This window comes from Nicrophorus vespilloides, unplaced genomic scaffold (assembly GCF_001412225.1).
Source record: "Nicrophorus vespilloides isolate i.1.1-1 unplaced genomic scaffold, Nicve_v1.0, whole genome shotgun sequence".
Classification (NCBI taxonomy): Eukaryota; Metazoa; Arthropoda; class Insecta; order Coleoptera; family Silphidae; genus Nicrophorus; species Nicrophorus vespilloides.
This window is the reverse complement of record NW_017098473.1, coordinates 1-51,547: the sequence shown is the minus strand read 5'-3', so window position 1 is coordinate 51,547 and position 51,547 is coordinate 1. Positions and strand designations below refer to the sequence as shown.

At 30.9% G+C, this 51,547-nt stretch overlaps 5 protein-coding genes across 10 annotated transcripts; 3 read left to right on the top strand and 2 right to left on the bottom strand.

Moving 5' to 3' along the window:
* Positions 1–4,759: 4,759 nt before the first annotated feature.
* LOC108562534 (transcription elongation factor SPT6) lies at positions 4,760–12,149 on the bottom strand. Of its 4 annotated transcripts, none has more exons than XM_017920907.1 (11): positions 11,980–12,149; positions 11,760–11,841; positions 11,521–11,705; positions 11,357–11,464; positions 10,954–10,971; positions 10,721–10,881; positions 9,521–10,663; positions 6,803–9,455; positions 6,349–6,738; positions 5,670–6,099; positions 4,760–5,604 (listed from the first exon to the last, which is right to left on the bottom strand). In XM_017920907.1, exons 1-11 carry the CDS (start codon positions 12,016–12,018, stop codon positions 5,411–5,413), a joined length of 5,403 nt encoding a protein of 1,800 aa, XP_017776396.1. In that variant the 5' UTR covers positions 12,019–12,149; the 3' UTR covers positions 4,760–5,410. The 4 variants fall into 4 exon arrangements, with proteins under 4 accessions (XP_017776396.1, XP_017776397.1, XP_017776399.1 ...); XM_017920908.1 differs by having other exon boundaries at positions 11,521–11,702; XM_017920910.1 differs by lacking the exon at positions 10,954–10,971.
* Positions 12,150–12,340: 191 nt separating this feature from the next.
* Positions 12,341–15,355, bottom strand: LOC108562535 (calpain-7-like). The gene is made up of 7 exons (XM_017920912.1): positions 14,441–15,355; positions 13,986–14,387; positions 13,457–13,929; positions 13,192–13,400; positions 12,926–13,134; positions 12,637–12,869; positions 12,341–12,575 (listed from the first exon to the last, which is right to left on the bottom strand). Exons 1-7 carry the CDS (start codon positions 15,173–15,175, stop codon positions 12,431–12,433), a joined length of 2,406 nt encoding a protein of 801 aa, XP_017776401.1. The 5' UTR covers positions 15,176–15,355; the 3' UTR covers positions 12,341–12,430.
* A 5,989-nt stretch (positions 15,356–21,344) lies between these two features.
* LOC108562531 lies at positions 21,345–45,707 on the top strand. 2 transcript variants are annotated; one of them, XM_017920903.1, is made up of 3 exons: positions 21,345–21,659; positions 31,986–32,108; positions 45,546–45,707. In XM_017920903.1, exons 1-3 carry the CDS (start codon positions 21,498–21,500, stop codon positions 45,639–45,641), a joined length of 381 nt encoding a protein of 126 aa, XP_017776392.1. In that variant the 5' UTR covers positions 21,345–21,497; the 3' UTR covers positions 45,642–45,707. The 2 variants fall into 2 exon arrangements, with proteins under 2 accessions (XP_017776392.1, XP_017776391.1); XM_017920902.1 differs by having other exon boundaries at positions 21,351–21,659; positions 31,986–32,117.
* LOC108562532 lies at positions 44,930–47,803 on the top strand. 2 transcript variants are annotated; one of them, XM_017920904.1, is made up of 2 exons: positions 44,930–45,016; positions 47,342–47,803. In XM_017920904.1, the coding sequence occupies exons 1-2, from the start codon at positions 44,936–44,938 to the stop codon at positions 47,591–47,593; spliced, it is 333 nt and encodes a 110-aa protein (XP_017776393.1). In that variant the 5' UTR covers positions 44,930–44,935; the 3' UTR covers positions 47,594–47,803. The 2 variants fall into 2 exon arrangements, with proteins under 2 accessions (XP_017776393.1, XP_017776394.1); XM_017920905.1 differs by lacking the exon at positions 47,342–47,803 and adding an exon at positions 45,080–45,476.
* Positions 47,804–49,164: 1,361 nt separating this feature from the next.
* LOC108562533 lies at positions 49,165–49,809 on the top strand. Its single transcript, XM_017920906.1, has 2 exons — positions 49,165–49,251; positions 49,313–49,809. The coding sequence occupies exons 1-2, from the start codon at positions 49,171–49,173 to the stop codon at positions 49,562–49,564; spliced, it is 333 nt and encodes a 110-aa protein (XP_017776395.1). The 5' UTR covers positions 49,165–49,170; the 3' UTR covers positions 49,565–49,809.
* The last annotated feature ends 1,738 nt before the right edge of the window (positions 49,810–51,547 follow it).

The window sequence follows — 51,547 nt, the reverse complement described above, 5'->3', positions numbered from 1 at the left end:
GCAAGTATCGATATATTACTGTGCTTTTAGCTGTTTGGCTGTAATTCGTGTTCGAATTTTAAAAAATGCTCGAAAAAGCAGTGTTTTTACATTTCATTGATTTACTCGAAAACTATAATACATAGAATCAATCCATATGATGCATATGGATGCATATGAAAGCTGAATGTTTGGGGAATCCAGCAAGTATATATACATTCCTGTGCTCTTATCCATAATGCTGTAATGCGCGTTCCTTTTATGAAAGGGGAAACCACTGCTGCTGTAACGCATTATTATCTACATTTTACAATACATTTTTAAGTACGCACGTTTTTTTGGAGGAAATCAGAGAATAGAATTGTTTCGAGTTATAAAAATTACAAAATTTTCAATAATTTACCTGAAATACATATGTTATTAAGGAAAGCAAAGATTGAAATAATCTAAGATGTAATAAAACTTGTCTTCTGGATGAAATTATACCAAATTTTTAAACTCATTATTAACTGGCTATTGAGCTGATGCTTACTGCAGAGCATCGTCGAAGATTGAAGAGATTCAAACCACAAGTTTTACCAAACCAATTTTAATTATTGATTATTAATGTGGGGTTGCTGGATCTTCACTTCATTAATTATTATTATAGTGTCCTTTTTTAACTTACTTTACGACATTCATAAGGCTAGATATCAATGTCAGATGATAGATTGCTTTAAAAATAATAAAAATAAAAAAAAATATATTAACTAACGTTATGGTCTTTTGTTCTAGGTTTTTGTATCCAAAAAAAGACCACCAGATCTCCAAGTTATGGATTGAAGAACTTAATAAGATGACGTCTTTTTTGTATTGGAATAGTTGTTAAGTTGATGAAGTATATATTACAATATACTGTCTTGGAGAACAACAGGAATTGGAAAGAAGAAATCCATATCAGTTAAGTATATTTTGCTTGTCTTAAGTTATTGGATAAAGTATGAGTTGATGGGTGTGAATGAATGAAGTTAGTTGAATATTAACGCTCGAAGAAATCAGTTGCGAACGAGGAGGGCAGAGGTTTTCGAAATTAACAAGGCTGCAGCGGAATCGGACAACTTACGCCGCATTGCGTAACAGACTGTGCTGTGCCCCTCCGGGAGATGCTTCCGGAGATAAAAGGAGGCGGCGGCGGCGGCTTCTCTTCTCTTGCTGCGGAGGTGGCGGCATCTCTTGCGGACGTCGATGCGTGAAGATCTCTTGCGTGCAAAGAGGAATGTCCGAAAGCGAGTTTCACCTCTCTTCGCAGCGGACGGACAGCGTGAAATCGCATTGATGAGACCTGTCACCGGTCGTTTTGCCATCGCTCGACAAAAACAAAAACCAAAACCAAAAACAAGCTATTTGCATCGCATTCCGAGATCTTCCCTCGTCCGAAAAAAAAAACAAATTCGAACAATCCGAACAGTTGTTCCGCGAGGTGCCGCACCGGGTCTCGCGCATCACGAAGCGACGTTAAAGTTTTCAGCAGCGATATTTTATTAAGCAGTAAATAAATCTTGAAACTGGATACGGCAATAGCGCAAGCACAAGCAGCAGCAATAACAACAACGAAAAGAAAAAAATATAACTGTAGTACGACCATTCCTTGAGTAATTTATAATGCAGTCTTAATTACATCCAATTAACTCATAAAGTAAGTCGGGCAGGTAATACTATGCCACGGCGAATAATGTACATACTAACGCCGCACTTATTATTATTTGTAGCGGGCCGGTGCTCGTCCGCTCTTTTCTTTTGTTTCTATCTCATGCTTCTTCTTCTTCTTCCTCTTCTTCTTATCCCTCCCCCATTATCAAATCGCCTTATGCAATCTGAACTTTAATATGCAACTCAATTATAATATAAATTATGGCGGCAGGAAGCATAATTCATGCACGTATCGCGTATGCAATTTAAATTAATTTCGAAAAAATTTCATGAGCTTCGCTCAGACCACTCAGGAAAGAGCAGTGGAGAGATCGTTCGGATACTTAGTTTCCTTGTACTTGCAGAATCAAGCCACCAAAGCGCAAACTTTAAATTGCAATTAGATAAATTATGCTTTCATGAAGAAAACGTTAACAATCAATACATCAATTCCCATTCTGTCTGTCATCTACGGATTTACAATTTGGACCACCGATGTCTTCGCCCACGAGGGCTTTCTAAAATCGCATCGTTCGGATTTCATCAGATTGTTATCGTATTATTTATAACGCGCACCGCGAGACAATAAATTACGCTTTATTTCATCTGCGTTCCTATTTTCCGCTCTTCTCGTCTCACTCCTGCACTCCTGGACGTGATTAATTGCGTAAGTAGCTTTTGTCCTTCAGCGTACACGGCTACCAAAGCCGGAGATAGCAGATAACCGCCCGCTGCCCAATTAATCAAACCAACTTAACGGGACGATTTAATTTATCTTGCGCACCTTTTATTTTTTTTACACGTGAATCCTTTCATCCTGCAAGAGGACCAGTTGCGTAACCCTAGTGGCGCCATAAGAAATTCTAAGCTTTTTCAATTAACAATTAGAGAAGACAAATGCGTTTATTATGTGACGTTCGATCGATCGATCAATCAATGCGTCTCTTCCTGTTTGCGGATACATTTGCAGGGTGATCTTTCCGGCGAAGAGATAAAATGAACCGTTTGTGATGGTTCTGGTGAATGAATGAAATCAGCGCGCTGAGACCATTAATTAAGACGGTTTTCCTGAACAGCAGGAGGACTTTAATTGGTCGAAACATTCGTATTCCTGCTAGTGTCACCGTGTCTGCGTACGTACCAAAGACGTGACGCAGATGCCACTAGATTCATGAAAATCTTCATTGCTTCAACATCCTTGAAGACATAAAAATTGAATAAGAGTCACAAAATTTATATAGTTATGATTCGGTTTGATTTATGATACTTGAATATTTTATTGGTGTATTAAATGTTAACACTTTTATAGGATTCGGAGATCATAAAAAAATAAACGAAATCATGATATTAAAGCATATTAACTTGAGATTATTACGCTTATTTATTTTGGTTTCGGTTATTTATGAAGATGTTATTATTTTATGATATTTTTTGATTTACGAATTTGGAACGGAATATTTTTAACTACTTTTACACTCTTAGTATTTTCTGTATTTCGACTATATAATTAGATTAATTAATATATTATTATTTTTTTAAATGTTTAAATTTCAATGAACTCTTTATTTGTGTGAATTTAGAATTAATTGACTATTAATTAAGTAGTGAAGTGTGCAGTATTCCTAATTAATTAAGAGTTGTTGTATTTAGATGTGAATTTGTAGGTGAAGTATTTTCTGTATTTCGACTATATAATTAGATTAATTAATACATTACTATTTTTTTAAATGTTTAAATTTCAATGAACTCTTTATTTGTGTGAATTTAGAATTAATTGACTATTAATTAAGTATTGAAGTGTGCAGTATTCTAATTAATTAAGAGTTGTTGTATTTAGATGTGAATTTGTAGGTGAAGACGTTTCTTCTCTCCGTTCGTTGTAATTTGTTTTGCAAATGTGCTCTAACTAATGAAAATCTGTTTCAGATGTGTGGGCCGTAAAAGAGACACGTACATTTGCGTGTGCAAGGAGGATAATCCAGTTGCGCTTCTCGGAGAGTCTGATGTGATTGGAGAGAAGTGATCTTTCGATTTGCGATAGTTTGGGCCTTATCGGTACAGTGGGTTATGCGAAGGTCTACTGGCCTGTTAAGTCCCAAGTTATTGCAAACGCATAAACAGCCGCCGTCTCTTCCCGATGATCAGGATAATTGCGGCGCCGGACGATTTATGAATATCGGTCCAATAAATTGCTGCGAAGGACTGCTCAGAAGAGGAGGAGGAATGCTAATAATAACAACGAGAGGGAAGACGGCCGCGCTTCGGGAAAGAACTGTGTAATGGATTGACTACCTCTTTGCCGCGCATTAAACAATCGATTTATGGACGCGATTCGTTATTAATAATAATTGTCGCTCTCGGACAATGCCATTATCGAGATCGCAGCAACGAGTACATTGTGGTGTGTTGGTGGGTTCTCCTCTCCTCTAGCATCGAATTAATAAACTGCCTTAGCTCAGGTCTGCGCAAATAGCGGAAAGCGTCGAGTGGAAAAAAGAAGTGGGTGCAGGTGCAGAGATGCGATGTGGAGGGAATCGAACGGAACGGAACGGGGAATCCCTCTCAACGATTTATATCGGATCCGTATTATTGGCCTCGGGTGGAAGGAGTTAGATCCACTTGAATGGATAAAAAACGATTATATTGAGAAATAATGATAGAGCGTTTTGTTCCCGGATTTCTCTGCTGCATTGTGCAAGAGGTGCACTACGGTCTGTTCTCTTTGTGGTGCCACGGCTCTCTGCACAGCTCAGCTCAGCTCTGACCACAAACATATTGTTCCAATTGCCTCCGGCGAAATCTCCGGCTCCGATTAGAAAATCCCTCCGCTCTCAAAACAATAAAATCCAACAGAAAAAACAATGCCCGCGCCGCCACGTTTTATGTTTCACGTCCCAAAGCAATTGTTCTCGACCTTAGTTTTTCCTTAGGAAATCTGGTAGCAATGAGCACCGAATCTTACGCAACTCGATTTATTCAAGATATAGATATGTAAACGGTTTTGAATGCATTTGTATTCAACTAATTCATGCAAACGCATTGCAGAAATAAATAAAGAACGTTTGTATAATAGCGTTTATTCTTTCATAGAAAAACACAAACAATTGTTTCGATCGGTATTAAATTTAACAATTCCATTGTATAATAATAATACGAGTATATTATATATAGCATAGGCATTTATTTGTGAACACGTTGTTGTTGTTATTATTATTAGATCGTTGTATCAGAGAGTGCTTCGGTTTCAGTTAGGTAGGAAAATGGACCAACGCAACAACAAAAGAAGATCAACATCATGAAGAAGAAGTGTTGAGCGCAGTTTTGGGGTTTCTCAGCGGCATTTGCCAGACTGCGAAATGCAATGCCCTTGGAAATCCCAAATATGCCGAAACGTCGTCAACGCAGCAGCTTCGTCCAACGAATGAACGATGATTGTATTTGTAATAAACTACAGCGATTCATAGAAAAATGTACTTGCTTTTTATTGTTCAAAATCAATTTCTCAATATTTTTCCTATCCGCCTCCTCCTCGTCCCATCTGTTTTACAATATAAAATATTTCATATATATTTTCTTTTCATTGCTCCTCCGTCGTCTCTCGTGGAAAGAAATTAAATAAAAGTAAGATAATAATAACTTTGAACAGTCTGTTTTACGGTTGATTTGAGTTTTCGGGAATAAGATAGTTGCAATACTAAATTATACTAAACTATATATATATATGTATATAAAAAAAAGGACAAAAAAAATAAAATAATGATTATTAAATGTTTTCGTCGTAAAGCGGGGTAGCATCGCCCAACGACATGGAGTGCGGTGAGGTGTTCGTCCTTGGAGTGCTGCGGACAGATCGAGGGCTTTTGCCCACGCTCTTCCTGGACCTTTCGTCGTCGTACCTTGGCGTGCGCTGTCCTTGAGATCGTGGGGTTCCCCTGCCGGCTTCGCTCCTCGGGGTTCCTGCAACCATAAGAAAGGATTAGTTAACACCTCTAGATTTTTTTGTAATAAATATAGACACTTACCACCCTCACGTCCTCCTTTGCTCCTGGCCCAAGCCTCCGCCGCCTTCTGCCAATCGGTGGATTCATTGTTGTGAGCGTAATTGTTCCTGGATGATCTACCACCTCCGTCGGGGTAGCTCCGGTGCTCACTTGAATAGCTCCTAGGTGATTCTGTAGGATAGGACTTGTGATCGCCGTAGGATCTGCCGTGCGGCGATGGTTGCGGTGAAGGTTGCATCATCGGAGACTGCGATGAGGCCATGGAATTCCTGTAGCCGGGCGTCCTCTGCGACGGGGTCACAGCTCCAGGATGCAGGAACGGTCCGCTCATGTGTGGGGCAGTGTTCGGCAGGTGTTGCGATGGAGTCTGATGGCCGTACCTAGGTGTCTGCTGAGCGTGCGGTGTCTGATACGGAGTCATGAATGGAGTCTGTCCGCTTGGAGTATAAGGCTGTTGAATTCACACACAAATACATGTTAACACAATTGCATATAAATAAATTGATATTTAAAAACCAAATCATGTGAAATTGAGAAGTAATAAAATAAATTTCAGTTCAAATATATTGCGTGTTTTGCTTCTTACGAAATGTACGAATCGAGAACTGGTCGCCATAAACATCGAGGATTTAGCTTCACCTCGAATGAACGCTTTGGGTGTTCTCGGCATTTATAAAGCTACTTAAGCTTAATAACTTACCGTGTTAATGTAGGTATTAGCACCGTAAGCGCCGGGAGTATGAGGGTAATGCGGAGTCTGGTTCGCGACTGCAGACAAGGTCTGCATCATGTGGCTGGGCATGTTCTGCGCCACCCGCTGAATGGCCTCCGAATTCATGTTGCCGTAGCTCGGCGTCACGTTGTTTCCATAAGAGGAAGGCCTGGCCTGGTGGTTACTGCTTCTCGGAGTGCCTGGCGTCTGTCCGCCTGGAATGGGATCACGGAAATGTTCCTTGAACCACTTGAAGAGGTTCCCGATGTTATCGAACATCTGACCTCTGTACCGGAAGCCATCCGGCGTGACACTCACGAACTCATGCCTCACCTTGTTCCTCGGCAAATACGAGAGGAGAAATTTCCCCGGATAGTTCTGCAATACAATAATTATTATTATTATCTCTGTTCGCTTTCCAAATATAATAAATACTCTATACCTTGGAAGCGCTTATGATGTAATGGATTTTGGAAGAATTCTTTTTGCGCTCATCCTTGAGATACTCCTCGGCTTTATCTTTGTGACCGCCCTCGGTATCCTTGTAGTACCGGAAATGCAAAATATCACGAGCATGGGCGGCCATCGGGGTCACGTGTCTGGCGATGATTTCATCCAGATCCTCGAACTCCTCCCCGTTGATCCACAACGACGATCCCAATGAGAACGCGTTCGCTTTTCCTTCTTCCCTGACATCGATGTGCGAGTAGATTTTATCTGCCACTTTCCAGGTGATGGTCAAGTGGTCCGATCCTTTACTGGAAGGCCTCACGATCACCTCACCTTGGTCCATATTCGCCATAACTTTCTCCGCCTCCAGAAACGAGATGTTATGGAAAGAAGGATGCACGATGACCCTCTTGATGTACGTCTGTTTCTGTTTATTGCGCTTCACGTCCTGCTCTGTCCTCGTGTCGGTATCCTCTTGCTCCTGATCGTAGAACGGATCCTTTGCCCTCCGCCACTCATGGTTCTTATCCGACAAATCGCTTGATTTCGAGGTGCAGTCCACAGAGAACCTTTCCACGTCGATCTTTATTATCCTGCAATGGATCAGCTGACCAATACCAACGCGATCCTCCGGATTCGCCACATGTTTGTCACTCAAGTTCTTGATGTGAATATAACCAGAAACTCCATTGTCCAAACGTAACTTGACGCCAGTAGCTTGTCCGCAACAGGCACCAGCATCGAAGTGATTCCATACGTCAGACAATTCCGGAAAGTCATTCTTCAGACAGAACGGACACTGCCACAAACCTGTCTCGTCGTTTCTCACTGGATTAGCTTGATCTAATTGCTCACCTTGCGGTTTCCTCCTGGAAATGCCGCACACCGTCGTCGTAATCATTTTACCAACATAGAACGTTTCAGGAGTCTCCTTCGTTAGCATATCGAATAATTCTTCGGCATTGGCAGATTGGAAAGCTGTTCTTAAATCTTTGTAGCGGCTGTTCAATTCTGCACGAATATCATACAAAGTTATGCTCTTATTGCCGAACGCCTGCCTCTCTAATTCTTCTGCGAAAGCATCCAAATCTAAATCTTTCAATCTCTCTGGAGCCTCCAAAATCTCTTCGAGTGCTCCGGCAGGATTCGCTCCCTCGTCATCGTCATACTCGAGAGCATCGACGGCCATCTTCCTGGCCCATTCGTACGTTTCTGGATGGACACGAGAACCGTCAAGGATTTCTACATAAGCTTCAGTACTATCGCCCAAACTGTTTGTATCGATCTTAACAAAACCAGAGCAATTGATGAACACTTTAGGGCCCATGTGGCAGGACGTCACGAGTTGCGTTCTGTTCTCCAAGCGCTGATTCGTCTGTTTAAGTACGCGGATAAGAGCTTGACCCTTTCTAGGGCCGAGACCGCAGATAAACTGCACCAAGTGACTCTTATGGTTCTGTTGCACAGCTAAATTAACATCAACACCGACCTCGTTAGTGCGATTAACAAACTCCAAATATAGATTCTCCAGCAGTTCGTCTTTGCCCAACTGATCCTGCATCGAATGGAACCGTAAACTGAGCAATTCCTCGTCAGCCGTACAGAGTTGCGAATATTCTACCAATGGGTCTTGCATTTTTCTGGCCAAAGAGACGGCTTGCCTGAGGAGCTCAGGATATTCCCGGAAATCTGTTTCGCTCTTATGAGAATTGGCGTACACTTTGGCCAATTCGTTGTCGACGATCTCAACGTTTATCGATGGGAACTGATCGTTGTCCACCAAATCAGACACCAAACCTTTCATATCTTCGGAAATCATCATAGCCTCTCTGGATTCACCGCCGATTACGATGACATGCGGTTTCTTGGTGTAAATGAAATTTCTCAATGCGCTCAGATCGGCCTCCTTGAGCATTTTCTCCTCGTCGCGATAACTGTTCTTTCTCTTGAGCAAATGCGGTAATCTCAAATAATCTGTGATATCGCCGTCCGGACCTGCTATGCAAGTGAAAGCAGATTGTGAGTAATCTGGAACGTAGGCGATTGCCATAACGCGGATGCCCTTCGAAGTATCCCATTCGTCATCCTCTTCATCTGGGAAATCAACTTTGTAAGGTGCTACCTTAAGCCAATTATACAGTTTTCTGCAGCAAGCTTTCAGAACGTAATCCTTAGACTCGGCTATCAGGGTTCGTTTCAGTTCATCCCTGAGATCAGGAAGCACGGATTTGGTTAAAGCACGCTCCACGCATTCCATGCGCAAGGCGTTCCAGTCCTGAACATTCTTGCTGAACTCATCTTTAATGTACAGTTGTTTAACTTCGTCTATATACGAGTTCGATGTGTTCCCGTCGATATTCTCATTGATCGTGATTGTGATCAATTGCTCCTCCTCGGCCATGCTAAGCTTAAGGAATTGCTCAGCGGATAAATCTCGGACGGGTTTGTTTTTAACATATTTTACGGTGTAGCAATTGTGTTGTTCATCGATCACTTTCATACCCTTCTTCGTCGGCCTGATGGTAATTTTCGCCCTTTCGAAGAACACTTCGCGCACGCTCTTCCTTAGAAGTGGTTCCTTAGCAATCTGCACTGCAACCATAAACTTGGCGGCTTGTAAAACTTCTTCCACAGTTTGGAACTTCCTGCAAAATAAAAGATTAATAATTAGTATTACAATCGATGAATCTTTAAAGTAGAATTGACTCACGGGCAAATGAATTCTTTCGCTACTTCTAAAGGCTCGACGCACTCTTGATCGACTTCGTGCCTTTGATAATTATCACGCAAATTCTCAGCGAAATGTTCCGGAGAGAGACCGAATTTCTTAGCCAATCCGTCGATTCCTGCCCTAGTGCAGAGGGCATAAGAACCAGATCGATTTGCGTACTTTAAAGTTTCCTGTTCTTCAGGTTCATCCTGTTCGTCGATGTCGACATCCTCGGGGATATCAGCCCCGTCTTCATTTTCCGCAATTTGCTTCAACCTCGCCTGTCGCTTTTCGAACTTTTTCCTCTCCCTTTCCTTTTCACGCCAAGCTACGTGCATCGCTGGCAGATCGCCCGCGTAATACAACACGAAGTGATTGTAAATGTCCTGAAGCTCTTCAGTTGTCTGGCAGTTTTTCAGCCTATCAAGATCAGAGTCCTTCATGACGCGCACGTTTTCCGGAATGGGAGCATCCGGGTTCTTCGTGAGTTGATCCAGTTGGTAAGAGCGCATTTTCTCGAAGAGGTTCAGAAGATTCTGACGACGTGATTTTAACTGGCACCATTTCGCGTCGAACTTGTAGACCTTCCATAAATCATTTATCGTCAATTCAGGCTGAACATATTCTTTCCTGTAGAACGCGATGAAAGGCACTTCCAGTTGCTGGTTACGCATGAAGTCGAGTGCTTTTCGTATCTTTCCAACTGTTTGCGGGCCCTTCTTCTGCCGTTCCCTAGCCTCCACGGTAAGATGAGACTCTTGATTAGATATCGATGGCTTGCAGAAGGCTTGCTTGTAAATCCATTCGGCTTCATCGTCTAGTTCAGTCGAATCCTCCGGGACAGAAGTTATGGGAACTTCGCGAATTTGCATTCGCTCCGGGGCATCTGTGTTCCTAATCTCGTTGTCCAAATCGGTGAAGAAGCCTCGCTTAAGTTCGCTAGGCTCGTACACCTCGAAGATAGTCTTTTTACTCATCTTTTTCTTCGTTTTCTTGGGCCTTCTGCGCCTCTCCCCGTCCTCATCCTCATCATCGTAATCTTCGTCTTCTTCATCGTCCTCCTCGTACTCATCTTGCTCGTATTTAGAGAACTCGTCGTAGTCGAAATCAACGCCGAAAGTCTCTTGAGCTTCTTGCAACGCACTGCAAAAGAAACCAGTTTAAAATGTTGTATTTATTAACTCTGATGATATAACTTACGCGTCGGTAAATATCGGTTTTTTCTTCTTTTTCTTGTCAGCGATTGGCCTACCCTCGTCATCGACGATAAAGTCATCAGCATCAGAGTCATCATCATCTTCATCGTATTGCTCCGGCTCCGCCACATGTCTGTGGCTCCTCTCTGACCGTCTTTCATCATCCTAAAGTTTTTAAAACATTTTTAATCCACAATAAACCACTTCTTCATAATTCATCAAATCAAATCTATTTACCTGATGATCATCTTTATCCTTTTTTACGTTTTGTTAAGCAAGGAAACAAAAGATACAAAGCTTATTTCAACCATCAATTAATTAATATACCAAACAATAACAATTAACCTCTTAATTATATTTTCAAGCAATGGTCTACTAAGTCTGCTAAGTTTTAGTGTAACTAGAACAGTTAACAGTGCATAATTGATGATAGTTAAAATGCATGTTTTGTATGGCACAAATTAAATTTTTATGAATTAATACCAACAATACGAGATTCATTTAAACATTCACATATGCAACAAGTAGATTTTACAATAAAATATAAAAAGTTTCTAATGAAATGATAATTTAATACCATTAGCATTAAAGATTTTACATTAGAAGTTTCTACAAAAAAAATAATAATAAAAATACTTACATCATCTGTGAATATCTCCATAGCAATTGCATCTCGATCCTGACTCTGATCTGCAGTATCCTCATTGTCACTCTCCTCATCCCTGATTCGTTTCAACCTTTTGAATTTCTACAAACAAATTTAACACTTAACACTCCAGTAACACAACACAACAAACAACTGACCCTTCTTTCCACTTTAACACCCAAATTTTCCTCAATAAGGTCATAATCTTCATCCTCAAGCCGATCATCATATTCTTCATCCGATTTCTTTCTCTTCTGTCCATCTCGATCAGAGTCCTCACCATCACTTTCTTCAATTGGGTTATCATCAATGAGATCCTTCAGATCTTCCCTATCGTCATCTTCTATAGCAAATTCGAATGTAGTAAACTGTTCCAAATTATCAGAAATCTACTCACCATCGTCTTCTTCAGAGGAGTCATTCATGGCCCTCGATCTCTTCAGCCTCTTCTTATCATGAGGGGTCAATTCCTCCTCATCCTATAATAGAAAACATAGAAAGAAATTAGTGGTATGTTTGCTTAATTGTACAATGCTTGGTTCATGGTACAATCACCTGTACCATGAATTGTTAGTGAATTACATGTATGTTTATACAAAACATTTAACTATATTTACCTCAGACTCCTCGGCCTCGGATTCGATGAAGTCAGACATTCTGTAATAGATTAATAGATTTTCTCGAGTCTAAACTACAAGCAAATGCAAACACTGTTTAATTTAAGCACTTTAGCTTAATAAATATTTTCGGGACGCCATTGAGGTTATAACTGCAATGTACTGTGTTAATCAGGTGTACCAACATGAGGAAACAAGAACGTGGTAATTGTAGAAGACCACGATGACCAACCGTTAGTTCATTAGAACTAATCGACAAATTCTGAAAAATTTTAAAATTAATAATAAACATTTTAAATTTGATAATTTATGTTTCGTCTTTATTACAAAGAATTTCAATCAAATTTTTTGAAAACTTGAAGAAAATATAACAATTTATTTAATTAGAAAAACAGGTGTATAAAGAAGCACGGTGTATAAAAATTAAATTTTCTTTAAAAACAGTTGAACATTATTTCTCTCTGTAGACTTGTACAGCATTCGAACATTTGACGGTCAATATGAATGGGCCTTCTTGATTCGGCAGATAGGTCGAAGGTGTTAATGTTAAACTGCCAGCAGGGACGTTATCCAAGTCGAGAACGACTATCCCAGTTCTGCAAAATTAGAAACATATTTTCAAGAAAATAGCTTTAGTTCAGATGTTATATTAATTACCTGTAAGGTCCTGAAGAGATAGTTTTAAATGGAGCCGTTACGGAATCGTCGGCTAAAGTGGTTATTGTTAAATCGAAGCCGATCTGGTACTGCTTCGGCCCTTTGAGCTCCACAAAGAGACAGTTCTCGTTGGAATTTGATTCGATCTCGATTTTGATTCTAGGATTGTTCCTGTATGTCGCTTGATGGTTTCCGCAGCCTCCAGCTGTTACTCCTCTCCATTCTCCGCAAACCTTTTAAAGTAATCTTGCAAATAGTTTGAATGCAAAAACAAATAAATTATACGTACTTCTTTCTTAAATTTGTACGGATCAATGATTTTGTTGAGACTGAAGGGACATGTAGCGAAAGCTCGTAAAGTGTAGTAAATTGTAGCCGTTTTCTCGTACTGCGAGACCACCAACGTGTAATTCCTGCTCATTCCTGGACTGAGGATAATCTTGCAAAGGTAATGCGGACTGTTGATTCGTACCCCATCAATGTACGGCGGAGGATCCACTAAAAAACCATTCAATATGAACATCAAAATCTCTTGTGGAATAGATCTTCAAGCACTTGGGTAATAAATCCTTTTGCCGTTCCCTTTGTACACGATCAGAGTTATATACTCGTGGTTCTCCTTGAAATCCTCGATGTCCATGATGTGTCTGGTGAGAAGAATCCAGACGGCGCCGGAAGCTTCACCGCTCACGCTCAACGAGAACTGCGGATTCGATCCGATCGTGTAAATATCCTTGATGGGTCCGACTCCAGCTTTCCATTCCCTAAATCGCGAAACGATTAGTGTTTTAAAAAAGAAATTGAGGTATTGTTGAGTTACTGGTGGATGCAGTAGGTGAATTTGAACAGTTCCGGGTTCCAGTTCATGTAGAACACCTCGAAGAAGGCGCAGATGCTGTCGTAGTCGATCCAGAAAACGCCGTTATCAAATTGGGCCGCACTGTGCGGATCGTAGCTAAGTGTGTTCTGCAGCTCCGGCGTCCAATGTCTGACATCCAATTCGGAGTAATTGCCTCTCCACCTTAGGTGTGACCAAGGGTTTTTCAACTTGAACAACCGTACGCCGTTCACCGATCTTATATCCATGACGGCGTAAGCGTGAGTCGCCACTAATCCCGTCCTATCGGCCTCTGAATCGGACATAATACCTGTAGCAACAGTCAGAAGAACATCTCCTTTACTCAGCCGTGACTCCAGCGTGTTGAAGAGAGCGTCTCTATTGAAATCCGCGTCTTTCATCCTGATGGAAATCCTCTCAGGAATCCAACCAGTCAAAGCATGCAAATCTATATTCTATAAATAAGTTATCAAATAAGTTATTAACACTCCAATCGAAGAATTTAACTTACACTATTGCTTCCAGGAAAATCGTATCCTCCCATGACTTTCATGTAGGCCTTCTCCAAGAGCGAGATCCAAAACTCCGATTTGTTACTGGAATATGAGCACAGCAGCTGCCCATACCTGTTCATTGGCAATTGGTCATCAATGATGACCTTCCTGGTAACTCCATTCAGGTGCAGCTTCACCATGTACTTCCCAAATGGATTGTACATGGGTTTCTTGTTCTTGTCTCTCGGGTAAATAATAGGAGTCACCAGTTTCTTCCCAAAACGTTTCTCGTAACTCGCGCTCACAGCCAAAGAAGCGACAAAAGAGCAATCAGAAACTACAGTTTGCTTGATGCTGAAGTAGTCAGGGTACTGTCCGAGAACAATGCAAGGTTCACTGCAGATTTCCTCTGGCCTAATCTACAATAACAATTAAAACAATTGTAACTACATTCAATTTGTATTGAATCTACCCATTTACAGAAATCCTTTCTCTGCTTTGGCGAGAGCGCCAGATGTCCGTTCTTATCAGTAAAAGGAAACGCGTATTGGAAACGTTCCTTCAAATCTATAGACATAAACGGCACGTAATCGATGTTATTAATCCTCGATGTGTGAAAAAGCACACGCTTTTCCTCTTCAGTGTAAACATCCTTATTCCCGGACACCTGCAAATGAGCGCTGCTTCCCCTATGCAAACTGGGCGCCGTTCTACGCACCGGCGAAGTCTCAGCAGTTGGAGACTCCTTCTTAATACCTTTCAACTCTTCAGCGCGCTCCAAAGCTTGCAGAACCAAATCCTTGATCTCGTTCTGCATCAGATCCGGATAGTTGGTGACAAACTCAATTGCATTCGTGTACAACTCAATGGCAGTGCTCTTCAAATCGGCCCCATCTGCATCCAAAGCTTGTTGTATCAAAAACCTGAACTGCCTCACCCTCTGCTTGTGCATATCCTCATGGAAATCCTCTCCACTTTGATTCTGCAATTCCTGCAGACTCTGTGCCCTCGCCTCATACTCCTGGGCCTTGACCTTCAGAGACTCAGATTTGTCAGCGTTCTCACTCGCCTCTGCAGCTTTCAGCAGCAATCTAGCTGCCACATTGTAGAAATACGCTGCCGGTTCTGCTTTGCCATCCGAATCAAATTGCACAGCCCTCTTGGCTGACTCTATGGCATCCTCCAGGAACTGAGATGGGCTACTCATGATTACTGCTTACCTCTAATTATACAACATGATGTCATGGTCCCAGATTCATTTAGTTTTATACTTGGTGTTCTTGATTAACACTAAAAATGGTTAATGTTGTATTGTCTTCATTGTACTACGAATCGAATCAAAATAAATCGCGATGCCCTAATAATAAACATATGAATTTAACGTAACTTGACAGTGACATTTAAAGAAATTACAATTATAGAAAAAGTTTTATTATTATTTTAAAAAATATTATTAATAATATTAATTATTTGACTATAATAATTAACAAATACATTTTGCAGTAAGATAATAATATAAGATTTTCAGTTTAAATATAATATATTTATTGTATATGCAACCAAATATACTGGTATACTGTAACTATGCAATTTATGTACGTTCTAATTAGGGTATTCCCCTGAATTACAGCTTACATCAGTGCAATTCGAAAATGGACATATTCATAGTTTAACCGTATGTCGAATTATGTATATATTACATAAGGGGCATTAGAATTGTAGAATCGCTTAAAAAGGTTGTAAAACACTGGTATACATTGTAATTCATTGTTTAATATAATGAGGAATTATATAAAAAAATGCATTTAAAGTTAATAACGTAGTAGAATCATAATTTATATTGGTTTTCAACTATTATATTCGTAAAGTTTTTAGTTTATAATTGTTTTATGCGGTTGAGTTAAGGTTTGTCGCATCGGTGAAACTAACTTCTAAAGTGCTCGGATAATTTCTTTCAGATCTAAGTGCAGCGTAGGAGGAGGAAGAAGAAGCTTGTTCGATGATAACAAAAGAAGAAAGTCTCTTCCTTAATCTCGGAAACAAAAAAAAAGAAAAAGAAAAGAAGGTCATCCAATAAACAAACAAAACCGAAAATTGACGACTTTTGATTGTATGATTTCCAATTAACCGAACGCTCAACAAGTTTTTGGAAACGTGAGCGGAAAACGGTGTGAGCGGCTTAGGTGATCCGGTATTCCGAACAGACGATCATTTAAACCCGCTACTTAGTGCCCCTCAGGCCCGGTATTATTGACACATGCGGGGGTGGTGTTGTTCGGGGGGTGTTGTTTGAGAAATCCGGACTGAGTTTAGAGGCGGCCGTGTTATTAATTTGTACAGCGTTTCCCCGTTTCCAATGGAATTCATAAATATTTGATGGCAACGAAAGTACGTTGACTACATTAAATTCGCATCACGTACGGACCGGAAAAGTGTTTGTCCCCCACCCGAAATAGCCTCGAGACGAAATGAAAAAGAAGTAATGCACAAAAGTAAAATAAATAGAACAGGCGAGAGAAAAAAAATATATAAATAAATACAAATAAGCGAAAGGGTTTTTTTTTCTCTCTCGTTATTTAGACTACGGTTATTAAGAACCATAAATACTCACCCACGCGCACAGATTTCAATTATTATTATGTAATCGCCAGCGATATTAGACTGCAAAGTAGCAAACTTTGTAAACGCAGTGTGACCACTAAAGCGAACAATCGATATTAACTTGTTCGCATATGAGCTGTTTCCTAATGTATAATGTTTTATATATATACTATTTTTTTGTGACCTTCTCTTCTTGGGTTGCTCATTAAAATTGGAGCATTCGATGTTTGTTCTTCGAGAAAACGTCGTTTGTGCAGGAGATGGTAATTTCAGGACGAGCGCATAACTGGATCACACTGATAACTAGCGAAACTTTGAATATCCTTCACCTACTGTTTCAACTCAACGAACATGCTTTGCAAATCACGTAATAGCCAGAAAACAACAAGATAATCTAACTTTATTACTGCAGATTTTACACTTTTACAGATTTACAATGTACGTTAGAGAGAAAACACAATTATATTATTTATAAGTAAACGAATGATTATCAGTGTTTATTTAATAGAATGCAATAGATTGTGTTAATATTTAGCTTCAGAATCTACAATTGATTATTAATAGTTAAATAAAGAAATGAAGGTTTTGTCAATAAATATAAATTAATTATTGAGGTGGCGCAAAAGTAAATGTTTCCGAGCTGTGTGAGCGGTTGCTCCGTCCTGTTGAAACCAACAATAATGATCAATCAACTTGTAGCAACCTCTAATAAGGACCAATCACTTTTTCACTGCAAATTTTGTTTGTTAACATAACTACTTAAGTGGAAATTTGCTTCATCGATCATTTACGTTAAAACAACACACTGAAAATTTGTCAAATAAGCAGTAACAATAAATCCACGTTCTTGAGGTGTGTATCGCTCCATGGCTAGTTGACAACTAATTCACTATACATCTACATCATAAATATCAAAACACAGTGATATTTGACGCTATCTGGAAGAATGGCAGTTAATTCAAATTATGACATTACTTTTCCGCCACCTTGTATATGAGTAGTCAGTAATTAAGATAAATGTTATTAAATTATTTCCTAAATATTCAAACGGAAAATATAAACAAATCTAAATTTGGTGTATTTTCATACAAATGTTATTGTTTTTGAAAATATTATTTAATTTTAAGTTTGTCAAGTGTGGTTAATGAAAAAAAAACTTTATGAAAAGTTTAAACATGGAAATGTACAAATCAGAAGTGTAAATTAAGTTGTTGAAAGAAATAGTAAAAGTAAATAAAGTTTTATGGAAATTATTGAGTTTCATTTTCAGGTCGAAAAGTTTGGTTGACTGTACGAAATGTTTTTGAAATAATTTATATTATTGATTTTATGAAGAGTTGCAATTTGGATGTATGCAATTAATTAATTAAGAAGTGTTCATTAACTTTTTGAAGAAAAAAGCAAATTAAAGATGTTAAGTTAATAACTTAATTTTGAAAGTTTCAATGTTACGTTTTTAATAAATTTGATTTTCAGGTCGTAAAGTTTGATCGACTTTATGAAAAATTAATGAAATATGTGTTATGAAATTTGTAAAAACATATATTTTCGTTGAAATTCGTCTTTAATTCAAAGTATGGTAGATGTTATGAAAAATGTATTAAATTATTGAAGAACAAAGCAAATTAGAGATGTTAAGTGAAAGATGTAATTTGGAAAGTTTCATTGTTACGTTTTAATTGAGTATTATTATCAAGTTTTAATGATTTTTTTTGTTGAAATTCATATTTAATTTGTGAAACTTTCAAACTTTCAAATATGTAAATAAATGAAGAAGTGTTGATTAAGTCTTTGAAGAAATAAGAAAAGTAAAGAAGTTAAGTTAAAGACTTAATTAATAAGGTTTAAATGTGGAAATATGTAATAAATTAAGAAGTTAAATCTTTGATGAAAATGCAAAGAAAATATGTGAAGTTAGAAAGTTTCAACTTTATGGAAAGCTAGTGAAATATGGAATTTAGAATACTGTAGAAATTATGTTTTTTTTTATTGAATTTCATGTATAATTTTGAAAATACGGTTGATTTAACGAAAAGTTATTGTAGAATGAAAATGAACGTTAATTGTGGTAAGTGTAAATGAAAAAAGCAATGAAGAGAGTTTCAATGTCGCGATTGTATTGAATTTTCAGCATGTCAAATATTATCGATTTTAAGAAAAGTTCCTACAAATTTGAAATATTTAATTAGAATTATGTAAAAATGATTATTTATTGAGTTTATGGCAAATTTAAACATGGAAATATGTTAATTATTGAAAAAAAAGAGGCAAAGTTAAAGATGTAATTTGGAAACTTTCTTTGTTACGTATTAATTGAGTATTATTATCAAGTTGAAATTCATATTTAATTTGTGAAATATGTCTGATTTTATGAAAAGTTGAAACTTGTAAATATGTAAGGAATTAAGAAGTGTTGATTTGATTCAGTCTTTGAAGAAATAATAAAAGTAAAGAAGTCAAGTTAAAGACTTAATTTATAAGGTTTAAATGTGGAAATAACTAAAAAATTAAAGTTAAATCTTTGAGGAAAATGCAAAGTAAAAATGTGAAGTTAGAAAGTTTCAATGTTCAATGTTTGAAAATATGTTTGATTTTACGAAAAGTTATTGTAGAATGCAAAAGGAACGTAAATTGTGGTAATTATGTCTGATTTTATGAAAAAGTTGAAATTTGCAAATATGTAAATAAATTAAGAAGTGTTGATTAAGTCTTTGAATAAATATGAAAAGTAAAGAAGTCAAGTTAAAAACTTAATTTATAATGTTTAAATGTTGAAATATGTTATAAATTAAGAAGTTGAATCTATGAGGAAAATGAATTTCATGTATAATTTTGAAAATACGGTTGATTTTACGAAACGTTATTGTAGAATGAAAAAGAAAGATTCAATCTCGCGATTATATTGAGTTTTTCAGCTTGTAAAATATTGTTGATTTTAAGAAAAGTACATACAACTTTGAAATATCTAATCAGAATTATGTAAGAAATTTAGAAGTGTTGATTTGATTCAGTTTTTTGAAGAAATAAGAAAAGTAAAGAAGTCAAGTTAAAGACTTAATTTATAAGCTTTAAATATGAAAATATGTAATAAATTAAGAAGTTAAATCTTTGAGGTAAATGCAAAGAAAATATGTGAAGTTAGAAAGTTTCAACTTTATGAAAAGCTATTGAAATATGGAATTTAGAACACTGTAGAAATTATGAAAAGTTCCTACAACTTTGAAATAACTAATTAGAATTATGTAGAAATGATTGTTTATTGAGTTTATGAAAAATTTAAATATGGAAATGTGTTAATTATTGAAAAAAAAGAGGCAAAGTTAAAGATGTAATTTGGAAAGTTTCATTGTTACGTTTTACCTGATAATAATAGGTTTTAATGTTTTTTTTTATTGAAATTCATATTTAATTTGTGAATTATGTCTGATTTTATGGACTTAATAAGGTTTAATTGTGGAAATATGTAATAAATTAAGAAGTTAAAAAGAACTTTGAAGAAAATGCAAAGTAAAGATGTGAAGTTAAAAAGTTTAACTTTATGGAAAGCTATGGAATTTAGAATACTGTAGAAATTATATTTGTTATTGAATTTCATGTATAATTTTGAAAATACGGTTGATTTTACGAAAAGTTATTGTAAAATGAAAATAAACGTAAATTGTGGTAAGTAAGTAATTAAGAAAGTTTCAATGTCGCGACTATATTGAGTTTTTAAGCATGTAAAATATTGCCGATTTTATGAAAAATTACAACAACTTTGAAATATCTAATTAGAATTATGTAAAAATGATGATTTATTGAGTTTATGGCAAATTTAAATATGGAAATGTGTTAATTATTGAAAAAAAAAGAGGCAAAGTTAAAGATGTAATTTGGAAAGTTTCATTGTTACCTGATAATAATAGGTTTAATGTTTTTTTTTATTGAAATTCATATTTAATTTGTGAATTATGTCTGATTTTATGAAAAAGTTGAAACTTGCAAATATGTAAAGAAATTAAGAAGTGTTGATTAAGTCTTTGAAAAAATAAGAAAAGTAAAGAAGTTAAGTTAAAGACTTAATAAGGTTTGATTGTGGAAATATGTAATAAATTAAGAAGTTAAGAAGAACTTTGAAAAAAATGCAAAGTAAAGATGTGAAGTTAAAAAGTTTAACTTTATGGAAAGCTATGGAATTTAGAATACTGTAGAAATTATATTTGTTATTGAATTTCATGTATAATTTTGAAAATACGGTTGATTTTACGAAAAGTTATTGTAGAATGAAAATAAACGTAAATTGTGGTAAGTGTAAAGTAAAAAAGTAATTAAGAAAGTTTCAATGTCGCGATTGTATTGAATTTTATTTTGAGCATGTAAATTTTGAAGTGCACAACTTTAAAATATATAATTAGAATTATGTAAAAATGATTATTTATTGAGTTAATGGCAAAGTTAAACATGTAAGTTAGAAAGTTGCGAGTAATGATGATGCGAGGTTTCTTGGTAAGATAACGAACGAACGTGTATTTCGGTGATAAACATGGTTTTATTTATATTTTGTTAATGATGTCTGAGATGTTGTTGTACTTTAATTGACGTGTGTAGATGTACGTGTGCCGAGTTTGATTTTATGTGCAGATTGTCGGAGGATCGGCGAAAGAGTTGTTGTTATTGGATGGTGTTCAAGGGGGAGGAAAAGCGTTCGGAAGGGAGAAATAGCGCAGAAACATGGAGAGTCCAGCCCTGCCGTCGGCAAAAAGGGGGTGGCGTACGCGTACACAATATATATATAAGCGAGCGCTCGGGGATGCCTCGCAACCAGTACACAATTATATTATCGAGAAGCCTAAACACCTAAAAGTGCGCACACTTTGCTTCGCAGAAGAACTTTTACTTCTTTTTTGCTACCAAATCCGTTTTCGGCTCTCTCTCTCTGCTCGCACAGGATGGAAGGAAAACTTTCCTGTCTCCTTCTGCTGGGATGCTTCTTCCTTCTGCCCTACGAGGACGTCAACGCGTTCCCCTTCGAGAAGAGAAGCGCCGCACCGGAGAGATCAACAGATGACTATCCCGATTATCTACTTGGCGTGAAATACGATGAATATCCGGTGAGCAGAACATTCCCTCTTCTCTTATACGGTTTTCCCATCCATTTTTTTTTTATTATTATTATTTTCGTTTCAAAGGTTATACGAATAGCAAAGAGAAATGGTCTTGTTTTCCCGCACGGATTCAATTACTTTTGTGGCCGCAGATCCTCCACCTCCCGACACCTGATCTCTCTCAGATGATCTCTTAATAAAAGAGAAAAATCATCTCTATCCAGAATATAACACATTCTTTTTATAAGAAAATAATACATAAAGACACAATTTCCAATTATAAAATGTTGTTTTTTTTTCTATAAATTTCAATAGTTTTGTAACTACAAAAATTAATTTATCGAAATCTTTATACGAAAATGTTTGTTCATTAATTATTTTGATCTATAATTAATGAAAGATCTATGAAAAAACTGCAATTTTAACGAAAAATTAGAGATAATCCAAATTTACTAATTATGTTTAAATATACTAAATTTTTATAGATTTAACATAAATTTCTTAATTATTTTGATCTGTAATTAAAGAGGAATTGTAATATTTATGAAAAAAAAAACTGTAATTTTAAAGGAAAATAAGAGATAATTCAAATTTACTAAATATGTTTAAATATACAAAATTTGTTTACATTTATATGTAAATTTCAGTAGTTTTGAGTGAAAAAACAATACGAACAAGGCAAACTTATTTGTTTCTTAATTACTTTGATCTGTAATTAAAGAGAAATTGTAATATTTATGAAAAAAAAACTACTTTTTTTAAGAGAAAATAAGAGATAATTAAAATCTACGAAATATGTTTGAATATACTAAATTTCTTTAAATTTCAATGTAAATTTCAGTAGTTTTGAGTGAAAAATCAATACAGAAAAGGAAAACTTTTTTGTTTCTTAATTACTTTGATCTGTAATTAAAGATAAATTGTAATATCTATGAAAAAGGAAAAAAATTGCAATTTTAACAGAAAATAAGAGATAATTCAAATCTACGAAATATGTTTAAATATACTAAATTTGTTTAAATTTGTATGTAAATTTCAGTAGTTTTGACTGAAAAACTACGAAAAAAGCAAACATTTTTGTTTCTTAATTATTATGATCTGTAATTAAAGAGAAATTGAAATATATATGAAAAGGAAATTACAATTTTAACAGAAAATAAGAGATAATTCAAATTTACTAAATATGTTTAAATATACTAAATTTGTTTAAATTTCTATATAAATTTCAGTAGTTTTGAGCGAAAAAACAATAAGAACAAGGCAAACTTGTTTCGTTTCTTTAATTATTTTGATCTGTAAATTAAGAGAAGTTGTAATATCTATGAAAATAAAAAAAAACTGTAATTTTAACAGAAAATATGAGATAATTCAAATCTACGAAGTATGTTTAAATTTGTATGTAAATTTCAGTAGTTTTGAGTGAAAAAAAAACAATACGAACAAGGCAATATTATTTGTTTCTTAATTATTTTCATCTGTAATTAAAGAGAAATTGTAATATCTATGAAAAAAAAAAAAACTGCAATTTTAACGGAAAGTATGAGATAATTTGTGAATTGTGTAAATAAATTAAGAAGTGTTGATTAAGTCTTTGAAGAAATAAGAAAAGTAAAGAAGTTAAGGTAAAGACTTAATATATAAGGTTTAAATGTTGAAATATGTAATAAATTAAGAAGTTAAATCTTTGAGGAAAATGTAAAGGAAAGATGTGAAGTTAGAGAGTTTTAAATTTATGAAAATCTAGTGAAATTATGTTTTTTTTTATTGAATTTCATGTATAATTTTGAAAATACGGTTGATTTTACGAAAAGTTATTGTAGAATGAAAATAAATTTCAGCAATTTCGAGTGTAGAAAGCAATACGAAACAACCAAACATTTTTGTTAATAAATTATGTCTAATAAAAGACTTTAATCTAAAAAAATACCTAAAATATTTGCTATGCAAAATTTCTATAAATTATTTAAAAAAAAAACTTCAAATTTTTCTATATTTCATAAATTTCAAAGATGTTCTATAAAATAATGTCAAAAAATTTAATAATATTAACTGCAATAATTCAAAATATTTGAATACAAAAAATTAATCTTTAAAATGAACTTGAAATATTAAATTAAATTAAATTAAATGAAATATTATTTTAATAAAAAAAATGCTATTTTTCAACAAGAAATAGTTATAATTGATTAAAATATAATAAGTAAAGAAAAAAATGTAAGAATATTTCCTTCAAATTCGATATTTTTGAGAACATTTCATTATTGAAAACTTTACACTTTAAACTTTATCCATTTTAAACAAAATTTCTATCAATTAAATTCGACATTATTTTCTATTACTTATTAAGTTTAGTTTATAACAACAACAAAACATTTACTGCGAAAACATTTCAATAAGAAAAATACGTATCAAAACTATAAAATTTGAAACTTTCTGTTTTCAATTCCATCAATAGAGAGTTTACAACAAAGATTTGTGTGTGAGAATATTTTCTAATACATTTTAGTTAAAGTTATAAATTGAAATTTGTTGTTAATCCTTATTAACTAAATGTAGTTTACAACAAAGATTTATGTGTTTTTTTTATTCATATCGAAATCTTTTACAAATGTTTTATAATTTTTTAATTTTTCTTTGATTTTAACTCAAAATTTTATAATCTACTACATTTTAGTTATACATTCAATTATGTGAACTTTATGTAGGAAAATCTCTTTGAATATTTAAATGAAATGTAATATTTGAAAGTTATCTAAAAGAAACTTATATAATTAACTACAAACAACAATGTCTTTCACAATTTGAAACCAAACCGAATCGTATCTAGAGTTTCATGTAATAAGATTTGGAATTTAATTGATGATCAAAACTTGTCCACGTCCGGCTGCAATTATTATCCTCCGGTTAGTGATTAGCCAAGTTACGCGTCGGTATTCGATAACCCTCTAATCAACCTATTGTCAACCAAAACCCGATCCGAGATAATTACTACAGAGTGTTCCATCTCATCTCCTCAAAAAACACTACTTTTTTTTCTTTCATTATTATTATTAGTCCATCTTCATCTTCGCACATCCGACGATTTGTAATCACCATAAAAGTGCAGATCTCTTCGACCATTATCGCATTTTACGCGTTACCTAATCCCATCCGATTGCCATTTACGGATCGTCCGAGGCGAAAAACTTGACCCAAATGTATTTTTATTTGTTGTTGTTGTTGCAAGGTCGATTAATGGCGAAGGAAACCCTTCGTTTCAGCACATAAAGCGTCTTTTTTAAATGAGAAAACAACAGATTTTATCGTCCGCAATAATCACATACAAAACAATTAAATAATTACTGAAAAAACAATATTTACAAATTATATCTCAATAAATTCTAACAACAGATGAAATCTCCAAAGTAAAGCTTAAATTATGCAGAATCAATTGATTAATCAAACTTTATTGTAATTTGTAAATTTTGATTGACAAAAATCAGATCGATTTCTTTAATGCAAATAGCAATTAATTAATAGATGAAAGACGGAAAACTTGCTTGAAACTTGATATTTCGAAGTTCACAAAGTTACAAAATATTTAGAGAGCGGCGGTTCGATTCTTTTCGTGAACGGATCGATCATGCTTCTCGACACTTTACACTTTACACCGTTTTCGATCAATCACCAATTGACTCCTTCCGTTTCTCCCCAGAAATAGGCAATAACGTAAATTGCTCTTAAGAAGTTTACAAGTTTTATTTTTTTCAATAAAAATATTCAAGAATCTTGCAATGTTTATGTATGATTATAGAGTTCGAGTACAATCTGATTGCGATGCTCGGAGGCTTCCAATATTCATTGTATTCAAATTGAAGAAAAATGTTTTCGCATTTCCGAGTTTCTTATAAGAAAGCTTTATTTTTTCATTTAAATTTACTGTATTTAATTAATTCAGAATATAATTTCTTTATTTTTTTTGATAAAAACACAGTTTTCATTTAGATTTAGTTAATTTCATGTATTTATCAATATGAAATTTCTTAAAGTGTTCAGTTTTGTTTTAATTCAAAATTAATTAGAAAAAGTGTTATTTTCTTATAAATTTTAATAATTTTACGAGTTTTTCTTGGAAAATTATATATTTTTATCAAATTTATAACTTAAATTGAACATGTTAAGCTTTCAGCTGTTAAATGACTAAGAAACAAGAAAAGTAATGAGTTTTCAGTACGTATTGATTACAATAGGTTTGTCTGAATCGTTTCATGAAAGCTACATCTATAAATACGTCTATAGTTTCTATTTCATATTAGTTTCCACATATGCTTTTATGCAGAAATCAGCAATTCTAACATCTTCTGTCCATTTGTAGTATCAATAAGCGGTTTAATTTGTATCAATGAAGAGGTAAAATTGAAAAATCAGAGTCTTTGAATTTAAGTCGATTTCTCTTAAAGCATAAAAGATAGCAGAGAAATTAAGTAAGTAATTTAAAGCTAGATTATAATTAATAAAATGAGAACAAAAGCATAGTTGCATCATCTTTAGTTATTTTTATAATTTAATAGAAAATTTGAAATAATTGTGATATTTTTTTAAACATGAAAAACATTGAGTTTGAATTTAGTGTGTTTCTCAAAATCTACAAGAAGTAGCTTAGTTATCAAGAAATAAAATTAAAGCCAAGATTGTAAGTAGTTAAATGAGTGTATAATCATAATTGTATCACATTTACATTTTCGATAATTTAATATAAAATGTTGATGTTTTATTTTTTAAATATGAAAAACATTTATTTAGAATTTAGTGTATTTCTCTAAATCTACAAGAAGCAGCTGAGAAATCAAAAGTGTAAATTGAAGCTAAAATTGTAGTTAATCAAGTAATTGGATAATCATAGTTGTATCATCTTTAATTGTTTGTATAATTTAATAAAAAAAAAAATGAAACAATTTTGATATTTGATGTGAAAAACATTGATTTAGAATTTAGTTTATTTCTCTAAATCTACAAGTAGAAGCTGAGAAATCAAAATAGCAAATTGAAGCTAAAATTTTAGTTAATCAAGTGATTGTATAATCATAGTTGTATCATCTTTAATTGTTTGGATAATTTAACAAAAAAATTGAAACAATTTTGATGTGTTTTTTTCAAATGTGAAAAACATTGCTTTAGAATTTAGTGTATTTCTCTAAATCTACACGAAGCAGCTGAGAAATAAAAAGAGCAAATTGAAGTTAAAAATATAGTTAATCAAGTGATTGTATAATCATAGTTGTATCATCTTTAATTGTTTGGATAATTTAATAAAACAAATTGAAACAATTTTGATGTTTTTTTTAATGTGAAATATATTGATTTAGAATTTAGCGTATTTCTATAAATCTACAAGAAGCAGCTGAGAAATCAAAATAGCAAATTGAAGTTAAAATTATAAGTAATCAAGTTAGTTGATAATGATAGTTGCATCATCATTAATTGTTTGTATAATTTAATAAAAAAAAATGAAACAATTTTGATATTTGATGTGAAAAACATTGATTTAGAATTTAGTGTATTTCTCTAAATCTACAAGAAGCAGCTGAGAAATCGAAAGAGCAAATTGAAGCTAAAATTATAGTTAATCAAGAGATTGGATAATTATAGTTGCATCATCTTTAGTTTTTTTTTTATATAACTTAATAAAAAATTATATTTTTTTAAAATGTGAAAAGTTAGAAATTGTAACATTTTTAGTTTTTTTTTTCTGTTTAGTTTCTATTCAATATAAAATTTGAAATTAAGGTTTGTTTTCAGTGAAATTACCAATTTTTAATTTTGTGTATTTCTTGTAATCTATAAGGAGCAGGTAAAATTCTAAATATCTAAATTATAGAGAAAAGTGTAGAAAATTGAATTATTACAAAAATTTAGATTGATTATTATCGATTCTTATGATATTTCATTTTAATTCGAATACTATTAACATTTAATTTTACAATTTACTAAAATTTCTCAATTTTTATAAGAGCAGATCTGTAAACTTGCACGTTTTTACAATAATAAAAATGTTACGTTAAGTTAAGTTAAGAAAAGTGCACGCCAACGCGCCTCACATTTAATTGGAATCATTTTTGTGTGGATGTGCGTGAACTTTGTATAACGGTAATTAACGAAATCCATCCGGACGTGAAATTTATTCGGTGCGAAAAGTGTGAATGCCAAATCAGAATTTCAGCGTCAATTAATTAACGAATCTCTCCTGTCCTCTCCTGTCCCTCTCATTTTCAGCACACCTTTCACGCGCATCATCATTATATTATACAAACAGATACAAAAAAAAATATAATAATATATATAACAACTCATCCCTTGTTATTCTTCTAATTGTATAGCAAAAAGAAAAAATCTTCTTTACTTAAAAAATTAAAAAAAAAATCGTAACAAAACAATTATAGGAAATGAAAACTTTTAAATTGTTTTGTAAAAAATAAATGTAAATTTTCATCATTTCATTAATCAATAATAACATTTAAAATTTTATAAACTAAGGTAATTCTTAATTAATAACGTTACAAATTGTAGAAATTTAACGATTGATAATAAGATTTTGTTAATTAATATCGCAATACCTAAGATTAATTATAAGTCTTTTGTTTTTCGTAACGTTTGGAGAGACATGTACTTTGTGTTGCATAACTCAATTACGTACGGCTGAGGAGAAGAAAAAGCGAATAGATGCCATTGAAACTGCGCACTTAATTACATGAAGAATATGAAACTGAACTAGATTATAGTAGAGAGAGAGCAGTCACTTAATATTATCTAAATTGCGAGGAGGGAGCGAACCTTTTGTTCGTGGTTTTTGCCTCACTTTGAAAGCCTTTTTCATCTTGCCTCGAAGCTCTTACTCAAACACCAAAAAAAACGATTATTTCCTTCTTAAGATTGAAAAGTCATTGGAAGCTTTAATTGCGTTAAAGAGGATTGCGTTGTTTCTTTTTTTTTCTTGCTAAGGTCACTGAGATTATTATGGAATGTTTTGGCTTAATGCGTATGGAAGGGTGGCGTACTCTCCCCCAAAGGCAGTAAAAACATCAGGGCGTTGAATGTAGCAACCACATGCACCATTAGTATAGAAATTGAGTTAAAAGCCGATCGGTTGTAATACTCTGTTCGCACGCTGAGGACCTACATGCATGTGTATTTTTACTCACCCAACTGGGTTCAACTCAGGCGACGACAAAAATAAAATAAAAAGTGTTATGTAAAAATAAAATAGGGAGGAAAAACGTTGCACGTTGAGGGTTGAAAATGCAGAAGAAGGCAATCTCTTCGCATTCATACAAATTCAGATTGCTCTCTGCATATTTTCAGATGCTTTGATGTGATTCTATTTCAAAGGATGCATTAATTTCTTGATTTTTTTTCTGTTTTGAATTGATTTTCTTCAATTATTTCATATTTAAACAGCTTATTTCTTGCACTAAAAACTGTTTTATAAGTGCGTTTCAATTGAACCATCTTTATAAACTTTTTAAGCTATAAAAGCGATTCAAATACTTTAATAAATATATTTCTTGGAAAATATATTTCATGTAAATGCTTGGGCAAAACAAATATTTGCCTTTTTTCCTATCATGCGGATTTCTTCGCGTAGCCCAAGTGATGACTTAATATTCTACCAACATTACATCACTAATCTTGCATTTTCTCCTATCCGTTTTTACCGATCTTCTTGAAATTTTCTTATAGTTTTCTTAATATCTTAATTTTCCATTTGGATACAAGACTTTTCTTCTTCAAATACTTTAATAAATATATTTATTGGAAAATGCATCATATTGAAAATTTACTAATATAAATTGAAAAACCAACTCATCTCACAGTTGTTTCACATTGAAATTTTTTTACAGTTTTCTTACAATTTTTTTTCTCTGAAATATGTGTGTAAAGTTTTATTATATTAGTAACATGCATTTTTTTTTGTTTAAATTAATAATTTCGCACTGGACGACATCCATTTGCATATCAAAGTGAGCTGTGAGTAAATTCAATTAAAACTAATTTCAGCTTCAACTCGATTAGTTTTTTTTATATAGAGCATACATTTTTATTAAACTAATTTAGTTGTAATAATTAGATTTATTATATTTTATTATAACTTTTATTTAAATTGAAACTAGATACGTGAATTATTTTATAAATGAATTAAAAAATTTCATAATTTTTCAAATTAATTTCATTTTTATCGCATTAGTTCCAATTTATTTTACATTTTTTCAAGTTAATTCCAATTCTTTCTAATTAATTCAAAATGAACTAAAGTTTTAAATTAACTTTACATTATTTAAATTAACTCAAAAAAATCAAATTAATTAAAAAAACCTTGCAAAATAATTCTAAATTTTTCTAATTATTTCCAAATTAATCATTTTTTTGCAGTGTTGGTGGTTGAATTTATACCAACATTATATCACTACTCTTGCATTTTCTCCTATCCGTTTTTACCGATCTTCTTGAAATTTGACATGAAATATCGTTAGACTTTAACAAATTGAGAAACAACTTTTGTTTTTTCAGAAACAAAAGTATTAACGCCAACTAAGCGAACTTTTGTTACATCTCATAATTTTGTTACAAAACAATTTCCATATAGTTTCCTTAGATTAAAAAGCGTACTTAATATCTAAATTTTCCATTTAAATACAAGACTTTTGTTCTTCAAATACTTTAATAAATATATTTCTTGGAAAATGCATCATATTGAAAATTTACTAGTATAAATTGAAAAACCAACTCATCTCACAGTTGTTTCACATTGAAATTTTCATACAGTTTTCTTAAGTTAAAAAGCTTACTTAATATGTAAATTTTCTTCAATTATATTAAAAAAATTTCATCTTAATTATTTCATTTGCAAATTATATGAAAATGATCGCTTTGGTCCAAATTATGAACAAAAACAATTTGGAAATAAAATATATTTAAAAAGCGTATTCAATATTTAAATTTTCCATTTAGATACAAGACTTTTGTTCTTCAAATACTTTAACAAATATATTTCTTGGAAAATGCATTACATTGAAAATTCACTAGTATAAATTGAAAAACCAACTCATCTCACAGTTGTTTCACATTGAAATTTTCATACAGTTTTCTTAAGTTAAAAAGCTTACTTAATATGTAAATTTTCTTCAATTATATTAAAAAAATTTCATCTTAATTATTTCATTTGCAAATTATATGAAAATGATCGCTTTGGTCCAAATTATGAACAAAAACAATTTGGAAATAAAATATATTTAAAAAGCGTATTCAATATCTAAATTTTCCATTTAGATGCAAGACTTTTGTTCTTCAAATACTTTAATAAATATATTTCTTGGAAAATGCATCATATTGAAAATTCACTAGTATAAATTGAAAAACCAACTCATCTCACAGTTGTTTCACATTAAAATTTTCATACAGTTTTCTTAAGTTAAAAAGCTAACTTAATATGTAAATTTTCTTCAATTATACTAAAAAAAATTTCATCTTAATTATTTCATTTGCAAATTATATGAAAATAATTGCTTTGGTCCAAATTATGAACAAAAACAATTTGTAAATAAAATATATTTAAATTCAAGAAGATTTTACTTGTTTTACTGCAATTGTAATTTATAAATTATTATAGATTTTTCATCTACTTTTTTATATCTGCAAGTGAATAATGTCTTTACTAATGTTAATCAAGTCTTTAGATTGTAGTTTTTATCAAAATGATTGCTAAATTTCTATTCATTCTATATACAATTACATGTAATTAATTAGTTTCGTAACTAAATATAAACTTAATTAACAAAATTTATGAAAAAAAACTTTATCGAAAATGTACGCAATTATTCATCGAACAAACGGCTTTAAAAATTAATAAGATGGGATTTACGTGTAGTGAAGTAGTGCGGCGAACAATCATCGTTCTGTTTGACATCAAACAGTCTTCGCATTATAAACTACCTTTGCCTCCAACTTGAATGTTTTAATCCTGCGTTTATTAACAAAAAAAAGCTGTTTAACAGTGGCAAACATCCAACAATAAACAGGGGATGAAAATTAATCTTGATTATGCAGGACGATGGAGGCAATTACCGAATAAAGATGTTGCCCGAAAACATCTCCATAATTTTTCGCAAATATTTAACTTAATCCTACAATAATTTTATGCGTCGCTGCATTCCAATCTTCTCTGTTTACATAAAATCACATTCAAGTGAATCTGTAAGAAAAGATGGAAAGAGAATTCGATTTCTATTATCTCCTTTTTATGATACAGAAAACCAATACGTTTTTTATAGTAATGTTGTTATTACGTCTTTGCTTTAGATGATCGTCCCGAAGAAGAGAGCTGCTTTGCTGATAGACCGACTGATGGTGGCGCTGCAGAAGGCGATTGAGGAAGAGGAAACATCCAGATCCAAAGGATATTCCGCACGGTCAGAAGATGCGGTACGAACGGTACTACCAATTCATTTCTTTTTATTTTCTCTATATCATTATTTGCACACTCACTCTTCACACTGCATTTACTTTCTGAACAATACAATACACCACCTCATTAGTTCTAACTGGCTACTTAACCCATATCTTTTCGAGTTACAAATTTAGAAAGTACATAGTTGCAAATGGGATAAGATCACGCCTTCCGAGCTAGTAAAAACCGTCGACACAAAGCAACAGTTAAATTGGACGGATAATCAAATTGAATGTTAAAATAAACTTTACGTTTGATCGACCTAATTTTCTACTCGCATACGATTTGAGACGATATTAAAGCAACCTGTTAAATTTTATAGTGATTAGTTTATTGCAAATTACAAAAAACCTTTTGAATCAAATTATTTTTTAAATAAAATATGATTTGAACTTGTTACTTCAGTTTAAAATCAATGTAAAAAATGCATTTTTCCTATTTTTTTTCTCTGAAATATGTGTGTAAAGTTTTATTATATTAGTAACATGCATTTTTTTTGTGTTTAAATTAATATTTTCGCACTGGACGACATCCATTTGCATATCAAAGTGAGCTGTGAGTAAATTCAATTAAAACTAATTGCAGCTTCAACTCGATTAGTTTTTTTTTTTATAAAGAGCATACATTTTTATTAAACTAATTTAGTCGTATTAATTAGATTTATTAGATTTTATTATAACTTTTATTTAAATTGGAACTAGTTACGTGAATTATTTTGTAAATGAATTAAAAAATTTCATATTTTTTTAAATTAATTTAATTTTTATCAAATTAGTTCTAATTTATTTTACATTTTTTTCAAATTCTTTCTAATTAATTCAAAATTAATTATGGTTTTAAATTAACTGTACATTTTTTTAAATTAACTAAAAAAAATTAAATTAATTAAAAACCTTGCAAAATAATTTGACAATTTAATTCCAAATTATTACAATTATTAACAAAATTCACGAATGAATTCCATTAATTACTAAAATTATTTGAAATTTTGTGTACTTGTTCAATTTTTTTTTTCAATTATTTACATATTTCTAAAATTATTCCTAATTTTTTCAATTTAATTCAACATTTCCCATTTTTTTTTCATAATCATACAAAATTTCTCAAAATAAATCCAAATTTCTTAAAATATTCCCATTTTTTTTTTTTTTTTTTTTTTATTTATATACAATTTTTACAATATTTTTCATAATTTAATTCCAAATTATTACAATTATTACCAAATTTCACCAATTACTTCCATTAAATACTCAAATAATTTGAAAATTTTCATATTCATTCAAAATTTTTCCAATTATTTACAAATTTCTCAAATTACTTCTAAATTTCTCAAATTAATTCTACATTTTCCATTTTTTTACATTATAATTTAAAATTTCCCAAATTAATTCCAAATTTCTCAATTTCATTTCATCAATTTTACGAATTAATTCCATTAATTACTCAAAAAAATTAAAAAAAATTCATATTCATTCAAAAATTTTCCAATTATTTTCAAATTTCTGAAATTAATTCCAAATTTATCAAAAGATTCCCAAATTTACAATTATTACCAAATATTACGAATTCAGTCCATTAATTACTCAAAAATTTTCAAATTATTTCTAAATTTCTCAAATTAATTCTACATTTCCCAGTTATTATTAATTTCCCAGTTATTCAATTATTACCAAATTTTACAAAATTAATTTAATTAATTAAAAATAAGTCCAAATTTCTCAGTTATTACAATTAATTCCATTAATTACTCAAAAAAATCAAAATTTTTCATATTCATTCAAAATTTTTGCCAATTATTTACAATTTTCTTAAATTATTTCTAAATTTTTCAAATTAATTCTACATTTCCATTTTTTTTCATAATCATTCAAAATTTCTTCAATCATTTCCAAATTTCTCAAATTAACTTTACATTTCTCAAATCTATTCTTTCTTTATCCAAACTAAATCAAAATCTTCAAATTAATAATTTCAAAACTCATTGCATTCCATTAATTACTCAAATTATTTGAAAATTTTTCATACTTGTTCAAAACTTTTTTAATTATTTACAAACTTCTCAAATTAGTTCTAAATTTCTCAAATTAACTTTACATTTCTCAAATCAATTCCATTTTCTTATCAAAACTAAATCAAAATCCTTAAATTAATAATTTCAAAACTCAAATTTATCAACAATATTATACATTTAAAAACCTTATAAAATAATTCCTCGTTGCGATAAGCAACAATATAAATAAATTCCATACAAAGTATCCATAATTATCAGAAGAATGTAAATTGCATGTAAATTTCGCAATGGATTTTATAGTACAAGTTAGTGCCTTTACTGAAATTAATAATTTCAACGTAATACCACTTGCTATGCTAATGAAGTCTTCGGATGGTATAAAATTGAGCGTCTTATGCAGCCGATGATTGTTATTACAGCAACGTCTACGCACTCGCAGCCGCCTGCAGCGGATTACGATGAAGGGGAAAACGAAAATTTGCATATCAAGAAAAAAAAAAGAAAAGTTAAATTACATTCGATTTCCAATTAATTCTTAAATCGATACTTTGCATCGTTAAAAGAGTTCATAACTTATACAATAATTAAGTAATTAAGTTTGTTTACAATATATTCAATATTGCTATAATATTATAACATTTTATCAGTAAAAATTGCAATTAAAATTTGTATAATTAACGTTGGTTTTAGAAAATTGCGGATATTGTGGAAGTTTGTAATACGACAAGAAAATGAACATAAAAATAATCTACATAGTTATTATGTGAATGTAATAATAGTGTTTGAATTCTTGAGGGAAACAATGGTAATGGTATGTGCTTTAGAAAATTGAATAATCAAAGTTATTGAATGCAAATTAAGCGTCGGCGCTCTATAATCTCGCAGAATTAGCGTGTCTTTAAAACAATGGTCCCTGCATTTTCAAGTATATTTAAGGAAGTCGCGAGTTGAGAGGTCTCTTTGTGTCTTGTGTATGTGAGTAAATCATTTGAAATGAAGGGAATAATAGTGCTTATGGTAATCTGCTGTCTCCTATTAGTGTTTGAGGCTCAAGAGACGTTATGCGACACGGAGAGACACAACGTAAGTGCATTTATTACGAGAAGCGTTCGCGAGGTATCAAAAGACATCTTTTTCATATATTATTGTTGCGAACGAACAGGGTACGTCGTATCTCGAGGAAGACATGCGGCACATGTGGGAGAGCTTCAAGACTCGCGTGGGCGACGCGATGAAGGATCTTAAGGAGAGGATAAACGAACATATACAACATTAATAAAGCCTTCTACATTAATCTTGACTTTATCACTACTCGCATGCGAGAGGATATCATTCAATGTAATTACGTTAATTAATTAAACAATTATAAATCTTTAATTGAGAACTGTACTAATTGACAAGTCGTAACAATTGTAATTACTTATTTTTTTTCTCCTCAAATTCGCTTTTCAGGTGGACACGACTGTTTCAGTTTTATGAATTCCACACATCCACGAATTCAAATTAAACGAGTTTTCGAACTTTAATTGCAAACATTTTTTTTTTGATTGATTGGGTTTAAGTGTTTAATTAACTTCCATCGACATTCGGGGATTTCTCTCTTCTCGTTTTTTTTTTGTACTGCTGTTGAAACCAATTGTTGAGTGAATTCGCACAGTTCATCGATCCTTCCACGTCCGGATGCGAAACACGTGCCGCATTTCCCATGTCAATTGTTTTTTTTTTTATTGATGTACTTGATGTACTTCCCATCAAGATGGCTTATCTCACTTGCACTAATCCTCGTCTTATCGTCTCCTAACTGAATGACTTTCAGCATATATTTTTTGTTCATAGTTAGTTGTATTTAAATCTGCATTCTAATTACAGAACAACTTTTGATCAACATTTTCATAGATTACTAAATTTGTATACATTATACATTTATTTCATTTATTTATTGTAGTTTTCTCAAATTAAGTCCAAATTATTTCCGAATCTTTCCAATTTTTTTCCAAAATTCTCAATTTAATTCCACATTATTATTAAATTAATATTACATTATTCAAATTATTTCAAAATTTTACATATTTCTCAAATCAATTCCCATTTTTTCCCAACTAAATAAAAATCTTCATTAAAAGTTTTCAAATCTCAAATTTCATCGTTTCTTGAATACAAAACATACAACATTGATCATTTTTTTTTATAGATTACTAAATTTCTATACATAATTCATTTAGTTTAATAAAAAAATATTAATATTTGTTTGTTTGTCATAAACGAAATGTCAATATTTTGCAATTTTGCACTTTTGATTAACATTTTTATAGCTTACTAAATTTGTATACATTATATATTTATTTCATTTATTTACTGCAATTTTCTCAAATTAATTCCAAATTTTTCAAATTATTTCCAAATTTATCAAATTATTTCCGAATCTCTTAAATATTCCCAAATTTCTCAAGTTAATTCCAAATTATTAAAATTATTACCAAATTTCACAAATTAATCCAATTTCACAGCTAACTAAATTTGTATACATTATACATTTATTTCATTTGTTTACTGCGAATTTCTCTAATTAATTCCAAATTTCTCAAATTAATTCTCAAAATAATAAATTTTTCAATATATTCCCAAATTTATCAATTTTTTACCAAATTTTTCAAGTTTAATCGAATTTATTACCAAATTTCACAAATTAATTCAATTTTTTTAGATTAATTATATCTACATTTCCCAAATTTGTTCATAATCATTCAAAATTTCTCCAATTATTTACAAATTTCTCAAATTACGTCTTTATATTAATACCAATTTTCTCAAATTTCATCGTTTCTTGAAAACTAAACACACAACTTTGATCTTTTTTTTTATAGATTACTAAATTTGTATACATAAGTAATTGTATTTAGTAATTAAATATGCATTCTAATTATAAAACACTTTTGATCAACATTTTTCATATATTAGATTATTTACTGCAATATTTTACTAAGATTAGAAAACAATAAATGCTTGTCATAAACAAAAACGTAATATTTTCATAAATGACTAAATTTGTTTACATTTACATTTGAATATTTTAGTAAATTTAATAAACGAAATGATTTATTAACAATTCTTTTAGTAATTTTAGTTTTTTTTAAAAAAATTAATAATGTCATAAAAGAACCGTTACTATTTAGTATTCGTATAACTTTTAAATCAAACAATATAAATAAATACGTTTTAAATCTATAGATTTTACTGCATTTCTAATTCTATAATATAATAATTATTTTATAAAATTGTCTTAAATTTTATTTTTTTTTCTTCTTTTTTTTCTTTAGAATATTATTAAGATTAAACATAATTACATATGAATTTAACTTGAAAAATTGTAAAGGAAATACAATTTAAAGCTGTTATAACATGTTTTCATAGACGATTATCAAAATGCTTTTGTCACAATTCAAAAACCATTGAATCATAAAATTTTGGACAAAAAACAAAAATAACTTCCTGAAAATTGTCCATTCTACAGTTTATATCAACTTCAAATTAAATCTACTGCAAATTGATAAAATTAACTTCATTTTTTTTAAATTTTGATAAATTAGAAAATAAAATCGATTAACTACTTTTGTACTCACTTCAACATTAGAATATTATATAAATCGACCTATAATAGCTAGAACTGTAAAACCTCGCTTAAATAGTTCCAAAATTTCCGGATTTTTACTCGTATAGTGAAAAAAATTCAAAAATACACATAATAAGTTCTAAAAATGATCTAGAATGCGCGCAATCCGGGACTTCTCTTCTCATCGTCACTCGTTATGCGAAACATCGCTCGTTAATCGAGTCATTTTTCTTACAATTCCTTTTGCGCGTTAAGCGAGGTTCTACTGTATTATTATATAAAAGTTTCCTATTAAATAATTGCCAATTTCATCCAAAAAGAAAACACAGCGTGCGAAAATTTTCCTATTCAAAATAGAAAACTTTATTTGTTTTTTCTACACTATAAATTAAAATTATTCGCAATAGATTGTTGTTACAATCCAATTATAAATAAGTACGGTGATATTTATATGCACATAAAAAAACACAAACATAACATAACAGAAACGTTGGGAACAACAACTAATTTTCCGTACATTTGCAAACCATCAATAACAAAGTCGATGATATAAATGTGATTGTGTTTCAAGGTCATCGAAACCCAACCACAATTGCGCGTACTATTATTAATATTAAAACCCATTGAGTTCATTTCACAAATCGTTTCACTCGAAGTCATCCACTTTATGGATAATTATGTAACACATTCGTTGACCTTTTATTATTCCACTTTATATTTATGTATAAACCCAAAAAGTACGCTATATTTCGTTGGCGAGAAGCAATTATTTGTAATCATGATGGCTATCTTATATAATATGATTACATTCATTATTATTGCAATAAATTTAGATGTGAAGTGAATCATATTTAATTACTCTGTTTTTATTTGTACACTGTTTGTCTTAGGTTCTGTAGAAATTTGCTATATAAATATTTAATTATTTGTAAACAAGTCTATTAATTCCTAGGAAATTATATATTTATGGATTTCATTAAACTTTTGTGATATTGGAGTATTTTGCAAACTGGAAAAAAACAGTTCAAGTTTAAGAAAATATAAGTACTTTTTTTTAGTAATGATAAAAATTAATTGGAAAAGTCAACAAGTTTTATTAATTTATTAATAAATGACTCAATCATAATTATTATTAATTCAAATAGTTTGAGAAATCTCGTTTTACTATTTCATTTACTTTGCACAATCTTAATAAAATTTCGATTTTCTTTTAAATCTTAGATAAATTTTAAGTGATTCCCAAAGTGGGCGCTGCAGTGTTCCAGGTGTTGGCCACATTTGGTGTATTTGATGAATTACTTTAAGGTGGCGGTGAAAGCATGAAAGAAAGAAGAGAAGATTTAGAAAAAAAATGATTTCCAAATAAGTTTGGAAACCACAGATGTAAATGAATGAACCTACTGTAAAATAAGATTTGGAAAATGTCTCATCGTCATGTATTAATTGCAGGTTAATATTTTAATTGTTTCAAATATAATACTTTTATTGTAAATTTCGTTTGATTCAATTTATTTTCACTTTGATTGAATAATCTACATTTTTTATAAATATAACGATAAAAAAAAACGAAAACATCAATTTTCTTTAAGAAATTTTAACGGAATGAATGATTTGAATATATAAAATTAAATTTATGATTTAAGATAAGTAATAATTAATAAAATCTTTCTAAATTAATGTCCGAGAATTGTTTTAACGTTTCGGAATTGATTTGCTGCAGCTGCTGACTTTCGTAACGCAAATTCGGCGATTTCGTTCGGCATATTTCGGCTTTATGCGAATAGTTTTATTACTTTCTTATCGAATGTGCAGGTGTTCAGTGTGCAGATGCAGATGATTCATCACGACCAGGTGTTTTCGTGACCATATAAGGATTTTCTTTAACGTTTTAGAACCACTGTGATTCATTGTGACGCAGACGAAACGAGTTTTCATAACCATATAAGGAGATTTTTTATAAATCACTTAATTTTTATTACTTTCTTAACAATTTATAAACCTTTTTTCACAGTAAAAAACGTTGAAATTGTATACAAATTTAAAAAAAAATAATTCTAATCATTAATCACAGATATTGACACAAAATGTTCATATATTATTTAGATTTTTATTACAAATTGCTCTTTTTCCTTTCTTTTTTCCATAAAGTTAAAATTAAATTTTCATATATATATAGTCGAAATTTTTAAGTAATTTAATGATTTTTGCACCAAAACTTATTTTGTCTAAGATTTTTTTGTATTTTCATTAATTTTCTATACGATTTTATGCATGTATTGCTGCCATAAAGTTGTAAGCAATTATTGTGATTCGAAAACGTAGATTACAGAAAATAATAAATATTCTTAATTAGAAAAATAACAATGGTAACAATATTTATAAAAAATGTAGATTATTCAATCAAAGTGAAAATACACGAAAATAAAGTAATAAAAATCAGTCGACTCAGGAAAACTCGTCTCGTCTGCGTCGCAATGAATCATAGCGGTTCTAAAACGTTAAAGCAATTTTTATATGATCACGAAAACACCTGATCGTGATGAATCATCTGCACCTGCACACTGAACACCTGCACAATCGATAAGAAAGTAATAAAACTATTTGCATAAAGCGGAAATCTGCCAAATGAAATCGCCGAAATCTTTATAAAATTAGAAAAATCTTCGACAAAATAAGATTTGGTGCAAAAATCATAAAATTACTTAAAAATTTCGACTATACATATATGAAAATTTAATTTTAACTTTATCTGTACGAAGGAAAAAGAGCAATTTAAAATAAAAATCTAAATGATATAAGAAAATTTTGTGTTAATATTTGTAGATTAATAATTAGAATTTATTATTTTTTTAAATTTGTATACAATTTCAACGTTTTTTACTGTGATAAAACGTTTATAAATTGATAAGAAAGTAATAAAAATTAGGTGATTAATGAAAAATCTCCTTATATGGTTAAGAAAACGCGTTTCGTCTGTTTCGTAATGAATTACAGCGGTTCTAAAACGTAAAAGCAATTCTTATATGGTCTCAAAAACACCTGGTCGTGATGAATCATCTGCACCTGCACACTTAACACCTGCATATTCAATAAGAAAGTAATAAAACTATTCGCATAATAGCCGAAGTCTGCCGAATGAAATCGCCGAATTTGCGTCACGATAAGTAAGCAGCTGCAGCAAATAAATTCCGAAACGTTACAACAATTCTCGGACATTAATTTGGAAAGATTTTATTAATTATTATTTATTTTAAATCATAAATTTAATTTTATTTATTCAAATCATTCATTTAGTTAAAATTTCTTAAATGAAATTGATATGTTTTCGTTTTTTGAGCGTCGAAAATTATATATTTTTCTAAATAATTTAATCTACAATTCAATTAATTAGAGAATATACGCAATTAATACATTCTATTTATGCGCATTTCGATTGAATAATTTACATTTTTTAACAATTGTTACCTACAATAATCTATTGATTAATTTTTGTTGTTAGTAAAATACACGTTTTTATTCTATTCTTATTATTAATTAAAAACAACTAATTATAATTAAAAACATGCACTAATTTGATTTTAATTAAAACAAAAATACATTTAACACTTTTAATAATGAATTCAATATATTATGTTATCAATATATTATCAGTCAAATTTTTTGAAATTATATATATATATTTATTTTATTCTTTTTATTTCTGTATATGTAGTAAACATTAATATTATTATTATAAACTTCAATTTTTATTATTTTATTGAAAATTATAATTCAAATATTTCTATATTTGCAATTCAAAATTGAAAAAGATTTTCTACGATATATTTCTAAGATTTTCTAAGTTTCTATTAATTTTTAATTAAAATAATCGTAATTAAATGTAAATGTTTGCACGAAAAGAAAGTAGTAACAAATTGTCAAATTTTCAACATTCGAAAACGCGTTTTGTTTGCGTCGCAATGAATCATAGTGTTTCCAAAACGAAAACACCTGTTCGCGACGTCACAATGAATCATCTGCACTTGCACACTGAACACCTGCGTATTCGATAAGAAAGTAATAAAACTATTCGCATAATAGCCGAAATCTACTGAATGAAAACGTCGAATCTGCGTCACGATATGTTAGCTAATGCAGTAAAGGTTAAAACAATTCTTGCATATAAAAAAATTTATTGAAACAAATGACTATAAGTAAATTTATTTTTTTTTTAAAAAGTAATTAACTTTTAAATTATAAATTTAATTTTATATATTTAAATAATTTATTTCGATAAAATTTAGTTTTTTATTTATCTTTATAAAGTTCGATTAAATTGTTTTTCACCATTCTTTTTCTACTGACAAAAAATGTAATATAGAAGTTTATGTTAAAATTCATCAACTTCTAAACGAAATGCTCGTTATGCGAAGTGCTCGTTAAGCGAGGTTTTACTGTATAAGCAAATCATCTTGTATTAAAGTTTAATTCACATGAAAAAAATTAAATTAAATATTTATCCGATAAAAAATTCGATAATATTAAAAAAAAAATCCTTACATGGTTACGAAAAGGAGTTTCGTCTAGGTCGCAATGATTCACAGCGGTTCTAAAACGTTAAAGAAATTCTTATATGGTCACGAAAACACCTGGTCACAATGAATCATCTACACCTGCACACTTAACACCTGCGTTTTCGATAAGAAAGTAATAAAACTATTCGCATAATAGCCGAAATGTGCCGAACGAAATCGCCGAATTTGCGTCACGATAAGTTAGCAGCTGCAGCAAATCAATTCCGAAACGTTAAAACAATTCTCGGACATTAATTTAGAAAGATTTTATTAATTATTATTTATTTTAAATCATAAATTTAATTTTATATATTCAAATCATTCATTTCGTTAAAATTTCTAAAAGGAAATTGATATGTTTTCGGTTTTTCGAGCATCTAAAATTGTACCTTTTTCTAAATAATTTATTCTACTAATCGAATGAATGCACGCATTTAATACATTCCATTCCATAAAATTCATGTTTTTATTTCATTTTTATTAACACTGATTACAATTATAAACATGCACAAATTTAATTAAAATAAAAATACGTTTAACAAATTTAATAATGAATTCAATGTATTATGAACTTCAATTTTTATTATATTATTGAAATTTATAATAATATTTCTATATTTTTTCAATACAAAATTAAAAGAGATTTTCAACGATATTTTAACGCAAGTTTGTATTAATTTTTAATTAAAATTAACGTAATTAAATGTAAATGATTACACGAAAAGAAATTAATAAAAAATAGTCGAGTGATGAATAATCTCCTTATATGGTAATGAAAACGCGTTTTGTCACGCATTTAATTCATTCCATTTATGCGCATTTCGATTGAATAATTTGCATTTTTTAACAATTCTGACCTACAACAATTAACTCATTAAACTTTTGTTAGGAAAATACATGTTTTTATTCTAATTTTATTAACACTGATTATACAAATACAATTAACAAAATTAATAATGAATTCTATATATTATAAACTTCAATTTTTTTTTATATTATTGAAATTTATAATTAAAATATTTATATATTTTTCAATACAAAATGAAAAGATATTTTCAATGATATATTTAACGCAAGTTTATATTAATTTTTAATTAAAATAATCGTAATTAAATGTAAATGTTTACACGAAAATAAAGTAATGACAAATTGTCGAATGTTGAAAAATCTCTGAAAACGCGTTTTGTTTGAGTCGCAATGAATCACAGCGGTTCTAAAACGTTAAAGCAATTCTTATATGGTCACGAAAACACCTGTTCGCGATGATTCATCTGCACCTGCACACTTAACACCTGCGTATTCGATAAGAAAGTAATAAAACTATTCGCATAAAGCCGAAATCTGCCGAACGAAATCGCCAAATTTGCGTCACGATAAGTTAGCTGATACTTCGTATCTTCACTTCACGATGAATCGCGAATGTTAAGACAATTGTTATAAGTGCACAAAAAATAATGCGTTTTGTTTTAAATTTATTTAAAAAAAATGTTATAAAATATAATATTTTTTTGGAAATTACTAAGTTATGAATTTACATTTTTATATTTTTCGGGTCTGAATAGTTCGTTAACCGAGTTTCCACTGTCAATTATTAAACTTTTACTAAAAACTGCAAATCTTAATTAGAAATTTTCAAATTTGTACATTTTATAATTAAGTTAAAGTTAAGTTAAGTTAAAAATTGATTATTTTATGATTAAATTAAAAAATAATAGAAAACAATTAACTAATTTTAGATGATCGTTTTCATAGTTGACCCAAATATAATAATTAGAAAAGTTTCAAATTGTTTATCTTTAGTTTTCTTTTAATTAAATAGATTCATTATTGATTAAAAAATTATGTGCGATTTTTCAAAGTTTTATATAACTTGATTGATTCGTTATTGAATTTAGGTACAAATGTTTTAAAATAATATGAAAAAAAAAAACGTATGAAATAGTTTGTTTTTTTTTTTATAAAATTTGTTAATAAATTTGTAAATATTTTCCATAACATGTTTGATTTAAAGTTTCATTTACTTTATTGATAATTAATTTGGAATTATGTTGTTAATTACATTTGAAATCTCAATAGTTATGTGTCTTTTGTTAATGATTATCAGACAGCTAATCATCAAATTAGCGATTAATCTGCCACAGGTGACATGGAAACACGAAGGTTGAAAGGAAAACAATGTTTTTTTCCTTCTGTTATTCTGTATTTGCATAGTTCCAAGGTGCGGTCGTTCTTCTTAATTACGACAAACGCAATTATCCACGAGAAGCGAACGGGAAAATCGATTAGAGCTCTGATCTCGTTAGGCCGTTTAATTCGGATGTAGCAAAGAAACCTTTGAAAATAGGGGCTCAAGACAGCCGCACGTTCACATGATTACCCCCACAACTGACTGACATTTCGTGGGGAGCAACAAGTCCCAAAAAGCGGAGCGATCAACAGGTGAAGAACGACGTTGAAATCGAGTTGTTATTAGGTTTCTTTCATTTTTTTCCCCCCTCGTAATGATCACGAAAATAAACTATCCTATTATTACACAATGCATGGTTGGGACGCAAGGTCACTTGGATTTTATGGATATAAAGCGTACTCGAGCTATGGAAATCGTCAGAACTTCATTGCTAATCCAACATGAATAAGCTAGTACTCGTCTGTTTCGTGGTCGTCGCCGTAGCAGCTATGCTGCAGGAGTCCGAGGCTTTCGCCGTGGAGGTAACAATTCAACATTCATTCAATCATTATATATAATTCTTTTAATATTCTTTTTTTTTAAAGTCTAATTTACAGAAAGAGCCGAAAGTTGAGACAACCATTGATGGAAAGGTTGTGAAGAGGAGCGCCCAGAACGCGCCTGCAGATGCTGCCAGGGAGACAGCAAGAGTTGCCGCTGAGGCGGCCAAGGCGACAGCGAGACAAGCTGCTAAGGATGCAGATAACGTCGCTAAGCAAGCAGCAAAGAGTGCCCGAGAAACAGCAAGCAGAACATAGAAGAGCATTCAAGATACCTCCAATAATTAATCAGTTTACCTATTCCTATTAGTTTTAGATGAACCGAAGACGCAAATACAATGTCCATTAAATAACCAGTTGAATAAAAGCTTCAAGCTTCTTTCGCTTACAGCATAATTACAGTAAAATCAATGAAATTATTACTAACTTGGAAAAACAATTTTAACACTTACATCTTATTTGCTGACGCGTATGTTTATTAATATTTTTGTTTGTTGTTGCTTTTTTAAAGATGAACTTGCAGAGAAGGGGACACGGCAGTTTGATCGGTCAGCAGAAGGGGAGGGTCTACTGGAGATGCTACTTCAACGCCGTCACTTGTTTCTAGTCGATTGGATCGCAGCCACCCAAGATACGACTGAAGAGTTAATTGCCAAAACTAAAATTTATTTAAATAAAAAACACACACAAATAATCGAAAATGTTATATAATCACCGAAATCCTATTAGATCTTAGCACAATTTTTAGCCTAATTACGAAATGTACACATATATATTTTCGACGAATCAATGCAGTAAAACTTCCTACTTAACTTTACTTAGTCCATGTCTATTATTAAATATTTATCTTACATTGTATTTAAACGAAAAATAAATGAATTTAGAAATTATCACTCTGTGTTTTTACTTTGTCAAATATTTCAGATTTTTTTTTTCAAATTTTCTTACTTTCTTTTATTATGTCATAGTATATTTAATTTACAATCTTATTCCTGCAAACATTAATTAAATCTAATGACGGTAGAAATTTTGCTGTTTTCGTAAACTTCCCAATGGAAGATTTTACCTTTATATTCTTCTGTAATTTGTTGCTTGGCTGCCGTCTTGTAGGTTAGTATATTGATACTCTACGATTCCACTATTCCCTTTGTTTGTGTATCTGCTGCTGCCCTTAACACTGTCATTGTCTTTCATTTGACTCTCCATTCATGATGAACGATGGCCCTATTTCTGCAAGCGCCGAGAGGACTCACAAAGGGCCTGGCTTGACCAGGATTCGAACCTGCGCCCACGAAATCTTGAGTAGGGTGACTTTATCATTCGGGTATTAGTCGCTCTGAATATATATAAATAATTATATTGAATGAGAAACATTCATTAAGAAAGTGAATGAAAAACTTCTGTAAATCTTAAATAGACTGAAAAAAAAAATAGTTCTACAAATCAATTTATCATCAATCATCATCAATTTATTATAATATGCTATTTACTAAATATCGTTTCACTTGATTAAACGAACATTAATGTTACAATTTCCAGGTAAATTTCATATATTTTCTGCCAAATGGATGAAACCACATCAATGTATGAATACTCGCTACATTCCCAAAATATCCAACTTTCATATTCATCAATTTCTAAGAAAAAAAATATTTTAAAACACAATTATCAAAGCGTAGCTTAAATTATTATTGTTAGTTCATTTTATAAATAAGTTGCAAAACTTTAACAAGGTCGAAATGGACCAATCAAAAATTTGAAATTAACATTTGTTTTATATTATATTATTAAACAAATTAAGTTAATCACTTTTTCGATAATTATTCAAAGCACACTTAAAAACTTCTAATAAACAAATATTCATATTATAAATTAATATACCTTGACAAAAACCATTAATAAATAAATTAACTAATTAAAATATTCGTTAATTAATCAAAACAATTATTAGACACTCTTTTGAATTGATTCCGTTGAAAGCATCAAAAGCGTTTACGACGTTAATTTATTTAAATCTACCTTAAAATTATTAACGAGTCCTCAATCCATTTATCGTGTGTTAAATGGAGCGATTACAGAAATTGTTAATCTTCGCTATGATTATATTATACGCAAGACGATCAACAGGTAAAAATCGACGTTGAAATTGAGTTGTTATTAAGTTTATTTATTTTTCCCCGTATTGATCAGAAATATAAACTATACAATTATTACACAATGCATGGTTGGGATGCAAGGTCACTTGGATTTTAAGGATATAAAGCGTTCAATCATTATATATAAATTTCTTTTAATATTCTTTTTTAGTCTAATTTACAGAAAGAACCGAAAGTTGAGACAACCGTTGATGGCAAGGTTGTGAAGAGAAGCGCCCAGAACGCGGCCAAAGATGCTGCAGATGCTGCTAGGAAGACAGCAAGAGATGCAGCTGAAAAGGCCAAGGAGACAGCGAGACAAGCTGCTAAGGATGCAGAGAACGTCGCTAAGCAAGCAGCAAATAGTGCCAGAGAAACTGCAAGGAAGGCGAAGAAGAGCATTCAAGATACCTTCAATATTTAATCAGTTTACCTATTCCTATTAGCTTTAGATGCACCAAAGACGCAAATACAATGTCTATTAAATAACCAGTTGAATAAAAGCTTCAAGCTTCTTTCGCTTACAGCATAATTGCAGTAAAATCAATGAAATTATTACTAACTTGGAAAAACAATTCTAACATTTACATCTTATTTGTTGACGCGTATGTTTATTAATATTTTTGTTTGTTGTTGTTTTGAAGATGGACTTGCAGAGAACACGGCAGTTTGATCGGGTCTACAGGAGATTTACTTAACTTTACGTAGTCCATGTCTATTATTAAATATTTATCTTACATTGTATTTAACAAAAAATAAATGAATTTAGAAATTACCACTCTGTGTTTTACTTTGTCAAATATTTCAGAATTATTTAATTATAAAATTTTATCAGCAATCTGTTTTTATTTTCATTAAAAATACATATTTTCTAATATATTTAAATAAGGATATTGAACAAATAAAGAAACTTTAATAATCAATTTATTAAGAAAATATTAAAATAGTGTTAGCTTTGAAGATACATTTTAGTAAATATCGATTCAATATAAACACTTGATTAAGCGAATAATAATTGTAGCCGTAATTCATATACAAATAAGTTATTTTTTAGACATTTTTCATTTGGGGAAAAATTTATAAAGAAATTGAATATTTTCACACTTTTGTCTGAGTTTTCTGTAATGATACAGAATGATTACAGCCAAATGTGGAAGAAATCACAGCAATGTATGAATACCCGCTACATTCCCAAAATATGCATCTTTTGAATCCATTCAATCTATTATAGTTTCCGAGAAAATTACTAAATTGTAAAAAAAAAACTATTTTTTTCAACTTTAAACGCGAATTAGCCAAATGAATGAAACCACACTAATGGATTCATTCAATCTATTATAGTTTCTGATTTTTTTTTTAATTTACAAGTATTTATCAAGACGTAGCTTAAATTATGATTGTTATTTCATTTTATAAATAAGTTTTAAAACTTTAATAAGATCGAAATGAACCAATCAAAAATTTGTAAATAAATAAATAAAATATTATTAACTTTTGTTTTATATCATAATGTGTAATTATTATTAAAACAATTAAGTTAATCACTTTTTCGGTAATTATTCCAAGCACAATTAAAAACTTCTAAACTAATAAAAAATATTCATATTACAATTTATGTACCTTCATGAAAACCATTAATAAGTACTAAACAAATTGACTAATTAAAATATTCGTTAATTAATCAAAACACTTTTAAAAACATCATGATGTCAACACAATTATTACATACTGTTTTGATACATTTATCGTGTGTTAAGTGGAGCGATTATAGAAATTGTTAATCTTCGCTATGATTATATTATAAGCAAGAAGATCAACAGGTAAAGAACGACGTTGAAATTGTGTTGTTATTAAGTTTATTTATTTTCCCCGTATTGATCAGAAACATAAACTATTCAATTATTACACAATGCATGGTTCGGACGCAAGGTCACTTAGATTTTATGGATATAAAGCGTACTCGAGCTCTGGAAATCATCAGAACTTCATTGCTAATCCAATATGAATAAGCTAGTACTCGTCTGTTTCGTGGTCGTCGCCGTAGCAGCTATGCTGCAGGAGTCCGAGGCTTACGCCGTGGAGGTAACAATTCATCATTCATTCAATCATTATGTAAATTTCTTTTAATATTGTTTTTTTTTAGTCTAAATTACAGAAAGAACCGAACGTTGAGACAACCGTTGATGGCAAGATTGTGAAAAGGAGCGCCCAGGACACGGCCAAAATTGCTGCAGATATTGCCAAGGAGACAGCAAGAGCTGTCGCTCAGAAGGCCAAGGAGACAGCGACACAAGCTGCTACGGAAGCAGAGAACGTCGCGAAACAAGCAGCAAATAGTGCCAGAGACACAGCAAGGAGGACGAAGAAGTGCATTCCAGATACATTCAATGATTAATCAGTTTACCTATTCCTATTAGCTTTAGACGTACCGAAAACGCAAATACAATGTTGAATAAAAGGGTTGAGCTTCTTTCGCTTAAAGCATAATTACAGTTAAATCAATGAACTTATTACTAACGTGGAAAAACAATTCTAACATTTACATCTTATTTGTTGACGTGGATATTTATTAATATTTTGTTATTGTTATCTTCAAAATGAACTTGAAGGAGGGGAGAGTTTATTGGAAATCCTACTTCAACGCCGTCAGTAAAACTTTCTAATTAACTTTACTTAGTCCATGTATATTATTAAATATTTATCTTATATTGTATTTAACGAAAAAATAAATTAATTTATAAATTACCACTCTGTGTTTTAATTTGTCAAATATTTCAGATTTAATTGTAAATTTCTATCAGATTTTTTTACATTTTAGTAAATATCGTTTCACTTGAGTAATCGTACATTAATGTTACAATTGTAGCCATAATTCATATATAAATAAGTTAATTCTTAGAGATTTATTTGAAATATATTAAAAAAAAATATGGAATAATATATTAAATAAAAATATCCAACTTTCATATGCATCTTTTGCATCAATTACTGAAAAAAATCAAAGCGTAACTGAAATTATTAATTCATTTTATAAGTTAGTTGCAAAACTTTAATATGATCGAAATGGGCCAATAAAAAATGTGTAAAAAGCTTTTGTTTTATATTATAATGTATAATTATTATTAAACAAATTAAGTTAATGACTTTTTCGATAATTATTCAAATCATACTTAAAAACTTAAGAAAAATTGTAAGTAATTAAATAAAAAAATATTTATATTACAATTTATATACCCTGATGAAAACCATTAATAAATTAATAATTACTAAACTAACTAATTAAAACTTTCGTTAATTAATTAAAACGCTTTTAAAAATATCATGATGTCATCACAATTATTACACACTGTTTTGATTCGTTTGCGTTCTAAGCGTCAAAAGCGTTTGCGTCGTTAATTTTTTAAAAGCTACCGTAAAATAATTAACGAGTCCTCACTCCATTTATCGCGTGTTAAGTGGAGCGATTACAGTAATTGTTAATCTTCGCTATGATTATATTATAAGCACGAAGTTCGCTGTAAACTAGACTAGACTAGAGTAGACGAGAGAGACTTTGCATGCAGCAGTAGCAGCGCTGGTGTGTTGTTTGTTCAGCGAGACAACCGTATCTCAAACTTTTGCTGGAAATCGCAGCGAAGGTAATCATTTTAACGTTGCTTTCGTAAATTATGCAACGACCAGTCTCCTCCACCAGATTCCAGTAAAATGTCGCTGGAAAATTTGCTTATATACAAATATTTTCAGTAAATTTTAATTTTTACATTTTAAAAAATTTAGTATTTTACCAAATTTATTATGAATTCTTGTAAAAATCAATTGTTAATTTAACTTTAAATCTAATGATTTTATATTTACAATTTATATTTCTGAGATTATAAATTAGTAAATTAAAATTTAAAAATAATTTTTTTTTTACAATAAACATTCCGGACATACAATGAAATGTATGTAATCAATGATTTGTAACGTTTTTATTTAGAATTTAGTTGATTTCCACGTATTGTCTAGAGAAATTACAGTTATTTTGAAGAAATTATGTTTGATCCAAACATCTCTTGGGAATCTGGAGGGTCAACAGTGCAATTCCTTAATAAAACTTCCATCTCTCATTCGTACGTTGACGAAATCTACGTCAATTTTGATAAAAACAAAGAAAATGAAAGAAACAAGCTGCAATAACCACAGCAAATAGTATGTAATCATTTGGCGCCTTCCCTTTTATAAAAGGAACGCGCATTACAGCAATATGGATAATAGCACAGGAATGTATCTATACTTGCTGGATTCCTCAAACATTCAGCTTTCATATGCATATATTGGATTCATTCTATCTATTAAAGTTTTCGAGTAAATCAATGAAATGTAGAAACACTGCTTT

Coding starts and splice junctions, on each gene's coding strand:
- LOC108562534 (XM_017920907.1), bottom strand. CDS start 12,018: ATGTCTGACTTCATCGAATCCGAGGCCGAGGAGTCTGAG. Junction 11,842..11,979: donor CCGAGGCCGAGGAGTCTGAG/GTAAATATAGTT, acceptor TTTCTATTATAG/GATGAGGAGGAATTGACCCC. Junction 5,605..5,669: donor CAAAGGAGGACGTGAGGGTG/GTAAGTGTCTAT, acceptor TTATGGTTGCAG/GAACCCCGAGGAGCGAAGCC.
- LOC108562535 (XM_017920912.1), bottom strand. CDS start 15,175: ATGAGTAGCCCATCTCAGTTCCTGGAGGATGCCATAGAGTCAGCCAAG. Junction 14,388..14,440: donor GAAAGGATTTCTGTAAATGG/GTAGATTCAATA, acceptor TTGTTATTGTAG/ATTAGGCCAGAGGAAATCTG. Junction 12,870..12,925: donor CGTACAAATTTAAGAAAGAA/GTACGTATAATT, acceptor TTACTTTAAAAG/GTTTGCGGAGAATGGAGAGG.
- LOC108562531 (XM_017920902.1), top strand. CDS start 21,498: ATGGAAGGAAAACTTTCCTGTCTCCTTCTGCTGGGATGCTTCTTCCTT. Junction 21,660..31,985: donor TGAAATACGATGAATATCCG/GTGAGCAGAACA, acceptor TCTTTGCTTTAG/ATGATCGTCCCGAAGAAGAG. Junction 32,118..45,545: donor CAGAAGATGCGGTACGAACG/GTACTACCAATT, acceptor GCTTTTTTAAAG/ATGAACTTGCAGAGAAGGGG.
- LOC108562532 (XM_017920904.1), top strand. CDS start 44,936: ATGAATAAGCTAGTACTCGTCTGTTTCGTGGTCGTCGCCGTAGCAGCT. Junction 45,017..47,341: donor CCGAGGCTTTCGCCGTGGAG/GTAACAATTCAA, acceptor ATTCTTTTTTAG/TCTAATTTACAGAAAGAACC.
- LOC108562533 (XM_017920906.1), top strand. CDS start 49,171: ATGAATAAGCTAGTACTCGTCTGTTTCGTGGTCGTCGCCGTAGCAGCT. Junction 49,252..49,312: donor CCGAGGCTTACGCCGTGGAG/GTAACAATTCAT, acceptor GTTTTTTTTTAG/TCTAAATTACAGAAAGAACC.